General features: G+C 45.7%; 4 protein-coding genes across 4 annotated transcripts; 1 reads left to right on the top strand and 3 right to left on the bottom strand.

The window, feature by feature from the left end:
- Positions 1 to 738: 738 nt before the first annotated feature.
- On the bottom strand, positions 739 to 14,829 carry cep85 (centrosomal protein 85). Its single transcript, XM_066643326.1, has 15 exons — positions 14,656 to 14,829; positions 12,326 to 12,371; positions 12,066 to 12,191; positions 8,243 to 8,593; positions 7,908 to 8,164; positions 7,546 to 7,670; positions 6,511 to 6,628; positions 5,989 to 6,174; positions 4,575 to 4,727; positions 4,301 to 4,455; positions 3,516 to 3,633; positions 3,367 to 3,417; positions 2,776 to 2,883; positions 2,265 to 2,505; positions 739 to 1,833 (listed from the first exon to the last, which is right to left on the bottom strand). Exons 2-15 carry the CDS (start codon positions 12,363 to 12,365, stop codon positions 1,670 to 1,672), a joined length of 2,193 nt encoding a protein of 730 aa, XP_066499423.1. The 5' UTR covers positions 12,366 to 12,371; positions 14,656 to 14,829; the 3' UTR covers positions 739 to 1,669.
- Positions 14,830 to 17,118: 2,289 nt separating this feature from the next.
- mtdhb (metadherin b) lies at positions 17,119 to 23,731 on the top strand. The gene is made up of 13 exons (XM_066646775.1): positions 17,119 to 17,578; positions 18,064 to 18,156; positions 18,746 to 18,827; positions 19,378 to 19,728; positions 19,888 to 19,932; positions 20,440 to 20,586; positions 20,920 to 20,979; positions 21,070 to 21,126; positions 21,260 to 21,378; positions 21,508 to 21,618; positions 21,720 to 21,788; positions 21,910 to 21,991; positions 22,354 to 23,731. The coding sequence occupies exons 1-13, from the start codon at positions 17,294 to 17,296 to the stop codon at positions 22,419 to 22,421; spliced, it is 1,569 nt and encodes a 522-aa protein (XP_066502872.1). The 5' UTR covers positions 17,119 to 17,293; the 3' UTR covers positions 22,422 to 23,731.
- Positions 23,732 to 27,595: 3,864 nt separating this feature from the next.
- si:dkey-199f5.8 (beta-1,4-galactosyltransferase 3) lies at positions 27,596 to 54,738 on the bottom strand. Its single transcript, XM_066676288.1, has 7 exons — positions 54,617 to 54,738; positions 39,421 to 40,411; positions 35,271 to 35,506; positions 30,577 to 30,764; positions 30,013 to 30,135; positions 29,370 to 29,474; positions 27,596 to 29,207 (listed from the first exon to the last, which is right to left on the bottom strand). The coding sequence occupies exons 2-7, from the start codon at positions 39,686 to 39,688 to the stop codon at positions 28,922 to 28,924; spliced, it is 1,206 nt and encodes a 401-aa protein (XP_066532385.1). The 5' UTR covers positions 39,689 to 40,411; positions 54,617 to 54,738; the 3' UTR covers positions 27,596 to 28,921.
- A 5,866-nt stretch (positions 54,739 to 60,604) lies between these two features.
- On the bottom strand, positions 60,605 to 70,366 carry psmc4 (proteasome 26S subunit, ATPase 4). Its single transcript, XM_066676045.1, has 11 exons — positions 70,261 to 70,366; positions 67,972 to 68,070; positions 67,658 to 67,844; positions 67,312 to 67,458; positions 66,943 to 67,052; positions 66,543 to 66,636; positions 66,179 to 66,346; positions 63,586 to 63,662; positions 63,101 to 63,269; positions 62,681 to 62,736; positions 60,605 to 60,928 (listed from the first exon to the last, which is right to left on the bottom strand). Exons 1-11 carry the CDS (start codon positions 70,294 to 70,296, stop codon positions 60,815 to 60,817), a joined length of 1,257 nt encoding a protein of 418 aa, XP_066532142.1. The 5' UTR covers positions 70,297 to 70,366; the 3' UTR covers positions 60,605 to 60,814.
- Positions 70,367 to 71,184: the final 818 nt, after the last annotated feature.

Genomic DNA, 71,184 nt, shown 5'->3' on the forward strand with positions numbered 1-71,184 from the left:
GGTTTAAACTGTCCCTTAAAATTTAATCTGCGCTACAATAAAATGTAACACAACCATCACTTTGTGCAAAATATCACGGACATGAAGTTTTCAAAAAGTTAAATCTAGCAGACATTCAGCAGCAAATATCTAGCTATATTGTGTGCTCTGTTTAAGTAATTTGTATTGATTGGATATGTTTGGAAATATCTTTTCATATAAGCTCTGGAGTTATGATGCTAATTCAGCTAACAAGTCATGGAAGCTAATTTGGATAAAGTAACAAACTGCATGTTGCTAGCTGGTAAGTTGTTCATCTCAGATAGACCTGCTATATGCTAACAGTTTATCCTAAGCTTATATTGTTGCCTACGTTATCCACGTAGCTGAGGGGCAGAAGATGTCTGCAAACATTACCTACATTAAAAGATACTTAGATTTTTCATATAAATAAAAACCAACATATTTTAGTTAGCGTAATATTTACTTCCAAAATCTTATAAATAAGAGGCCTAAATAATATCAGAAGTATGAAGATTTAAAAACAATTTATCGCATTCTGTGTTTTTCTATGTTAAATATTATGGAATGTTTGGACAAAAAATCATAAAAACAGCCTAACAGGCGACACTGTGCATCATGAATAATATTTTATTAAGGTTACTTTAAATAAAACGGCATTTCCGATCTAGCTTGATGCTAATTAACTGCCATATAATGTGCATTAGTGTAACTGAAAAGCAGGTAGTGTTCACTTTCATTCTCAAGTTAATCTGAGATGACAGACAAGAGATGTTACGTATGAAACAAGATGCTGTAAATCACACAAAACGTAAATAAAATAATAAATCTCAGTAATGGTAAAAATATTCTCAGTTGATTGTCAACCACATCTCATTAGTTCCCAAAAATGTGAGAACTTTCATGTTAAACAATAACACAACCCCACTCCAGTTTCAGAAGTCGTTTGACTGGAGAATGTAGAAAAATAGCAATATTACATCCTTTATAGAAAAATAAGCCACTGTAGTGTTGTTAGCGTTAGTGTGTGTTAGCGTTAGCGGTGGGAACAGTAAACCATTCTTAGACGTTTCTGAATCAATTCCCACACGCCATAATCTGACTTTTATTTGCTCTGAATTGCAAACCCAAAATAAAACTAACTGTCTTGTCTCATGTAGAGCATATAGACGTGATGCTGGGGGTGCTACTGGCACTAAAGTGTGCGTCACCGAGAGAGAAGAAACAGCAATGCATGTCCACTGCGCTCAACTTTAAAACGAGTAGCCAAATACTTTTCCAATATATTTTGCTACTCAGCAGTATATATTACTTAATAATTATTTAATAATGCTAATTAGATTCTATCACCTATATTATGATATAAAATCATAACACAGCCTACAGAAGAATCAAGAATTTATTTCTAATTTAAAAAACAAAAACAAAACTAAGGTGTCTAGAGATTCCCGCCCCTTCTCAGCACGGCTAGCCCTTAGAGGAGAAGTGTGAATTTAACCTGTTATGTTCCTGCCGGTTCTGGAGGAAGGCACAGTGCTATGTCAGTTCCTCTGGTTCCAAAAATTCCCAAGGTTCTTGAAGTTACCCATTTCCTCAGGTTCCCAAAGGCCCTCAGATCCTAGAGATTCCAGAAGTTCCCCAAGGTTCCTTCAGTTCCCCAGCATAATGTTCACTGCGTGGTGCAGTTATCCCCCATGTCCTGGGCGTAACGGTCAGAGACCGTGGTCCTCAGTGCCTCCACATCTCTGCGGAGTTGTAGCACCTCCTGGAGTTTCCTCTGGAGAACTGCGGGGCTCAGCCAGTCCTCACTCTGCTCTAAGACCACTGGGGCGGCTATAAAAGACACACGCTGGTAAATTATAACAGTTAATTCTCTTTTTGAGTTTAATACATTTGTTCTAGAGTCATTTTAGGAAACATTACAGCTCTGTAAGTGATAACTAATAAAAATAAAATTACATGTATTTGTTAATTTTAAAACTATTTAACTATTAACCATTTAAAATATTTTTATATTTAGTTTTAAAAATATTATTTTACTCACACACACACCTTACGTTTCCATGACTACACACAGTGTCAAAGTTTACATAGTACAGGTATGACTAGTGCTAATAGAGTTATAAAACACACACACACACACATATATATATATATATATATATATATATATATATATATACATACAAATAATTCATGAACAAGACCTGAGGGTATAAAGCCTCAGAACTGTCCTGACATTTGCTCATGGGGTGTTCACTCACAGCTGATGCCTAGCAACATGGAGAGGTTGGGGTCTTTTCCGTGAGCTGTGTGTGTGACGACGTTGCAGATGGAGTTGAGGTCTCTCAGACACGCCTCCATCTCTCTGTGGAGCTGCTGCGTTAATTTCACTCCACCTTTGGCCTCCCACTGGACACACCCCTCGCCGGACCCTCGGGCTGCCTGTAGCCGCTCCCGCAAACTCACACCCTGCTCCATCAGCTCCTGGTTTTGTACAGACAGCTGAAACACACACAAACAAGTATACACACACACACCCACACACACACACACACACACACACACACACACAGAGAGACAGATGTAAGAGCAAAGCACTAAAATTCAAACCCATTAAAAAACAAAACTCCAGACCCAGTGTAAGGCTAAGCCTAGGATGTTAACTCAGACAGACATAAATTAAAGCAGCTACTATGATTAATAACTGAATGCTACGTCTGTAGTTTACGATGGTTTTAAATGCTCTGGATCTAAAAATGTGCAAAATCTGACCTCCTTCACAGCAGAGTGTAACTGGTGCAGCTCCTTCTCTTTAGCCTCCAAATCATTTCTCAGAGCCTGACTACTGCTCTCCTCCTCACACAGGTGCTGCTGTACATTCTGGACACACACACACACACACAAACACACACACATGCACACACACACACACACACATTCTTTAGTAAACCATTTTCCAGGACTTTTCAGCTGATGCTGAAGTATTCAAATTAAAAAAGGTGACATCTGATTCTGCCACTGGGTTTCACACTAAGCACCAGCATCAGACCATAACAAATGCTTCATAATCAGCCTTTTCTGTTCGTCATCTCAGAAAATAGCGCCTGCTAAACAGATGAACACAACCTCGCAGATATAATACTTTAATCACAGGTGTTTTTAGCTGGAAAATATTTATTTGGCGGAGGAATATTTGGAAAGCGGCTTTCAACGTACGTGTCTTGTTTACGAGTTTGTGCTCGCCTCTGTTTAGCAGCCATTTTGTCTGATGCTGGTGCTTAGTGCGACCAGCTACAACAACAAAGAGCAGAGAACAACACACAGTGCAGTAATCTAACATGTGCATTGGTGAAAAAAGTGTACCCTGATCTGTGAGCCGAGCTGCTCCATCATCCTCAGCTGCTTCTCGATAACCTGAAACAGGAAATCGCACAACGTTCAACGATAACTCATGACTCTCAACCACAGAGGTGCTGTGTTATTTTAGTGCTGCATACATCAATAAAACACACCTTTTTAAGCCTCTGCTGCTCCTCCTTCAGGGCCGTGTTCTCCTCTCGGAGCTTCTCAATGTCCAGAGACGGTAACCGAGCTCCATCCTCCAGCCCCTCTTGCACCCTGGCCTGGAGACTTCATAACAGCACAAAATTTAACTGCCTTTAATTATTTATATGATCCGTAATAACAATTACAGCGGCACGGTGGCGCAGCAGGTAGGTGTCGCAGTCACACAGCTCCAGGGGCCTGGAGGTTGTGGGTTCGATTCCCGCTCCGGGTGACTGTCTGTGAGGAGTGTGGTGTGTTCTCCCTGTGTCTGTGTGGGTTTCCTCCGGGTGACTGTCTGTGAGGAGTGTGGTGTGTTCTCCCTGTGTCTGCGTGGGTTTCCTCCGGGTGACTGTCTGTGAGGAGTGTGGATTGTTCTCCCTGTGTCTGCGTGGGTTTCCTCCGGGTGCTCCGGTTTCCTCCCACAGTCCAAAAACACACGTTAGTAGATGGATTGGCGACTCAAAAGTGTCCGTAGGTCTGAGTGTGTGAGTGAATGTGTGTGTGTTGCCCTGTGAAGGACTGGTGCCCCCTCCAGGGTGTATTCCCGCCTTGCGCCCAATGATTCCAGGTAGGATAAGGGTTACAGATAATGAATGACTGTGATATATAATATTTCAGTGTTTAGTGCATCGTTTTGTCTTCATCTTTCGTTTACTGGAAGTGTTTGTCTTATTTTCCTTTTTTAATATGGGCTTATTAACAGTTTCACATCTCCACACAACGTGTGTGTGTGTGTGTGTGTGTGGAGTACCTGGTGACTGTGTTGAGCAGTTCTCTCTCTCTGAGTCTCTGTTCCTCCAGCTGTTTGTCTTTACTCTGATTAGCTGAGCGTGTCTCCTTCAGCTGGGTCTCCAGCTCCAGTACCGAGGCCTGTACTTCGGCCACCTTCTGCTCCGCGGCTTCCAGCTACACACACACAGTAAATGTTTTTTTTTTCCTTGGTTTACTCTTCTTGGTTTTTATCTTTCTGTCGGTCGTCTGCTGATGCTGAAGCCTATGGTCTGTGTGTGTGTGAGAAACCTCACCTGTTTCCTCTGGCTCTGGTAATCCTCCATGGTGGGCAGATCAGCCAAGTAGCGCTCCAGGGTCTCGATCCGCTGTTGTTTCTCTCTGTTCTGCTCACACTCTTTCTGACACTTCTTCTTCAGGCTGCTGATGTGCTTGTCTCGATTTCGGATCTTTAACAAGAGTTAAAAATGTGTTTAGAAAATGTAGTGAAGCACTTCCTCAGAAAGATTCCATCAACACGTGACTGAACCACTGAATACTGCATTATTACAAACACTGCAGTAATTCATTGTTAAAGGCTAAGCACCACTTAATGGACCTCCATGAATATTCCACATTATTGTAGTGACTGACAGATATAAGTATGAATTAAAATGAAAATAGCAGCTTAATTTGCTTTAAAACTGACAAATTTTATTAAATTGCTGAAAAACCCGAGCTCTCTACGGAAATTCTCGAACGCGACCGTGACGTCACTGGTGGACAACAGCTGAACAACGCCGCGGTAAAACACCGTTATGACTGACTGTTATGACAGTATCTAGCTAAATAACCAACATTATTCATGACAATAGCCTAGCAATAAGCTAAACTCAAATGTAGAGGTACCGTTATTCTTGTAAATGTGATCGAAGTCGAACTCGAATTCATCCGACACTATAAACCTCCGTAATGCAGCTACGTAGCCGAGTATAATCTGAGACACCGAGTTTAGCGAGTCAAGCTAACGTTAACTAACACCAACTAAAACAGGCGAAGTGAGTGTCCTTACCCTGTTTACCTCCATGTTACAGAGGCTCTTGAACACCTTTCGTTGGTGTCCTTACATGCCCATATTGTTGGAAAAGCGCCAGTGAAATGAGCTACAGATAACGGAGTGAGCGGAGGGTCCTTTCCAAAGTGCCCGTTTAAAGTGGACAAATTTAGTCCATTTTCTGGATATTTTGGGATCTTTGGGCCATTTGTTCACAGATGTCCCACTGTACATTGAATGATTGCAGCCAAAAACAACACACCTTTTCGTCATTTTGCATTAAATTAAGTGCAGCTTCTAGAGTGTTGTCCACCATCTACGTCACAGGCAAGACGCCTATTAGAGTTTCCCAACACCGTTTGGAGGGGGGGGGACCAACGGTCTTTTAAACCTTATTCCTTCAATTAGTAAGAAATAACATGTTTTCTGACGATCAATAAACACAAGTTAGGAACTCAAACTCCACTGTATTTATTTGTTTGACACTTTCATAGAGCTGGTGCTTAGCCTTTAAATGTCGCTCCACAAGGGGGTGCTGTACAGCACTTTGCATAAAAGTGGTCTGTTCTTGTTTTATTCATTTGCGATCTATTTATTTGTTAATTCACTAATTTATTTATGGCACCAGGACATAACGAAGTTAACCAAACCCTGTTCACTGCCTTAACACTCCTCACCCTCTCCTCCTGCTTCTTCAGCTCCTCTGTGTGCTTCTCTTTACTCTCTTTCAGGGCTTCGCTCAGTCGGTGGGTTTCTGCTTCCACAGCAGCCAGGCGCCGCTCGGCCTCCAGTTTGTCTTGAGCCAGAGTCTCGCTGCACTCTGCAAACTGAGAACGCAGGAAAGCATTCTCCCGCTGAGCCTCCTGCAGGACACAGATGCTTTTCATTAAAACGTATGTATAGAGGCAGTTTTCTATTGTAAATTCAGGAACCATGACATTAGTCCCTCTTTTCTACAGGGAAAGGCTTTACACGGGATGTTAGAACATTTCTGCAAGAATTTGTATTTACATTTAAGGCATTTTAGAAGATGCAGAGCAACTGACAAGTGCTTTGCTGTTTACTCAGAAAATATAGTTCGCTAGTTTGGAAGTGTTTCACGGTTTATTACGATATCGGAATTATATCGACCAAAATTAAAAAGCATATCGTGATATAAATGTTGGCCATGCCGTCCAGCCCTTATCATGTGCCCTGACCTGCAGTCGTAGAAGACAGACGTCAGAAAGCGGAGCTCCGCGACCCATCAGAGCAGCGTGAATCTGTAACTCGCTCTCTCTGAGACGCTGCTCCAGCTGGAACAGCTGCTGCTTCTGCCTAAACACAAACAACAACAACAATAAACAAGAGAACATCCAGCATAGCTGCACTGGCAATAAGCCCAGACTGATCTGTGGCAGGGGGTGCACGGTGGTGCAGCAGGTAGGTGTCGCAGTCAAACAGCTCCAGGGACCTGGAAGTTGTGGGTTCGAGTCCCGCTCCGGGTGACTGTCTGTGAGGAGTGTGGTGTGTTCTCCCCGTGTCTGCGTGGGTTTCCTCCGGGTGACTGTCTGAGAGGAGTGTGGTGTGTTCTCCCCGTGTCTGCGTGGGTTTCCTCCGGGTGACTGTCTGAGAGGAGTGTGGTGTGTTCTCCCCGTGTCTGCGTGGGTTTCCTCCGGGTGACTGTCTGTGAGGAGTGTGGTGTGTTCTCCCTGTGTCTGCGTGGGTTTCCTCCGGGTGACTGTCTGTGAGGAGTGTGGTGTGTTCTCCCTGTGTCTGCGTGGGTTTTCTCCGGGTGACTGTCTGTGAGGAGTGTGGTGTGTTCTCCCTGTGTCTGCGTGGGTTTCCTCCGGGTGACTGTCTGTGAGGAGTGTGGTGTGTTCTCCCTGTGTCTGCGTGGGTTTCCTCCGGGTGACTGTCTGTGAGGAGTGTGGTGTGTTTTCCCTGTGTCTGCATGGGTTTCCTCCGGGTGCTCCGGTTTCCTCCCACAGTCCAAAAACACACGTTGGTAGGTGGATTGGCGACTCAAAAGTGTCCGTAGGTGCGAGTGTATGTGTGTGTGTGTGTGTGTGTCTGTGTTGCCCTGTGAAGGACTGGCGCCCCCTCCAGGGTGTATTCCTGCCCTGCGCCCAATGATTCCAGGTAGGCTCTGGACCCACCGCGACCCTGAACTGGATAAGGGTTACAGATAATGAATGAGTGAATGAATGAATGATTGGTGGACAGTATTAAGCCGAATCTGATTCGTGAAATACCTCTCAATGATGAGCTCCTTCTCCTTGAGCAGATTCTCATTGGCCTTTACCACAGCCTCCCACTTACTCTCAGTTTGTAGAGTGGACGGATACAGAGAGGGGTACTGACCACCTGCGGTCATTAACTGCAAAAGAGGGCACACAAACAGAGCCACTGTTTATAACTAAAATATAGCAGGGGACTCTCACAGAGTCAGGTGTGTTTAATCATATGTTAATGTTTGATTAACACAAGTCTGACGTTGCATTAATGACTCTGTACTTTCAAACACATAAATGATGTGTTACTTTCTTACGATTTCTACTAATAAACCAAACACAGCTTGCATTATGATCATTACATGGTGGTTGTAACCTCTCACCTTCTCCACCTGAAGCCGGAGATTCTCCAGCCTCTGTTTGTGCTGATGCCAGTCTGAGGGGTCTGTGGCTCCGGGCCCCAAGTGGACATTCCTTTCACAATCAGAGGGGCAGGGACCTCCGGTTCTGGCTTCAGGAAGAACCTTGTATGTCTGTTCTAACGCACCGGGGTATCCTTCAAAACGACACTCAGCAGTGTCTCCCAGGCCGGTCATGTGCAGCTGCATCCGAACATCTGGTGTGTAGCCTCCGAACAGACCTGAACAGGACATTATTTACCTTAATGTTGTATGTCCCTATGTTGTATGTTACTGTGGTCCCTATGGTGTAGCCGTACCTCCCAGAAGACCGGACTGGTTCAGAGTGGGCTCCACAGCTGGGGTCTCGAAGTCCAGTCTGGTTTGATCGCCCGTGGGGAAGAGAGAGTGATCCAGGCCGTTAACGAGGCTCCGGTATCGACTCAAGCAGTCCTGCTTAACCCCGCCTCCTGTCGTGGTGACTCCACCCCCTGCTGAGACTCCACCCTCTGCCTCCAGATTTGGGGAAGAGGCAGATTTGGAGAGGGAGAGAGGGGGCCTGGAGCCGGCTGAGCCACAGTTGGATGTGGAGGGCATGATGTGAGCTGTGGGAATTGGAATCTGACTCCGGATCGGATGGAACGACTGATTACTGGCGGAACTGCACAACTCTGTCAGGGAGAGAGAGAGAGAGAGAGAGAGAGAAAGAGAGAGAGACAGAGATTGAGATTAATTTGCGTCAAGCTTAGGACACAACTGACTAAAGATATTCCAAAGGATAAGAGCCAGAATTAACCAGAATAACCTTACAGTCACTTTAAACTCCACTTAAACTCCCTTTAATCTCACCTCAAACACACCAGCACAAAGAGAGCAACCTGAAACAATAAAACGCTGCATTTCCAGCTAAAGTCCGGTGATCTTTAAGAGGTCCTTCTCTTTCGCTGCATTTCTGTTCTCTGTGTACGGCGTCAAAAGATCCCTGGTCCTACCACACACAGTAACGTCAAGCCCAGACAAGGTGAGGCAGAGGGTTCGCTCCTCTCCCTGAGCTCTATTAGAGCGCTCTCACAGAAAGGTTACGTTATTTATAGAAGAGTTTTATATTACAGAGAGATACGCCGCTCTTCTCTCTGATTTAAATCCTCACTCTCACAGCCTTCGACAAAACAAACTGGGATCAAGCACTGACTGATCTAAAGCAACGTGACGAGGTCTCACTGAAGCCACAGATGGGTGAAAGAAACTGGTTTAGACAACATTATTAGTTTACTCTCTGGTCACGCAAAAAAAGTCCAAATCAGCAGTTATTTTAAGAAATATATCTGTAATTCGTGTACTCAGACACATTCATTCATTATCTGTAACCCTAATCCAGTTCAGGGTCACGGTGGGTCCAGAGCCTACCTGCAATCATTGGGCGCAAGGCGGGAATACACCCTGGAGGGGGCGCCAGTCCTTCACAGGGAGAACACACACTCACACACACATTCAGTCACACACTCACACCTACGGACACTTTGGAGTCGCCAATCGACCTACCAACGTGTGTTTTTGGACTGTGGGAGGAAACCGGAGCACTCGGAGGAAACCCACGCAGACACAGGGAGAACACACCACACTCCTCACAGACAGTCACCCGGAGGAAACCCACGCAGACACAGGGAGAACACACCACACTCCCCCGGAGGAAACCCACACAGACACAGGGAGAACACACCACACTTCTCACAGCCAGTCACCCGGAGGAAACCCACACAGACACAGGGAGAACACACCAAATCCTCACAGACAGTCACCCGGCGGAAACCCACACAGACACAGGGAGAACACACCACACTCCTCACAGACAGTCACCCGGAGGAAACCCACACAGACACAGGGAGAACACACCACACTCCTCACAGACAGTCACCCGGAGGAAACCCACGCAGACACAGAGAGAACACACCACACTTCTCACAGACAGTCACCCGGAGGAAACCCACACAGACACAGGGAGAACACACCACACTCCTCACAGACAGTCACCCGGAGCGGGAATTGAACCCACAACCTCCAGGCCCCTGGAGCTGTGTGACTGCGATACTACCTGCTGCGCCACAGTGCCGCCCAAAAAATACATCACATGGCTTCTGAAGACACACCCACAATATGACTAGGCACTCTAGGCCATAGAGCGACCTCTACTCAGACACAGCCTGTTCTTATTCAGGAAAACACTTAGATACAGCAGGATTAAAACATGCCCAAAAGCTCAGTCTTAGGCCAGCAATCCTTTCTGCTGTCAGACAGAAGCTCATTTTCCCTGAGGCAACGTTCTTCACGTCTCCCTCATTTTCAGACTGAGCTCTGGACAAGTTTCAACAGTCTCCCGTCCTTCACAACACCTGATAACTCGCATGACAACAGAGTTAGACTCTCCTGACTTTAACAGATCCTCTCACACACACACATACCTGGACAGGAGCTTCTGTAACAACCCCGCTGTGGAGGAGTGGAACTGCACTGATAAAGCCAACAAAACTCAATAAATAAACCCAAGCTTGACGCTCAGGAATGTTTGAAAGCTCCGGTCGCTTGGCTTCAATGATTTTATGAAAAAGCCACACAACTAGGGCTCGGTTATTTTAACAGTTAGAACACCACTAAAGGGGATTCAAAACAGAGTGAGAGTACTTGTGCAAGGTGTTTAACACTAAAACAGCCTTCCTCTGTAACTAGATTAAAACTGTAACTTACCCTGGATAAGAGACTGTGCCCAATACTATACATGTACAATACTATACAAATAAATATGAATTTATTCATTATCTGTAGCCCTTATCCAGTTCAGGGTCGCGGTGGGTCCAGAGTCTACCTGGAATCATTGGGCGCAAGACGGGAATACACACTGGAGGGGGCGCCAGTCCTTTACAGGGCAACACACACACACACACACACACACACACACACGGACACTTTTGAGTCGCCAATCCACCTACCAACGTGTGTTTTTGGACTGTGGGAGGAAACAGGAGCACCCGGAGGAAACCCACACAGACACAGGGAGAACACACCACACTCCTCACAGACAGTCACCCGGAGGAAACCCACGCAGACACAGGGAGAACACACCACACTCCTCACAGACAGTCACCCGGAGGAAACCCACGCAGACACAGGGAGAACACACCACACTCCTCACAGACAGTCACCCGGAGGAAACCCACGCAGACACAGGGAGAACACAACACACTCCTCACAGACAGTCACCCGGAGGAAACCCACGCAGACACAGGGAGAACACACCACACTCCTCACAGACAGTCACCCGGAGGAAACCCACGCAGACACAGGGAGAACACACCACACTCCTCACAGACAGTCACCCGAACTTCTGCTAATGCAGTGCCACCGGACAGAAGAACACTAACTATCCAGATCTTTTGTCGGTCAACAAATGTCCATGCTGGATAACACTGGGCTTGCGTAAAGCATTCCTTAATCTGTAAAACATTACATTAACCATTTAAACCCATTTCTGTAACAATGAGACTGTAAACATAGGGCAGGGGTTGTGTGGTACACACTAATGCCACAGAACGTTAATCTCTTTTCTGGAGTTGCAGTGCAGGGTGGAGGAAGAGTTTCACTTTTTCCATTCAGTCTCCCGTCGGAGCGAGGATGTCCAGCACACTACTAACTCAGCTGCTGGGAATTCTGGGAGTGGAACATAATACACACACTTCCAGTTCTCAGAGGAGAGCCACGCTGACCTCATCCCTAAAAACTAAAAATAAACCAGCAGCAACAGACATGGTTTTACTTTCCCCTCCACATCCACAGTCTTCCCAACTCTCTCAGAGCTCAGACCTGACCACAGCGGGATAAACCCTGCACTGCGCAACCTCACATTTCAACGAGTTCTGAAAACACGCTGAACCGAACGTTAACCTCAAGAACTGACTCTTTGTTTACGGAGTGATGTGGTGTAGTCGGGTAGTAACTGAACAATCAGTGCCATTTTAAAGCAATCATTTCCTTCACCTGTTTGTGGTTTTAATATAGTGGCTGATCACCTAAAATCCAGATATACCTTCTGTGTCTGGACGGTCTGATTTTAAAAGCCATACAGTATGAATAATGTCATTTATGTTTCACCCTCTGCGCTGTCTGGCGCTGTGGTGCCGAGCCCTGTGTCGTCAGTTCTGTTCGCTCTCCAGCCGAATCGACTCTGAAACTTCTCTGAAATGGCCGGCGTCTGAAACTCCATGTCTGAACATTCAGCTACAACACAAACAAACAAACAAACAAAAAACATCATCACTAACACCACAGAGTGCAAGAGATCATTATTTTCAAATTTGTAAACAAACAAGTCAACGATGAGACAGAAACAAACTTCACTGAATGATTCATACCTTTAGTCTTGGAGCTCTGAAATCTCGGCGACGTCATCATTCTCAGCTGTGGAAGAATGAGAGAAAACTCATATACACAGATGTAACCTGAACAGGAGACCCACGCAGACACAGGGAGAACACGTTACTCTCCTCACAGACAGTCACCCGGAGGAAACCCACGCAGACACAGGGAGAACACACCACACTCCTCACAGACAGTCACCCGGAGGAAACCCACTCAGACACAGGGAGAACACACCACACTCCTCACAGACAGTCACCCGGAGGACACCCACGCAGACACAGGGAGAACACACCACACTCCTCACAGACAGTCACCCGGAGGACACCCACGCAGACACAGAGAGAACACACCACACTCCTCACAGACAGTCACCCGGAGGAAACCCACGCAGACACAGGGAGAACACACCACACTCCTCACAGACAGTCACCCGGAGGACACCCACGCAGACACAGAGAGAACACACCACACTCCTCACAGACAGTCACCCGGAGGAAACCCACTCAGACACAGGGAGAACACACCACACTCCTCACAGACAGTCACCCGGAGGAAACCCACTCAGACACAGGGAGAACACACCACTCTCCTCACAGACAGTCACCCGGAGGAAACCCACTCAGACACAGGGAAAACACACCACACTCCTCACAGACAGTCACCCGGAGGAAACCCACTCAGACACAGGGAGAACACACCACACTCCTCACAGACAGTCACCCGGAGGAAACCCACGCAGACACAGGGAGAACACACCACACTCCTCACAGACAGTCACCCGGAGGAAACCCACGCAGACACAGAGAGAACACACCACACTCCTCACAGACAGTCACCTGGAGGAAACCCACTCAGACACAGGGAGAACACGCCACACTCCTCACAGACAGTCACCCGGAAGAAACCCACGCAGACACAGAGAGAACACACCACACTCCTCACAGACAGTCACCCGGAGGAAACCCACGCAGACACAGGGAGAACACACCACACTCCTCACAGACAGTCACCCGGAGGACACCCACGCAGACACAGGGAGAACACACCACACTCCTCACAGACAGTCACCCGGAGGACACCCACGCAGACACAGAGAGAACACACCACACTCCTCACAGACAGTCACCCGGAGGAAACCCACTCAGACACAGGGAGAACACACCACACTCCTCACAGACAGTCACCCGGAGGACACCCACGCAGACACAGAGAGAACACACCACACTCCTCACAGACAGTCACCCGGAGGAAACCCACTCAGACACAGGGAGAACACACCACACTCCTCACAGACAGTCACCCGGAGGAAACCCACTCAGACACAGGGAGAACACACCACTCTCCTCACAGACAGTCACCCGGAGGAAACCCACGCAGACACAGAGAGAACACACCACACTCCTCACAGACAGTCACCCGGAGGAAACCCACGCAGACACAGAGAGAACACGCCACACTCCTCACAGACAGTCACCCGGAGGACACCCACGCAGACACAGGGAGAACACACCACACTCCTCACAGACAGTCACCCGGAGGAAACCCACGCAGACACAGAGAGAACACACCACACTCCTCACAGACAGTCACCTGGAGGAAACCCACTCAGACACAGGGAGAACACGCCACACTCCTCACAGACAGTCACCCGGAAGAAACCCACGCAGACACAGAGAGAACACACCACACTCCTCACAGACAGTCACCCGGAGGAAACCCACGCAGACACAGGGAGAACACACCACACTCCTCACAGACAGTCACCCGGAGGACACCCACGCAGACACAGGGAGAACACACCACACTCCTCACAGACAGTCACCCGGAGGAAACCCACACAGACACAGAGAGAACACGTTACTCTCCTCACAGACAGTGACTAAAGAAGTGGAACCCATTCAAGGCTCAAGACTGCAGCTGTGTGGCAGAGACACAGTGCTTCCCCTCAATATGAAATCCCTGTATCCTAAATTCATCACTGGGCTTTTTGAATGTGGCTCCTCTGAGTGTAAACACACTGGGCAACGCTGTGTGTCGATGGGTTATCGTTAAGCATCGTTATATAAGTGTGGTATACATATTTTTGCGATATCGCACAACACCGACATGAGTTTTGTAACGTTAAGAAACTCTTTAGAGACAGGAGTCCTCTGGAAGGTCATTAGTTTTGCCTTTACTCAGGACATTACCTTCTGATTATCGTCAAACGTGAGGTACTGAAAACATCGCGATATAAAAGGAAAATAAAAGATATCGCTCAGTTCTAAACATAACCACAGTTAATATTTTGCATTTAGACAAGGAAACAGAGTCCAGAACTCACCTGAACACCGCCGAGCAAAAGTGTCCGCGGTGTCTGTGTGTTTTTGAGGCGGTTAAAGATGTGTTTAACGGCTGATAAAACGGTTAAAATCAGTTTTGTTTTGTCTCCGAAGCGTGCCACTGTTGTTTGGCTCCTAACGGCCGTGCGCTTCTTCGCGGGTTGGTGTTGTGTTGCCGCTGCGGCGCCGCCTCGAGGACAAACAGCAAACAGCAGCAGCGCGTCACAGTCCCACTGTCCAATCACGATTCAATTAATTAATCTTTTATTAAGAATGAATAGATATTTTATATTCATGGTAAAATATGTGTTAAAAAATTCTGACAGATATTTTTTATAAAATGTATTATTACTATTATTATTATTATGTCTTCCATCATGACAGATAACTTTTACAACACAGCTAGAAATGAATCATAGGGCGCAAGACGGGAATACACCAGTCCTTCACAGGGCAACACACACACAAACATTCACTCACACCTACGGACACTTTTGAGTCGCCAATCCACGACAGACACAGACACAGGGAGAACACACCACACTCCTCACAGACAGTCACCCGGAGGAAACCCACGCAGACACAGGGAGAACACACCACACTCCTCACAGACAGTCACCCGGAGGAAACCCACGCAGACACAGAGAGAACACGCCACACTCCTCACAGACAGTCACCCGGAGGAAACCCACGCAGACACAGAGAGAACACACCACACTCCTCACAGACAGTCACCCGGAGGAAACCCACGCAGACACAGAGAGAACACACCACACTCCTCACAGACAGTCACCCGGAGGAAACCCACGCAGACACAGAGAGAACACGCCACACTCCTCACAGACAGTCACCCGGAGGAAACCCACGCAGACACAGAGAGAACACGCCACACTCCTCACAGACAGTCACCCGGAGGAAACCCACGCAGACACAGAGAGAACACGCCACACTCCTCACAGACAGTCACCCGGAGGACACCCACGCAGACACAGAGAGAACACGCCACACTCCTCACAGACAGTCACCCGGAGGAAACCCACGCAGACACCGGGAGAACACGCCACACTCCTCACAGACAGTCACCCGGAGGAAACACACGCAGACACCGGGAGAACACACCACAGCTAGAAATTTATTAAAACTTGTACTGAAAACAGATTTTCTAAAAATCTGGGAAAGACTTAATAATGTGTGGAAAAAAGATAATTAAATATTTAATTATTATGTTGTTACTACACATTATTAAGCTATCAATCTTTAAATGAAATACTCTGATAACACAAATGAAAAGACTGCTTTTCTGTATAAGACAGGGAGGAGAGACACGAACGGAGCGAAAAAGTTTCCAATAAAAAGTGTGTGGACGAAGATTTGAGGGCGAACCCGGGCGAACATCACTGTAGGTGTTTTTTTTATTTTGAAGGGACATCCCTATGGAATCAAATTTGTGCCAAAAATAATCCGTTTTGCAGCATTTTTAGCACAAACCTCTCGCATGGGCGGGTTTTCTCAGGGGTGGCTTCCCATTGGCTAATGGGTTTTTGAGTGAGAACTCAGTGCACTGACTTTGTAGGTATTTCAGCGTTTAAAAACAGTAATTCACAGAGAGTGTTCGTGTTTATGTAAAATCCCCACTGTCCACTGCTGAGTTGCAACGTGGAGTACGCATGCGCAGTCCAAAATACCTTGGACACTGAGTTGCTTTAAAAACTCATTAGCCAATGGGAAGGCACCCCTAAGAAAACCCGCCCACGCGAGAGGTTTGTGCCAAAACTGCTCGCAAAACGGAGAGAGCACGCGCAAAAGTCATGGAGCACAAACGTCAGAACTGGATATTTGTTTGCAAGTTATACGTTTTATGTTTGAGATTATTATATATATATTTTTTGTGCGATCCCAGTAAACAAGGGACGTCCCTGGACGTTCAAAATAGTTCTAAAAGTAGTCTGTCCGTCAGTGACATATTTTAAACGTCAACGGACGTCCAAAATCCATCTTAATAAGTTAGTTAAGTGGTGACCAATCGATAACGTCAGTGGACGTCCAAAACGCGTTTTATACAAGTAAATTATTTCGGGACCAATTAATAACGTCAATGGACGTCCAAAATACGTCTAATAGTCGTCTTTTCAATGTCTGTGTTTGGACGTCTTTTCAACTTTCATTTTCAACCTTAAGAGAACGTTGATTAGACGGCAGTCATTACGTTATTTCAACGTTGAATCAACGGCTAAATGTTTACTGGGATTCTTTTTGGCACAAACCTGATTCCATACGTCTCCAGAATGTCTTTGTAAATGTATGCAAATGTAAGTACTTTAAAGCTTTAAAAGGAAAAAAACAAATAAGTTACTGCAAAAAAATATCATATTCAAGTGCTTTCTCTGCAACTCGTGAAACCTATTATTTATTCAGAAAATATAGAGAAACGTGTTTTTTTTATTTCTCCAGACCCGCACACTGCTGTAGTTCCGAGTGTGGCCGGATGTGGCGCTGCGGAGGAGCGAACAGAGACAAAACGGCGGAGCTCCGTTCACTGCAGCGAGGTTTTGACTCATCTTCAATTAAAAATGTCAGAATTGTGTGGCTTTAGCGCCATGTTCTGAGGCCGCGGTACGTGTAGTCGCCCCTGGGTGGACGATGGCGCTGAGTTTGGCGGACAGAGCAGAGCAGGCGGTGCACTTTGTGGCCGAAATGCTGGGCGTTGAGGCCGCGTCGCCGCTGGCTCTGTGGCCGGGCGGAGTGCTCCTCCTCTCGGCGGCGCTGGGCCTCATCTTTGCGCTGCTGCTGCTGCTGCTGGGGCTGGGGCTCCACAGGCCCCGAACACCGCGGGGAGAGCCGACACAACACAGCGTGCCGGAGCCGGGCAAAGCGGCCAGGGCCGAGGAACCGAAGAGGAAGAGCAGAAAGAGAACGGGAGAGAAGGTGATAACGGCTCTGGGTTTGATTTTTTTAACCAGTTACTCGCTGCACACGCCACGAGAACAACACCCGACTGTAGCAATCATTCACTGAAACTAGAAACGCAGCTAAAACCATGAGCTACATTTGAGGCTTGTTCAGTGACTGCTCTTTAACATCGGATTAACGTCTAAAACAGTCAGGAAAATCAGAAACAACGGATTAAAACTGAGATCATTCCCTAAAAAGGGATTCTTCTTTCACTAAAAGTGAGAGTCACTGACAAAGCCTTGGGTGAATTTGTGAATGAGGCTGTGATGTTCATTAAAATGAATGTATTTCTGTTCCACTGTGATGTTCACTTCATTAAAAGTGAGATCAATGTTGTGTTCTGTCTCTAAAATGTCTGGATTTAATTCGTTTGTCGTCTGTAGAATTGCTTAGAAATTCTTTACAGACCATTCACTGGAATTGCTAACAGTGTTGTGTGTGTGTGTGTGTGTGTGTAGAAGCCTCAGAGGAACGGTCTGGCGGTGGAACCCCAGGACGAGAAAGACGTAAAGGTGGAGAGTCCGGATCAAGCCGAGCCTAAAGCCGATAAGGTGAGGATCAGAGCGTCCCCTGAGTGTTTACAGAGAAGAGCTGGGCCCTTACACACTCTCCTTATAGAAAGAGGGTGATTTGAGTGTGGCAGCTGCCTGTGTTGGGTTACCAGATACATCCGCAGATTCAGCAGTTTTAGGTACGTCTCTTACGGGCGGTGTACACTAGACCCACCTCACCGACGACCAGAGGGGGATCACACGAGTGATATCCACTGAGCGCAGGTGAGAAACAGTGGACAGATCATTAGGATCATGTGCAGATAACAAAAAGAGAATCAGGGTGTGGCTTATGAGACTAGGTTTACTCTCTGAAGTGCGCTGTACTTCAGGATCAATAACATATCTATCAATCGATTGATCGACTGGATGAGAGTTCTGGAGCTGTACACCCCACTGTTGCTGTTGCACTGGTTTTATATATTGCTTTAGAAGCTGTACGAGAAACAGAGCACTGCAGGTTTAATCCGAGGATGAAATCCCTTAGAAGGGGAGTGAAGTTTGAGAAAAATTATAAAAACATAGCTTGTGTTTGTAGCTATTTCTTTAAATAAATATATATATGTTTTCTCTTTCTAACTGTTTCTAGGCGAAGAAGAACAAGAAGAAGCCAAAGCCTCCAGCAAAAGAAGCAAAGTCCTCACCTTCGGAGCGTAAAGATCCTGAGGAAGGTACGGTTACCTTCAGTGACGGTCATTTCTAACGTAAACCCAGTAAACAAGGAACGTCCCTGGACGTTCAAAATAGTTCTAAAAGTAGTCTGTCCGTCAAGGACATATTTCAAACGTCAACGGACGTCCAAAATCCATCTTAATAAGTTAGTTAAGAGGTGACCAACCGATAACGTCAGTGGACGTCCAAAATGCGTTTTATACAAGTAACTTATTTCGGGACCAATTAATAACGTCAATGGACGTCCAAAACGCGTCTAATAGTCGTCTTTTCAATGTCTGTGTTTGGACGTCTTTTCAACTTTCATTTTCAACCTTAAGAGAACGTTGATTAGACGGCAGTCATTACGTTATTTCAACGTTGAATCAACGGCTAAATGTTTACTGGGATGATTGTATATAGGCAACGTTTCATAATAAAAGTCTCTGATAAAAAAAAAACAGGCACCTCATGCTGTGCTTTTCATTATAAACACAGTGTTATTATATGTGTTATTATGCTTTAATAAACGTGGGTTAGTGTTATTGAATAGATGTTATTTGTCATCAGCTGGTGCCTGGGAGACGAAAGTGAGCAACCGTGAGAAGCGTCAGCAACGCAGGAAAGATAAAGACACCAGGGAGGATTCGGGAAGCCCTGGAGGAGTGGAGCCCAACCCCAGTGTTTCCAGCGCTGAACAGCCCATAATAACCCCAGAGGAACCCCAAGTCACAGCCCCGATACCTCCCACCAACACCAAAACCACCTCCACCAGCTCCCCCAGAAAAACAGCCTCCGCTAAAAACACCAGCACCTCCACATCCACCTCCCCCAGAGCTACAACAAGCACCACCAAAAACACCACCAGAGACGCCAGCGCCAGCCCCCCAGCCTCTACTGCCCCGGGGAGCCACAGGAAAGGTTAGGGTTATTGCTTTATATTTAAAAATAAAAGGTGTAAGTTGGTGGTAAATGAACGAATGGTGTGGTAAATTGTTCTGAATCACCAGGTCGTTTAGAAATCAGGGATGTGAATGTAATTATCCAGAGGTTTGATTCCATAACCTTCTTCGTCTACAGAATCGTCTTCTGCAGTTGAAGTTGTCCACGCTGTCCTCCCACAAGGTAAACACACAGCTACAAACATACTACTGTCCTTTAAAGGTGGCATATTCTCCCTCGTCTCCACAGTGGAACACAGCTCTGGTTCTTAATGAGCCCCCCACGAGCCCCACAGCAGTGTTCTCCCCCTGTGTAAACAGCCCCTGTTCAGAACGCCCTGTTCCTTTAAATGATAATGAGCCGCTCGCTGTTCACCCCGACCCCGAGCGCACAGCAGTGAGGAGCGAGGAGCAGAAGCTCTGGTTTTTAGCTGTTTTTGCTCAGTTCTCTTTCTTCTCCGTTTTTACTCAGTGCTCTTATTTCTCCGCAATCGTGAGTTTAGTTGCGTTTAACCTCGTTTTTGCCCTCTCACATAAACACATGTGATTGGACAGACTCAGATGAGGGGGCGGGGCCATTCTAAAGTTTCTGCACTTGACGTCAGAAGCGACGCAGAATCAGAACGACCAACAAATGTCCATCAAAAGCAAAGCATGCCGATGAAGTGGTGTGTGTGTGTGTGTGTTACAGAGTCTCCAGGATGGGAGGAGGTTCTGAGTGTGAATGGATCAAGCTGGAGAGAGTTAAACCTTCCTGCTCCGGTCCAGTCGGTCACCTGCAACAGTCTGAGCTCCGAACACCAGGACACACCCTCTGCCTGGCCTCATGACATGGAAGGTAACACACACCGAGCTGCGGATTTGTCGTGTCTTTGTTTATCAGCTCATTCTGAAAGCGTTATCTCCCAAATTCAGTGGATTTAATGTAAACAAACTGGTGGATAGTGTGTGTTTTAGTGTGAAGTTGCCCAGCATTTTATCTCCCTCCTCTCCGCCACCAGCGACCCCCCCCCGTCCGAACATCTCAATGAGCTTTAACTCTGTCAGCGCCCTGCGCCTCCCTCCCCACCACCGTTCACTCTCTTCACTTCCATGAGCGGTTTTTAGTGGACGATGTGTGATTACGTTCTCCACTGCGTTCTCTCTGAATGGAGTTATTTGTTCTGTTCAGGCTCCTGGACGTTTGTGGATGGTTCCCATATTCCAGTGTCCTTCTCCGGACTTCCTGGAGGTGAGAGGAACAGGAGTTTATTTTTTATTTACAGCCTTTGAGAGTATCTCTCGGAGATACCCATCTCTGTCTCTGTCTGTCTCTCTGTAGCTCTCCCGGTTGAGGCTCCGCTTGTTGCTGAAGTGGATGATGAGTGGTCAGCCGTCAGTGAGTTAATAATCTGTTTTATTTCCCGTCTATACACACATTCCACTCTTCTGTGAGTTAAAGGACACACGTCACACACGTTCGGCTGTGTACCTGTTCATTGAGTATTGGTGTGTGTGTTTGCGTGTTTCAGACAGCGGCTGTGCTGACCTTTCCTCTGATTGGAGCGCCCCACATGAGGAGTGGGGGAATTACGAGGCTCGTCCAGTAGAGGGCGCTGTGACCACAGGAGCTCCACACACAGAGGTGCAGGTCAGTCACTCAGGAAACTGGTTTAGAGAAAGGTGTGTTAGACTCATGTACTGCGTGTGTTTGTGTGTGTGTGTGTGTGTGTGTGTGTGTGTAAATACTCCATCGACAACGTACGATCCTTTCCCACAGGAATCTGACGCAGATAAAGACAAAGACGAAGCAGCTGCTCCTGGAAGCGGAAAAGCCAAGAAGAAGAAAAAGAAGAAGAAGAAAGTGGAGGAAGGGGGAGGCGCTGCTCAGGTGAGGGTTTTACCTCCACATCCTACAGTGACGGAACTGTTCCTGATGGAAAGGTTTCAGAGAGAAAGGCACTGCTGACTCGGCTGTGTTTTGATTGGCAGGTGGAGGGAGAAGTGGGCGTGGCTAAAGACCAGAACACTGCAGGGAAAATTTCGCCTCACACACCGAACGTACGCTTCTTTATCTCCTTTAGTTTTGTTGAAAAGCGTTGAGGAGAGTGAGACAGTGCTGTGATTCTGTTTTGTGTGTGTGTGTGTGTGTGTGTGTGTGTGTGTGTGTGTGTGTGTGTAGGAGCAGGAAACAGCAGCTTCTTCAACCCCTCTTCGAGTCGCAGTGAAACCGCCTGAAACTACAGCAGCTCCAGCTGCACACAGTAAATAATCATCATCATTGTCTCTCTCACACACACACACACACGAAGGTTTCACAAGCCTTCACCCACTCTACATGTCCAAAAGTATGTAGATACCCCTTGTAATCAGTGAATTCTCCTAGTTTAAGCTACTGACAGTGTTTATAGTCTTAGTTGAAACATATGGAGTGCTCTGGAGCAGCTGAAGAGCTATAGAGACCTTACTGATGTGGCTAAATGCCATAAAATCCTAACTGCAATGTTCAAGCATCATTTTTTTACTGCAGTGAAGAGAAACAGACCACAGACTCACAACTAGGATCAGAGAACAAAGCCGAGCTTCAGCGATTATAATGTTATTGTGTTCTGTGTTTTTCCTCTAGAAAAGGCAGAGGAAAGCTGGGAATCTCCCAAACAGGTGAAGAAGAAGAAAGCTAGACGAGAAACATGAGTGTGTCTGGAGAGAGATGGATGTTTGTGCAAATTTTTGGTTGTACGAAATTTCATAGTAATTGACTGACTGTGTTTTTATACTCTGCCATTGCCAGTATTGATTAGGGTTCAACGCCGACCGGGTGCATTGGACGATGCTCTAAAGTATCAAACCTAATTACTGACTGGACGCTTACAGAAGATTGTTTCTTTTGTCTCGATACTCGCGTCCGTTTATTTATGATCACGTAGTGAATCTGAGATTTTTATAGTGATGTTTTTTCTGAGCGAAACTGGAAAAGTCTACAGCAGAAAACCTCCCGACTAAAAGCAATCACAACTGGTACTTTCACAAGTCTTAAAGTCCACCTCCAGTCACTGATTGACCTCTGAAATTCCCTTTCTCTGTTCAGAGTTACAGCTGGAAAAAAGTTATTTCCAATAAAAATATCCCCTAATGTCTTAAAACCGTATCAGCTGTAACTCTACACCTTCATATGCCTTCGTACGGTACGCACAAATCTATAAATATGCAATTAGTCCCCGCCTCTGTTTTCAACCGCCGCTCTAAGTCTGAGGTAAAAATTACCACGACGACGAGGCTAATAACAAGATGATAATACATGCTAACAGAGCTAGGCTAACTAGGCTTAGACTGGAGGGCGGCTTTAATGGATTTTTAACCCCACTCTCAAACATAATAATAATAATAATAAAGCCATATGTGGACATTTATTTTTATTTTATTTTTTAAATGAATTAATTTAGCCTGTTTAGCTGTAGATTTCCCCAATTTGGACCTGATTTTCTATTCTTCCTGTAGTTTTTAAACTCATATTTTTGCATGTGTAGGCATTTTATTTTTAATTCAGCTCAGGAGCTGCTGAGGTGACAAAAGTAAAAAAAAAAATAAACCCCCACTCGTTAAAGGAATACCCTTATTTTTAGTAGCAGATGGGCTTCTATGAAACTAAATTCACTGACAGTTTAATCAAAAGGCTCAGGTTTTTGGTTACATCGGTTCATAGTTTGGAAGTTAGTGATTTAAGTGTCCAGCCCGTTTCCCTTCAGCCTCGGCTCGACGACTTCCGTTGTTGCGGGTGCTGAGTGAATGTGTTTTTCTGTGCTTTAAAACGTTCAGGGAAATGTGTTGAATTTCTTTTCTGTGATAATTGAACATACACCGCAGACACAGCAGGTGAAGACTAGGTTAATGGAGTATTGCCTTAAACCCCTTTGCGTGTTGAAACCGACAGTTGGAAACATCTGTCTGAAGCATGCGTCTTTCTCCTTCTGTGGGTTCTCAGTCGTCTCAATAAAGTCGCATTATAAACCTACTTTCTCTCAACGTGTGCTTTTTTTACTCTCAGTCCAGTCAAAGAGAAGAGAAACCTCATGAAATTCGCTCAAACGGCACCACAAGGGACGCCATTTTACACAAACATTCATGGACTGTTCCATAAGGGGGTGCTATTGTGCTTTACGTGACACTCCCAAGTTCTTGTTCCGACAAAACCTACTTAATTCTACACAATAACTTTGCCTAATGTTTGAGCTTTTATTATATTACAGCAATTTAACACTTACGTTGTTAATACATTAAGATTTTAAAGGATTCAATTTATTAGGCAACTGAATATACCTGGAATTGTCCAGTACCTAGATAATCTGCCTAGCAACCAGTAGCTGATTGGAGGGCGGTCCATTATGACATCATCACATTCCTTTATTTTGATTGTACATCCAGTGATGGGATCCGTTCCAGAAGTTAATTTTCCCCAACGTATAAACCTCAAACTCGTTTCCTTCTGCTCTTTGTTTGGGTTCTGCTTTATCAATTTATTACTTGTGTGATACTTTAACCACAAAATGTTTGAACAAAAGAGAACAAAAGATCATGAACATGTTTATTTTATTAATTTTCAATATAAGGCCACTATGTACTGTGCTCAGAATTCATTCTTTCTTTAAAAAAAAAAAAACAAAAAAAAAAACAAACCACTGCGCAATTCAAATCCACAGATTTCTTTGCCTTGTAAGGCACATATCTCCAGGTTACTCTCCCAGTGCAGCACACAGAGCAAATAATTATACATTTCTGTAAAACTGAGATGTGACAATGTGATATTTATACAATTTTGCTGTAAAAAGCAACACCAGAAAAGTAAAAGTAAGGGTTTCATTTGTTCACAGCCCAGTCCTAACACTACACAGAGCTCTATCACAGCTACTGTACGCTATTGTCTCTTTATGGCTTTGATCTTCTGTAATACAAATGAACATTTCATTGAGAGTCTTTCCTAAAGTAAGCTTTCACAATAGAAACAGAGAGAGTAGGGGGTATTTTGCAAAGCAGGATTTCTCAAGTCAAATGTGTTCAGTAGGAAAAAAAAGGGCTGAGGCCATCCTATCGGGCAGTCTTCAAATCTGGGTTTCAGTTATCTAGTTAACTATGTGAAATCCTGGGGACTGTTCCACAAAGCAGGATTTCACCGTTAGCTGAAGGTTAAGCGTAAAAGTCAACGGAAATGTGCCTTCCTTCTGAAGTGTCTTTACTTTGATTAAAACTATAGTTCCCTGTGTCCAAAGCTGGTCTCTTTAGCGCTACGAGGCTAATGCTAGTGTAATGGCAGCTTTAGTCCATTTTTATAACATAGAAAGGTAACACTGATGCAGAATCAGAAACGGTATAAATTAAGTATATCAGAGATTACTGAACAACTCCACAAAGTCTGAGGCAATAATGTAGGCTAATTTATGCTAATAAACTTGCATCAACTAAATAGATAAGTTGTAATCTTGGTTTCAAACAGAACCGAGTATCTTTGACATGTACAGCCTCAGAAGTTTACACTTACAAGGAGCTACAAGGCTAATGTTGCTAAACAGCAAAGCTACCCTCTATTCCACCAATTAGCTTAGTGCTAACAGGAAATTGAATTAAGCCTGAGCAGACAGACCTGATTATGTTTAGTAACTAAAAGTATGCATCATTTCGGTACATCGTCTGATATCAAAATTCACCTCCACTTATAACACTTGGGAAATCATAGCTAACATTACCCACAGACCTCTCATTTAGCAACAACTAAAACAACTCCCTCCTAAACACACTCGGGCATTTACACCCCCATACATTCATGTAAAGACAAATTTCACCCTTTACCCAAAGCTGTCTGTTCATATTTTATGCATTTAATTACGCAAAGTGATTAAGAATGGGCGTGGTTTAGAGTAAATTCTCCATTCTACAAAAACATCCAGAGTCAGAGTAGTTGACCGTGAGAGTAAACGGAACCAGACATCCTTCTCCAAAAATGTTACCTGAAATGGTTCTGAATTCACTGCTGACGTATGGGATGGTTTATGGTATTTTTAGCTTTTGGCTACAGCATTATTTGTTTATTAAATAAAGCCTATGCTGTAGACATGGAGACGCCTGGTTATTCCACAATCAGTCATTTCACATCAAAACACTCTCCATCAGTTTGTTCACAACTTAATATATGAATTATGAATTATCAAAAAGCAGTGGAATTACCCTTAAATCCTTCAGTCATAATCACCGCTGTCCTCTTTGGTTTGTGCATGGACAACAGTGTGTTTATATATAATATAAAATTCAACCTTTGAAATGAACAAGTTTTTTTTGTAAATGCCAGTATCTTAGAAATGTATGAAAAACAAAGTACTCCCAATAATTTTTTGAAATAATATCTGAAGAACAAATTAGCACGATGCCAACCTCAGGTCGAAATCCCCACAAAAAAAATCCTCAGTAATCTTCAACACGCTTGATCACGTTTTTGACACTGTAAAATTTAAGGAGGGTGCTACTATTAGCTACTGTTATGCTATACTAATGCTAATATTGCTAATAAGTGTTCCCTCAAACGTAGACTCAACTGTGGTTTCTGAAATTGTTTTCGAGTTATATTTATAATGTACATAATCAGTACCATTGGAATATAATTTACAAACGAAAACGTTGTGTGTGTTATAAAAACAAACAAATAAGTAAAACCCCTGTGCTAATAGGTAACAAATGGGAAGCTAACAAATCTGAGGGCTAATGCCTGTTGACCCCTTGCTTGTGATAATTTCCTAAGATTATAATAATGCCCGGACATGTAATAAAGACTGGCAAGGTTTGTTCAAAATTGTAAACCTAATAACTTTTTAAGGGAAAATAAGACGTTGTATTAGACTCACTGGATTATTTTGAACCATTTTCCTCAGCAGTTAGATTTCCCGTCACTTCCAACACACCACATATTAGTCTCCACCAAATATCACCGTTTTGACGCCGTATACTCCACGCTTGTGAGGGGGGGGGGGGGGGGGCTTTTACCGAGACGCTTCATCAGTTCAGTTATAAATTGATTAAAAAGAGGAGCTTATTATTCAGAGAGTAAAGCACATTCTGGAATTATTGGCACTGTTACGTCCATTTAGTTCAACATTGCTTATAAATGGCTTCAACTCTTCTTCCAGTTCCTAACTCTAAGCTCTAAAGCAGACACTGTGGTGCAACACCAGGAAATGTTCCATAACCAACACTCACACAGTCACACAGTCACTCAGTATACGCCAGGCCAAAAGTGCCAATCAAACTCATCCATCTACCTGATGCAAATCTGAAATATAAAGAACCTGTACCACACGTTAATAAAATACACTTCTGATCAGGCAGCTACTGCAGAAGCGTAAAGCCGATACCGTGAAGGCGGTCGTGGCGGAATGGAGTAAAATGAAGAGGAAATCGGAAGTAAATGGGTTTACAGATATGTACAGCAATGGGTCACCGATCTACAGCTCGGTTCCGATTGTGTCGAATCAGACTTAAAAAATAGCTTCTTTCCTCTTTTCCTAGTTCCGTTACAGTACGTAAAAAACTGAGCAGGGCAATGAAGTCGTCCACCGGCAAACCACAGCGCTGAGTCATGCGTAGAGTCCTAAAAGAAGAGAAGAAGAAGGAGAAGGAAGAGAAGGAGGAGGAGAAGAAGAAGAAGAAGGAAGAGAAGGAGAAGGAGAAAGAAGAAGAAGGAGGAGGAACAGAAGAAGAAGAAAAAGAATGAGGAAAAGAAGGAGGAGGAACAGAAGAAGAAAAAGTATGAGGAGAAGAAGGAGAAGGAAAAGAAGAAGGAGAAGGAGGAGAAGGAGGAGGAGAAAGAGAAAGAAGGAGGAGGAGAAAGAGAAAGAAGGAGAAGGAGAAGAAAAAGAAGAAGGAGAAGAAGGAAGAGAAGCAGAATAAAAAGAAGGAGGAGGAGAAGGAGGAACAGAAGAAGAAAAGTCCTAAAAGACCAGGAAAACGCATGACACCACATTTTACACCACCCTGTTCTTTAAAGGAACACTCCCAACATCTATACACCTCATCTCAGTCCGCTGTGTCAGTGACATGTGATCAATCACCACACACAGTCATGTCAACACCTTTTACAGAACATGCTGAACACTCAGACGGAGTAGAAGCCAAATGGCAGCTGGTATATTCAGAGAAACATGGGATCGATCCGATACTGGGCGAGTTTTCAGAAGGAAGACGCTGTGGGGATGTGTTAATAGCCTCAGGTTTTTAGTAAGAATCACCGTGGACATCAGGAAAGTCAGCAACACAGCTTTCCATTGGCTTCTATTACGTCCAAGTTCTGGGAAAAACCAAACGACTGTCCGCAATATTGAGAATTTCAAAACAGCCACAGCTGCTCAGATCAGGTTGAAAAATGTAAGTGTATCCCTTTAAAACACTATCAAAACTAATCAAAGAAAATCCATTCGCAGAAACAGAGTGCAGTGTCAGTCTAAGGCAACAGTGGTTTCACCAGAACGTGTCTGGCTCTGAGGAGTCGATCGGAAACATTCTGAGGGAGGAGCGCGAGGAGACGGTGAATATTGCTGTAACCACAGAGTGTCGATCACTCTCAGAGTGTTCATCAGTAGCCAGCAGAAGTGCAGTCCACTCCTCTATCACTGTCCTAGTGTTTACTAACACCACCGATTTGAAATGGTCTTGACCGTGAAATTGAAATGACAACTAAAAATAATTGAAAGAAATGTTGTGGGAGGAGCCAGAGACAAAGATTGTGCAAGAAAAGACAGGAAAGAGGAGAGACAAAAAAAGGGCGAGTCACAAAAATGAGACAAACGAAAGCAAGAGTGAGAAGAAGGTAGAGGAAGTACACAGACAGGAAGAGACAGAACACAGAAAAAGAGAATGAGTGAAAAGATAACGAGGCAGAGGCCACCGAGACAGAGGGGGCGGAGACAGAGGACACGGAGACAGAGGGGGCGGAGACAGAGGACACGGAGACAGAGGGGGCGGAGACAGAGGGGGCGGAGACAGAGGACGCGGAGACAGAGGGGGCGTGAGTGAGATGGCACCAGTATTTGAAACTAGTTCATTTACAGAGGGCAGTAAAGGCGCATGTGTGAGATCAAGTTTGTGGGATTTGTGTGTAGATGTGTGTGTGTGTGTGTGTGTATGTGTAGATGTGTGTGTGTGTGTGTGTGTGTGTGTCAGTGCTGAGACTGAAGGTCTGTGAGGTCCTCCTCCGGCTCCTGCACGTCGTTTGTGAGCAGGTTCTGCGGTTTTTGCCGTTTCAGTTTTTTCGGTGCTTTCCGCTGTTTGCCGGGTTTCTGTAGTCTGTCTGGTCTCTGTGTCGGGTGCAGTCCCGCTTCTGTGCCGATATTCACGGTGATGTTTGTGTACAGTGGGCGATATTCACGGGAGAGCACCTCATACTGCACAGAGTTCATCCCGTCCAACTTCCAGGTCTGCCTCGTCTTCGCCAGCATGTTAAACCTGCACCGGAGCAGGAGACAACACAACGTGTCTGTGTTAGAGCTAGACCAGCGTACACTGCACTCAGGACTCAGTAGTGTGTATTGATTTGATGAAATGGGATGAACCTCCAGCACTGGGCTGTGGAGCAGTGGAACTGTGAAATTACAAAGTGCCACTGACCTTTTAGGGTTGACCTCGTTGCCCTGATCGTGTTTGTGTTTGATCATCCGATATCGGCCGACATTCACGGACGGACGAGTGATCGACATTCCTGCCAGAGACACCCTGAGAGAGAGAGAGAGAGAGAGAGAAAGACAGAAAGAGAGAGAGAGAGAGGGAGGGAGGGAGAGATAGAGAAAGAGAGAGAGAGAGAAAGAAAGAGAGAGAGAAAGATAGAAAGAGAAAGACAGAGAGAGAGAGAGAAATAGAGAAAGATAGAGAAAGAGAGAGAGAGAAAGAAAGACAGAAAGAGAGAGAGAAAGATAGAAAGAGAAAGACAGAAAGAGAGAGAGAGTGGGAGAAAGGGAGAAAGAGAGAGAAAGAAAGATAAAGAGAGAGAGGGAGAAAGAGAGAGAGAGAGAAAGAGAGGGAAAGAAAGAGAAAGAGAGAGAGAAAGATAGAAAGAGAAAGACAGAAAGAGAGAGAGAAAGAGAGAGAGAGAGAAAGAGAGAGGGAAAGAGAGAGAGAAAGAGAAAAAGGGAGAGAGAAAGAGAAAGAGAGAGAGAGGAAGAGAGAGAAAGAGAGAGAGAGAATTTATAATAAACACATCATTTTGGAACTTCGCTTCAGAACTCCAGCTCTCTCTCGTGCTCCCTTCTCTCACCTGATCCCGATGTCGTCGTCTTCTCCGCCCCAGCCCCAGTAGTTGTTGGGGAAGCCGTTCATCTTGAGGTAATGCAGAGGGCTCAAGGCCGAAACTCCGCCGAAGTACATCTTATACGGCAGCCTGAGGGACAGGAAGGTCGGAGGAATGTTCAGATGATGACTTTTTCCTCTTTTTTAACGGTATTTGTATTCAGTAAAGTTCCTCAGGCCGTGGCAGAGGATGGGAGTTGAATACAGGGAGAGCCAACTCTTTCGACCCTTGACAAATGACTCCAGGAGTCGACTCCAGCTCAATTTCCACAAGAGCTTGAGTGAATGTACATTTGTGAATCACAGGAGAATTTTTGTACTGCTTTAGAATTATTAGAATATACTAAAAAACACGTGAAAACCATAATCAAAACTGAGATATTTTTCATGAAAACCAACTACACTCCCTGTTATTATCTGTAGAAAAAATAAACATTTATATTTTATTAAATACATCTGGTTCTCCAGTGAACTTTATAACTTGTGTTATAACCCTGTGCTGATGAGCTGCAGTGTGAGAGAGGTCACTGACTTGTAGCCGAATTTGTCCATGGCGATGGCTGCGTGTTTGGGGTTCTGGTCGCAGGTGTAGGAGTTCCTGTCATCTTCTGGGATTAAATCTACGTCATGGAAGAATAAACAGTCCCAGTCCTCCTCCCTCATTGCCTCCCGGAAACCCACGTTCATCAGCTTAGCGCGGTTAAAGGTGTAGTTCCCCGCCTGTAAACACAAACCAAACCAACAATTAACACGTGACACACCTACGAAACAAACAAATCAGCCTTTGGAGATTTACAAAGAGCAAACAATTCTAACAAACAAACCAACGGATTCACATTTATATACACAAACAAACCAGACAGCCTGTGGATGAGAAGAAGAAGGAGGAGAAGGAAACAGAACATAAGAAGAAGAAGGAGGAGAAGGAGAAGAAGGAGGAGGAGAAGAAAAAGGAGGAGAAGAAGGAGCAGGAAAAGAAGAAGGAGAAGAAGAAGAAGAAGAAGAAGAAGGAGGAGGAGAAGAAAAAGAAGAAGAAAAAGAAGGAGGAACAGAAGAAGAAAAAGAAGGAGGAACAGAAGAAGAAAAAGAAGGAGGAACAGAAGAAAAAGAAGAAGAAGAAGGAGGAGAAGAAAAGGAGAAGAAGGAGGAGGAGGAGAAGGAGAAGAAGGAGGAGGAGGAGAAGGAGAAGAAGGAGGAGGAGGAGAAGGAGAAGAAGGAGGAGGAGGAGAAGGAGAAGAAGGAGGAGGAGGAGAAGGAGAAGAAGGAGGAGGAGGAGAAGGAGAAGAAGGAGGAGGAGGAGAAGGAGGAGGAGAAGAAGAAGGAGAAGAAGAAGGAGGAGGAGAAGGAGAAGGAGAAGAAGAAACCTGGATAAACTAATACGCCCAGTTACAGACCAAAACACAATTAAATAAATAGTTTATCATTTGTATAAATACATCAGTAAATAAATAAATATGAATAAGAAACTTTTGCAGTAAATAAACCTCTTAAACAAAAGGGAAACATTCACGTACTGCAACCTGACACGCGGCCACAAAAAGGGAGATGTTTCTGCGCTCATGTAAATAATATTCAAATTTCCACCTTATGCAAAAATATTTGGAATTAATACGAATCTAAGGCATTTCATCTGTGATCAATTCTGACAGGTTTGATGCAAATTTTTTATTTTATTTTATAAACATTCTCAATCTGCTCTTTCTTGCTGTTTTCATTTAGATAAAGATGCAAATTAAGCAGAAATACCCACAAATGGAAATCCGCTTACACTCGTACGTAAACATCAGAAACTCACTCTGAATGAAGGGCAACAGTGAAGGATGAGGAATAGCTTCATGAACAAATGAAGAAACCAATTGTATGCACAGTGTTTACACGTTCCACACACTCCATTCCTCGAAATAACATCCAGTTCTTTAGGGGAAGCTCTGCTCTGATCGGTTCTCAGTGGCCGGAGTTAAGTGGGTAATTGCATTTCACCCTGAATGTTTGCGCAGATGCTGTAAAGCCGCTGGATATTCCGGAATATTCCCGGTGTGTGGGGTCAATCCCTTCAGATTACACTCTAATCCCTGCCCTTTTAATATGAGCTGGAAATATCAGAGTTACAGATTATTTTTTCCTTTTCATTAATCCTGGTGCTTCTTTTGCTCTTTATTTTATTATAATAATTGCTGTACCAGTGTGTTTCAGCATTTCTGTCGACTGATTGTTGACACATGCACAAATACAGTAAACGTGTCTACAATAAAAGCGTTGGTCTCCTCTCTACCAATCAATCAATCATTATCTGTAACCCTTATCCAATTCAGGGTCGCGGTGGGTCCAGAGTCTACCTGGAATCATTGGGCGCAAGGCTGGGAATACACTCTGGAGGGGGTGCCAGTCCTTCACAGGGCAACACACACTCACACAGTCACTCACACACTCATACCGGACACTTTTGAGTCACCAATCCACCTACCAATGTGTGTTTTTGGACCAAGGGAGGAAACCGGAGCACCGGGAGGAAACCCACGCAGACACAGGGAGAACACACCACACTCCTCACAGACAGTCACCCGGAGGAAACCCACGCAGACACAGGGAGAACACACCACACTCCTCACAGACAGTCACCCGGAGGAAACCCACGCAGACACAGGGAGAACACACCACACTCCTCACAGACAGTCACCCGGAGGAAACCCACGCAGACACAGGGAGAACACACCACACTCCTCACAGACAGTCACCCAGAGGGAACCCACGCAGACACGGGGAGAACACCACACTCCTCACAGACAGTCACCCGGAGGAAACCCACGCAGACACAGGGAGAACACACCACACTCCTCACAGACAGTCACCCGGAGGAAACCCACGCAGACACAGGGAGAACACACCACACTCCTCACAGACAGTCACCCGGAGCGGGAATCGAACCCACAACCTCCAGGTCTCTGGAGCTGTGTGACAGAGAACAGCAGATAACAGAACAGAAGTAAAAGTGAAGTGATGACAGATGAAGGGGTTGTAGTAATGTGAATATTAGTGATATATCAGTGATGTATGAGTCTGAGGAAGGAGGAGGTGGTCAGTGATTCTGTGAGAAATAAAAGTAGGTGCAGAGTTAATTTGAGATAAAACAGCGCGGCCAAGCGTGATAGTGTAGAGGAGACAAGGCCAGGATCGTGTACAGGACACAGGGGCTGGATCAGGGCGACACCTGGAGAGCAGCAGGACGTCTCAAAGCACGAGAGAGAGAGGAGAAAGAAAACCAGACAAAGGGAACAAATAAAAATACAGAGGGGTCCTGGTAAAGAATGGGCAAAATTCTCCTGCAAAAAAAGCTTCCAAACTGCTAAAGTGTGGTGAGCATACAGTTGGGGACCGGCCACCCCTGGATCATGGTGGTGTTTGAGGTGAGTCCCTGTGTAAAATAGTAACCTTTACTCTGACAGTGTGCAGAGTAAGAGCTTTGGACTTTTCCTCAAAGTGCTTGAGCTCCATCTAACACCATTAGGATGCGACGGCCCAGTCTTTTTCCTGAATATTTATTTGGTTTAGCTTTAGTAAGCGGCATTGAATCAAAAAAGCAGGATCAGACAGAATGAGTCAGTTTAAATAACTATTTCTTTATCCATTTAATGATATATAATTGTCAACAAAAACCCTCCATGAGTAATTACAGGAGGCAAAAGGTGGGGTTGAATCCGAGGATAAAGGGATCAGCACATTTACTCAAGCATTTACTTAAAGCAGAGTGTGAGTGACCAGTAGGGGGCGAAACTGAGCTGTACTCTCTTTACCAAAAAATTAAGATACCCTTATATTTCTACAGCTTTAAGGTTCACGTCTTGTTTCTCTAAAGCAGCTGCACATGAGCTTAAGGACACCATGCCCAATGCCAAATGTTGAGACCTCTGAGTGGTGTTTTGTGATCCAGACCTAACCATCAACACCAGCAGCTGACTTCATTGATGTTTATATGACCATACGCCATCAACTGTTGGCAGAAATGTTCCAACATCAAATGATATACCAACCCAGAAGAGTGGAGCCTGTAACTGCTGTGAAGAGGAAACCATTCCTGGCCCAGAGCTGCTCCTCTTTTCTATTTGATGAGCTTGAGATCCCATTAAAGTCCACGTCTAAACCAAAAGTCACTTGCCATCTACCTCCAGAAACCTGACCACGAGGGAAGTCCAGAACTCTCAAGCGTTTCTGCCCAAAACGAATCAAACGGTTACATAAACCCAGCGAGTGACAGCAAGATTCTTCTTCAAATGCTCTGTTCTGAAGGAAACCTGGGCTGTGGAGGTGAAGGGAACCAGACGTCCTCTTCGAACAGCCCTTTTCTACCTTTATTTGGAGCTTGGTTACACTGTGGAGCTGGGTTCCAGCATCGTTGTGTTTGAATTAAGCTCCAGAGATAAACGAAGAGAGTCATGGTTTATCCACTGTTTACAGCACGGTGAGATCAGAGTGAGATACGAGACACATGTGGACAGGTTTTGAGCCACCTGCTGAGCTCTAGATGAGAGAGAGAACACTGGAGTTAAGTCTCCAACGTGCCTCATGACGCGCCGAACACCGCTCCAGAAGATTTCCTTTTGTTTATTTATATAACAGGCTCTAAAAGGCTCATCCAGCTCCACCGCACAATACGGCTTATTTGAAGCTCTTTCTGGAGCTTCTTTATCTTCACCTTGGGAACTGGGTACTTGCTTTCCTCACAGAAAGCGAGCACAGTACACAGTGGCGGACACAGCTGACGTCTGATCATAGCTTGGAGAAGGCGTTATACTGACTCATTAATTAAAAACTAATTTAACACCTGGTGATTCCGGCTAAGCTCCGGACCCACGGCGATCCTGAACAGGAGGATTTACAGAACAAGAATGGGGAATGTTTACTGAACGCCTATGAAAAACCTCTGAATAGGTGTTTACACAAGGTTCAGCTGACAGATGATCCTCTGTGTGTGTGTGTGTGTGTGTGTGAGAGAGAGAGAGGAGTGTTTGCATGTTTACAATAAACTCACCTGGAGAATGACAGGCCCTGGTTAGGTAAATGTCTCAGTGTTTGAGTCAGTGTTAACTGAATTACCACAGCACAACTCCCCAGTGACTCCCTGTATTCATTTGGTACTAAGGCAGATATTGTCCCTCCCTCTTCCCCATTACTCAGCGTGGTGTCATGTTGAATTTGTCTACAGAAACGTTTGTGTGTGTGTGTGTGTACCTGATGTATGATGTAGATGCCGTAGTTAAGCTGCTGTCTCTGGAGAAACGGATGCAGGTAGTAGAGAAGGTACTTCAGGTGGTGTTCTCTGTTTCTGTGGGGGATGATGATGGCTGTGCGGTGTCGAGCCTCGCAGTCTGGTGGCCTATAGCGCCCCCCATGGACCACCAAAGGATTCTTCCTCTCGACTTGAGCAAGAGTGAGTCCGGAACGGAAGTTGACGTGGAGTGGTCCACCTTTAAGAAAAGAAGGGGATACATTTTTCTATTAAATTAGACTGGAGTAGTCTAGGCCTCACAAGGGTCACGTGTGACGTTCTGATAGCAATAAAAATACATTTATTTTAGTATTCGGTTATTGACCCTAAAAAAAATCAATATGACGCCCCACCCCCTCGTCCGAGTCTGTCCAATCACAGCGCTGGACCCACATTTACGAGAGCTCACGTAGCAAAACAGACACAACGAGAAAAAACGGAGAAGAGAGAGAACAGAGCGAAAACAGCTAAAAAACCAGAGCTTCTGCTCCTCGCTCCTCGGGGTCCAGGCGAAGAGGTATCATCATCATCACGTCTCATTTAGACATGGAACTGTGTTACACTGTGGAGAAGAGTGAGAATATGTCCGTTTTAAGAATTTAAATCATTGCAAATGTTCATTTGAGATCATTAAGAATAAATAAACAGAAAAAAGAACGTGAACATTTGATACAGGCGCTTTAATGCTGTTGTCTACAAAACACCGCTGTCGTTCTTGTGATACACAGCTGAACTCAGCACACACCCGGGGCATTTGTTTAGAGGAACACACCTTTACTGGGCCAGCAGGTCTGAGGACGAGGAGGAGAGTGTCATCTATTCCATTCAAAATGTTTAAAAGACTGAACACTGCTGTGAAGCAGTAATTAATTTTGTGAGTGGTGGTGAAATGGAACCAGACATCCGCCTCAGGTTATGATTTGCATTATCGTTATTGTCATCGGCGTTCTACAAAAAGCTGGTGGAAAAAAACAGGTGGATGTCACGGCTGTTGGTGGAAATGGAGAGGAAATAAAGTACTGGAGGTGTGTTGAACACATGGAGACGCCTGGTTCCATTCACCTCTGTTGTAAAGACGGGTCGAGGTGAGTCCAGAGCCTACCCAGAACCACTGGTTCTCAATGGACAGGGCGGGAGGGCAGTGTGGGGAATGTCTCTGTAATAAACTCTATTGGAAGGAGCCAGAGATCTCTTTAGAGGCCTGAGAGTGACCAGAGTGTGTGTTATCTACTGCAAAGGAGAATTCCTCTGTATGGCATTATTCAGTTAAATTATTTAAACGATAAGAACCTGTCAAGCAGAAACAACTCACTTAGAGTGGCCAATATGGTCAAATCCACCCAGAGAAAACAAGGCAGTGTGCCTCAAACCTAAAAGGGTAGAGTCGCCAAAAATTGTACTCAAGTAAGAGTACTGTTACTTTAGAGTATGACTCCAGTAAAAGTAAAAAGTAGTCACCCAATTAATTACTTGAGTAAGATTAAAAAGTACTAAGTGAAAAAGCTACTCAAGTACTGAGTAACCTCTTTGTTTAATAATCAAGACGTCAAATACATACAAATATTAAACAGCAACGAACAAAATCAGAGCCGGAGAATAGCTCTTAAACAACTAACAATAATAAATAAAATCTCTACTAAGTAATAAATTAAATACAGCCACAATAACTTAGTTTACGTTGGGCCAGGGCTGCTGTGTCTCTGCCATTGTTTGTTTGTGTGCAATTACATGACGACTTGGCTTTGTTTGATTGGTGAAACAGAGTCAAAGGTCGCTAGTGGCTACATTTAACTGGTGGAACGCAGTCATGTGACAGACACTTTGTTGGGATTCTTGACAAAACAAAACAAAAAGATAAAAATAAGTAGCGAGCAGAATTTAAGAGCACTGTCCATCCATTCATTATCTGTAACCCTTATCCAGTTCAGGGTTGCGGTGGCTCCAGAGCCTACCTGGAATCATTGGGCGCAAGGTGGGAATACACCCTGGAGGGGGCGCCAGTCCTTCACAGGGCAACACACACATTCACTCACACCTACGGACACTTTTTTTGTTGAGTCGCCAATCCACCTACCAACGTGTGTCACCCGGAGGAAACCCACGCAGACACACGGAAGAACACACCACACTCCTCACAGACAGTCACCCGGAGGAAACCCACGCAGACACAGGGAGAACACACCACACTCCTCACAGACAGTCACCCGGAGGAAACCCACGCAGACACAGAGAGAACACACCACACTCCTCACAGACAGTCACCCGGAGGAAACCCACGCAGACACAGGGAGAACACACCACACTCCTCACAGACAGTCACCCGGAGGAAACCCACGCAGACACAGAGAGAACACACCACACTCCTCACAGACAGTCACCCAGAGCGGGAATCGAACCCACAACCTCCAGGTCCCTGGAGCTGTGTGACTGCGACACCTACCTGATGCGCCACCGTGCCGCCCTAAGAGCACTGTCCACAACAGAATAATAATAACAACATGCTACAAAGCATATACAAACAAAACACGACTAAACCGCAATGACTTGAAATATAATTCTATTACATTAGAGGGACACAGGGAAACATCCCGCTTTCAGCACCTGTTCCTTTAAATGATAATGAGCCGCTCGCTGTTCACCCCGACCCCGAGCGCACAGCAGTGAGGAGCGAGGAGCAGAAGCTCTGCTTTTTAGCCATTCCTCCGCACTCGTTGTGTCTGTTTTGCTGAGTTTAACCTCATCTTTGCGCTCTCACATAAACGCGGGTCCAGCGCTGTGATTGGACAGACTCAGACGAGGGGGCGGGGCCATTCTCAAGTCTGTGCGCTTGACGTCAGAAACAGAGCAGAGTCAGAACGGCTCGTTTTATCCCATGTATTATGTATTATTAACTTGAGCATCACACAGAAAACTGACTGGGGGGGACTTGTTTCACATTGTGTGGGTTGGCAGGCTCCTGATCATTGCTCTGAACACGGGGGTTTTTCCTAGCGCCTAGTGATTCCGGGTAGGTTCTGCGCACTGCAACCCTGAGCCAGGTAAATGTTTACAGACAATGAATAAATGTCCTCTTTGATTTCCATTATATGTTTTCACCGTTTGTTCCTCGACTTAAAGCTTCAGCTCCAAGGGAGTGTCGTTAGAACTCAAACAATGGACGTGTCTGGAGTTTCGTCATCGGCGCTGAAAGCCTTTACGTTTTTCCAATGGGTTAGAGGTCATAAATGTACAAATGACACATAACTCAAACACAGCTAATGTGTTTACACAGCGAGATTACACAGAGCTCATTTACTCTGAAGGGTACTTCACTCTTATCTGCTTTATTATTAACTTGATTACTTTTAAAACAAGCTTTTACAGCTGAACAAACACACACACACACACACACCTTCACCTGCTGTATTATTACATGCGTTCTGAAATTTCTCCAAGATAATCTTGTACACAGTTGTAAAATAAACATCTTTGTTTAAAAAACCACACTTAAATAAACAAAGATAAGAATCAGAGGGCATTCCATAAAGCAGGATTTCTCTGTTTATCCAGACAACTTAAGCCTCAAATCAATCCTAGTGACATTGCTCAACCCGCAGCTTACATTTAAACCTAATTCTGGTATCCTGCTTTGTGGCACAGCCTCCTTTACCTTTCTGAAGCGACTATCTGCAATCATTTAAGGTGGACTGGCAAAAAAGAATCGGAAGAGGACTTCAGCTTGGAACTACAGACGCTTTCTTAAAAAAGCCACGTTCAAGTCTAAGGGAGGGGCGGCACGGTGGTGCTCCGAGTGACTGTCTGTGAGGAGTGTGGTGTGTTCTCCCTGTGTCTGCGTGGGTTTCCTCCGGGTGCTCCGGTTTCCTCCCACAGTCCAAAAACACACGTTGGTAGGTGGATTGGCGACTCAAAAAAAAAGTATCCGTAGGTGTGTGTGTTGCCCTGTGAAGGACTGGTGCCCCCTCCAGGGTGTATTCCCGCCTTGCACCCAATGATTCCAGGTAGGCTCTGGACCCACCTCCACCCTGAATTGGATAAGGGTTACAGATAATGGATGGATGGAAGCCTAAGGGATGATTAGGAGTTGGAAAGAACACATAAACCCAGACAACTCACTTAGCAGCGGAGATATTTTCGGGCAGTAAGGAACGACGTCTCTGCTCTGGACCCCGACGAGATACGAGAGGTTGGAGTAGACGTCCGTGCCCGTGTGGTTCCGCTGGTTCCCAGACAACGTTCCAGAAAGCATGTCGAACTTGCGGAAAATCCGGAAAAAGTACGTGACTCTTTTCTGGTAGCCGTCCCGCGACAAAAGAGCCATGACTACCAGCTGAACACCCAGCAGCATGAAGAGATATCGCCATTTGGACTGTAAGGAAGGCATGGCGGAATGGAGGGGGGAAGTATACGGAGTAAAAATAGGAAAAAAAATAAAAGTTTCTAAGCAGAGGCTCTCAGTCTACGGAGGTTTCATTCCTGGTGGTGATGAGCGTCAGAGAAGTTTCTCTCCGAGGACGGCATGTCGATTTATGCCACAAAAGTCTGCAGAGATGACAATCCCTACCACATCCTGAAGACGGGGCCTGGCACGCAAGAGTCGGTGCTTTTTTCTTTTTAAAACTCCAGAAGTGTGCTCTCATAGATCCAACACGGACCGAGACGTAGCGCGGATGCTTAAAAATAAAAAAGAACCAACAGAACAAAGGCACTTAAAAAACCACATCGCATGCCGTAAAATGAAGAAGTGAAGCTGCAGTTTGTGGTCGTCTTCTCACTCGCGAGTCCGACATATCCTCGTTTCTACTGCTGCTGCCATTCTGCGTTGCTGACTGTTCATGTCACTTCCTGCTTGGTTTTTCTGAGGTTCTTCGCTTTCTGGTTACACTCAGAAAGCTCAAAAATTAAAAAGACACCTACAGAGGAGTCTCAAAGCCTCCGAGTTTCCGAAAAGGAGCCGGATCACTTCACTGGGAGGAGAACAGCCACCAGCAAGTGCTCGTAAATCCAGAGGAAGGGAAACGGCGCGTGTGATGCGTTACGGTGAAATGTTCGTCATCAGTTGGGGAAACTCTGGAAGAGAAAAACCCGTACAGTCACAGCTCAGCGTCTAAAAGAGAAAAGAGAAAAAGAGGAGGGGTTAGAGATCATCTGCTCAGTCCACTTCTACATGAACAGTTATTTCTATTGTGTGAACATACATTAATACGTTTTAAACCTATTTTAAAGGGATTTTACGTGACATTACTGTAATTTCAAAATTCTCTGATTTTTTTTGTAATTGACAATTTTCGTTTTATTAAAAATACACTAAAAGAACAGAACAAATCCATCACAGTCTTCTTCAGGACTTTCTCCTGATGAAGGCAGCTCCCAAAAAACTCTTCACACTGCTTCCTTTATTGTTTAATTAAACGATAATTGCATTTTTAATACTACACAACAGTTACCGTCAAATTACAAAACCGGCCGAATTTAATTCTGAATTATAATTATATGTCACAAAGAAATGCTTTAAAACTTATTTATGCAGTTAATATATATCACTATCAACAACAAATCTATCAGCTGTTTCATAATCAATCAACTGATCCAACAAATTTAGCATTAAATATCTGCCCCCCGACAATTGGATGGTGCAGAGTGCATCAACTTTTTGTATTCTGTGGTAATGATGGAGTAGGATTGACACAGGATATAAATAATGTTTGTTATAATTGGATGGGGGCGGCACGGTGGCGCAGCAGGTAGGTGTCGCAGTCACACAGTTCCAGGGGCCTGGAGGTTGTGGGTTCGAATCCCGCTCCGGGTGACTGTCTGTGAGGAGTGTGGTGTGTTCTCTCTGTGTCTGTGTGGGTTTCCTCCGGGTGACTGTCTGTGAGGAGTGTGGTGTGTTCTCTCTGTGTCTGCGTGGGTTTCCTCCGGGTGACTGTCTTTGAGGAGTTGGTGTGTTCTCTCTGTGTCTGCGTGGGTTTCCTCCGGGAGGTGACTCAAAATTGTCCGTAGGTGTGAGTGTGTGAGTGAATGTGTGTGTGTGTGTGTTGCCCTGTGAAGTACTGGCGCCCCCTCCAGGGTGTGTTCCCGCCTTGCGCCCAATGATTCCAGGTAGGCTCTGGACCCACCGCGACCCTGAACTGGATAAGGGTTACAGACAATGAATGAATGAATTAATAATTGGATGGTGTAAGGGTTTCTCTGAAGAACCGTCATTAAAGCAAAGCGATTAGCTCAACACGCTTGGAGAAGAACACTAAAGTCTAGTCACTGTGAGCAAAACACTGAATCTCAACATGTGCATTATATGCCCAGTATATTATATTTACACTGGGTGACTGTGTGTATTTTAAAAACCTATTGCCCCCCCTATACTTCCTGTAATGAATTACACCCTGTCAGAAGGACTGTGTAAGCAAGTTGTCCCTAAGAGCCTTTGCTGACTATCTGTTGAAGTCCCGGTTCCCTCCAGGCCAGACTCGTGTTCACATTCTTCCACAAAGCCACTAAACACCAACAGTAAACAGACTGTGTGTCCCTCCGTTTCCCTCCATTAACCCCAAAGGCCAGAGCCTGAGAGCTTCTTGTTTGGAGTTTAGGAGTGGAAAGGCAGGAAGTAATTCCAACATGGCTCTTGTCCCAGACACTGAGCTGAGGATGAGGCGGAGGTTTCTCGTTTTAAGAGAAACAGCCCTGTTCAGAACGCCCGCTTTCAGCACCTGTTCCTTTAAATGATAATGAGCCACTCGCTGTTCACCCCGACCCCGAGCGCAGAGCAGTGAGGAGCGAGGAGCAGAAGCTCTGGTTTTTAGTCGTTTTCACTCTGTTCTTTCTTCTCCGTTTTCACTCAGTGCTCTTATTTCTCCGCGCTCGCTGTGTCTGTTTTGCTGAGTTTAACCTCGTCTTTGCGCTCTCACATAAACACAGTTGAAGGGCTGTGATTGGACAGACTCAGACGAGGGGGCGGGGCCATTCTAAAGTCTCTGCACTTGATGTCAGAAGCGAAGTAGGATCAGAACGGCTAGTTTTATCCCATGATTTCTGACAGCACAGGGCGTCACATCCAGACAATGAGAACATGCACCAAACAAGGGATTTCTAATATGTTCCCTTCAATAAAAATCCATCCATCCATCCATTATCTGTAACCGCTTATCCAATTTAGGGTCGCGGGGGGTCCAGAGCCTACCTGGAATCATCGGGCGCAAGGCGGGAATACACCCTGGAGGGGACGCCAGTCCTTCACAGGGCAACACAGACACACACACATTCACTCACACACTCACACCTACGGACACTTTCGAGTCGCCAATCCACCTGCAACGTGTGTTTTTGGACTGTAGGAGGAAACCGGAGCACCCGGAGGAAACCCACGCAGACACAGGGAGAACACACCAACTCCTCACAGACAGTCACCCGGAGGAAACCCACACAGACACAGGGAGAACACACCAACTCCAGTCACAGACAGTCACCCGGAGCTGGAATCGAACCCACAACCTCCAGGCCCCTGGAGCTGTGTGACTGCGACACTACCTGCTGTGCCACCGTGCCGCCCTCAATAAAAATCTCTTTTTTAAAAAATATCTTCGGTCTGGACCGAAGCTATAAACCGTGTCCAAACCGTGAAGCTATAAAACTCAAATACATCTGATTAAACACTAATTAAATTATTATTTAAGCAGTGAACTCTTCTCCTCCTTTAGGATGTGCTTCGTGTGTTAATTACTAGATCAGTTACTTCTAGAAATCATCATTAGATGCAGTCCAGCATCGTCCAATCATCTCAACCCCTGACCTCCTCCCTGTAAGGCCCCACAGACTGAGGATTTTCTGCTCTTTATTTAATCTGTCTCTGACTGTGCTTACAGATCAATTAGCGCTGGTTAAAGCAGCCTTCCACTCAGAGCTAATCCTAATCCTAATCCAGCAGACAGAGCTGAGGAAGAACAGTGTGTGTGTGTGTTTGGGTTTTCTGTACATTTACATGATCAGGCAGTATCAGCATTACAAAGTGTGGGCGATTAAAGCTAACAATATCGTAATCATGATACTAAACAATTGGGGAAATTTCTAAATTGGGATTTTCCGGATCAGTATTGCATGTGGGGGCGGCACGGTGGCGCAGCAGGTAGGTGTCGAATTCACACAGCTCCAGGGACCTGGAGGTTGTGGGTTCGATTCGGGTGACTGTCTGTGAGGAGTGTGGTGTGTTCTCCCTGTGTCTGTGTGGGTTTCCTCCGGGTGACTGTCTGTGAGGAGTGTGGTGTGTTCTCCCTGTGTCTGTGTGGGTTTCCTCCGGGTGCTCTGGTTTCCTCCCATGGTCCAAAAACACACGTTGGCAGGTGGATTGGCGACCCCAAAGTGTCCGTAGGTGTGAGTGTGTGACTGAATGTGTGTGTGTGTCTGTGTTGCCCTGTGAAGGACTGGTGCCCCCTCCAGGGTGTGTTCCCGCCTTGCGCCCAATGATTCCAGGTAGGCTCTGGACCCACCGCGACCCTGAACTGGATAAGGGTTACAGATAATGAATGAATGAATGAGTATTGCGTGTGAATTTAACTGTAATGTATGTACATAAATTAAATTACCCCTCTGTTCTTCGGGCCAAGTTCACCATCATCACATCCACATTTCGCAGCCTGAGGCTTGAATACTAACCACATTGAGACGGAGTGCCTGCGTTGTTTTGACCAGCGATGACGTGCCCAAAAGCACCACCCACTACAGACAGACTTCAGCTTTCCTGAAACAGGAGTGTGACCAACTTACTCAAATCCTTTGATCTTTAAAATACTTGTTCTCAATGTCTATATCACAATACATTTTCAAGCCTTGTTACTGTATATGAGACTATACACACACACCTCGGCCATAAAGTAAAAACCACCTCCCTGTTTCTACACTTATTTTCTATTCCCTTTGCTCCACTGATCACACAGGAGGGCTGTATCCCATCTGTTGCTCCGCATACTTGTCACCTTAAGTGACCCCAACTCGGTGTGTCGTGAATGTAACTGTCCACATACTCGCTAATGTGCTACGCTTGTAACCGGAGGCTTCCACTAGAGGGCAGACCAGAGAAAGATGTGGGTAATTGCAGATTTGGATCCGACACAGCCTTCTTCAACACTTTCTTCCACTGTGCTGCTGTTGATCGCCTGCACTGGCCCCTACCGTTTACGTTTGTACTGCACCTTGTGTAGGCCTGGTGTTTATTTTCTGGAGATTTGCACAACCCACGCATCAAACAGATGCAGGATACGTGAGTCAGCCACAGAGAGAGAGAGAGAGAGAGGGCTTATCTTTTCCCCCAGGCATCACATGCGGTTGCGAAAACTCATAAGTCAAATACTCCACCTGGGGCCATTAATACATCTCCATTCACACACACATTCTATACAGCACACACTCCAGTGAACAGGAATAACAACAGAGACCACATCTCTATGCTGAACACACTCTGCGTTTAGAAAAGTCAGATAAGCACGTCTCATCTGTGGAGAGGGGGGGGGGGGGGAGAGGGAGAAAAGAGAAGCACAACAAAGAGAAGAATGAGGTGAAAGAGGAAAAGCTCCCTCAGCCTTTCATGCAGAACGCTGGCCCCATATCAGAGCATCTGGAGCACATCTGTAGAAGGCCAGTGCGTGCGTGCATGTGTGTGTGGCCCTGTTGCCCATATAAACTGTCAATCTCATCTCCTTTATTGGTTCATCAGTCAATTCAACATCTGTCTTTCAATCACATTTTTTCAATCATTTATAAAATAAAAATAAACACTTACTTATAACATACAAGCGGCCAATTCACCTAACCTTAGATTTCGTAGTGGCAGGAGAAAACCCACGCAGACACAGAGAGAACACACCACACTCCTCACAGACAGTCACCCGGAGGAAACCCACGCAGACACAGAGAGAACACACCACACTCCTCACAGACAGTCACCCGGAGGAAACCCACGCAGACACAGAGAGAACACACCACACTCCTCACAGACAGTCACTCGGAGGAAACCCACGCAGACACAAGGAGAACACACCACACTCCTCACAGACAGTCACCCGGAGGAAACCAACGCAGACACAGAGAGAACACACCACACTCCTCACAGACAGTCACTCGGAGGAAACCCACGCAGACACAAGGAGAACACACCACACTCCTCACAGACAGTCACCCGGAGGAAACCAACGCAGACACAGAGAGAACACACCACACTCCTCACAGACAGTCACCCGGAGGAAACCCACACAGACACAGAGAGAACACACCACACTCCTCACAGACAGTCACCCGGAGGAAACCCACACAGACACAGGGAGAACACACCACACTCCTCACAGACAGTCACCCGGAGGAAACCCACGCAGACACAGAGAGAACACACCACACTCCTCACAGACAGTCACCCGGAGGAAACCCACACAGACACAGGGAGAACACACCACACTCCTCACAGACAGTCACCCGGAGGAAACCCACACAGACACAGGGAGAACACACCACACTCCTCACAGACAGTCACCCGGAGGAAACCCACGCAGACACAGGGAGAACACACCACACTCCTCACAGACAGTCACCCGGAGGAAACCCACGCAGACACAGACAAGATTTTCACTCACTTTACACTTGTGTTGTGTGATGTGAGAATAAACCTGAACTGATTTGAAGTGAGAACATCAACACTATTCTCTAAGCGAGTTTCTGTTCGAGTTCAAACTGACGTTGAAAGGCTAGGCTTCGTAAATTTAAAGCCACATGTTACCCACCGTGTCGTTCTGTGTCTGTGTATGGTTTAATGTGATGTTGTAATGGTAAAATATACCATTTCCGATGCTGCATGAAGCTATGACTTAATCTGTGTGTGTGTGTGTGTGTGTGAGAGATAAACTGTGTGTGGAGCTGTGAAGTTTCAGCTTTGCTCTTCTTGAGAACGGCGAGGGCTTCCCCACAACCAGAGTGCACTGGCTTTACTTTCATTTCAACCACAAACACACGCACTCTCCTCTCTTCTTCTCTTTTCTTCAAAAACTCAACCCCCACCTCAACGTCCCCTCGCTGAGCCCTTCCTGCAGATGACGCGTTAGAGACACAGTGACTGGAGGAAACTGCAGTAAAGCTCCTGCAGCAGATTGGATCAGTAAAGCCAAAACATACAGCCAATCAAAGTCTAGGAAACAACTGCTGGGCCCCGATTGGTCGAACAGAGAGCTGATAACAGTATACTTGCGATTTCATCGTATACTCCTAAAGTGAACGGAGAAAGACGAAGAGGCGGATCATATTCCCAAAGGCAAGAAGACGGAAATAATTAGAGCTGACGCAGGCCCAACATCGAGTAACACAATACAGGGATCCTCAGGATCATAACAAAACACACACACAATGTAAACCCAGCGGGAACACGACACAGAACACGAAATACAAGCCCCTGACCTCGCCAATGAACCTGTGGCCGAGCGCTAATCAAACGTCGTAGCGTCTGATCGGAAGCCTTCCCGGAAAACCAGAGACGGCCAACTGCAGTAAAGAGGAATAAAGGCTAAAAGAGCAGCTGTTCGCGGCACCGTAATCAACAGGTTTAAAACAATGGGCCTCTTCCTCTGTGGCGTTAACTCGTGAAAGCATCTGTGAGCTAACAGTGAGGTAACTGTGGTGTTAGTGTTCTCCTCCAAGCGTTGCTCAGCTCCACTGCTACTGCGTTTGTGGAAGTTTGATGAATAAATAAAAGAGCTGGAGAATCACGTGTTGGGAAACAAGAGAAAGTTCTCATTTTCAATAAGAGTGAAGGGGAGAGAGAGAGAGAGAGAGAGACTCAGTACACACCTAAACCAATCAGAACAAACCAAATTAAACAGCAGCTTCAGCAGAACTACTTCCTCTACTGGGACTCAGTGTTATTCGGCCCTGACCCGTCAGTACAGAGCGGCAGATTACCTGACCACATGCAGACTCCGTGCCCACGGCCTGGCCATAGAGACGGGCAGACACAGGAAGACCTGGCTGCCCAGAGAGCGGAGACCCGAGACCCCAGATCAGAGCACAGTTCTTCACCAAAAACTCCCTCAGAACCCCAGCCTTTACACACCGCCCCGACTCTCCTTCTCGGGGAGAATAAAGAGTGCTGCCCCCTGGCTGCGCAGTACGTCCACGCCTGCCACGCTCTGAGGGACAGAGAGTGACTCCCGCCCCGACCCCACACCCCTGTTTATTCAGTGCTGTCATTACTGTGTGTATTAATGTGTGTGTTATTATTAGTATCTGGTTCTTACCTGTTACATTTACAGTGTATTTACTTTAAATGTTCCACTGACATTCAACATAGTGTTGGCAAAACAAGTCTCAATATTTGTCATGCCAATAAAGCACATCTGAGTGTGTGTGTGAGAGAGAGAGAGACAGACAGAGACAGACAGAGAGAGAGACAGGCAGAGACAGAGAGAGAGAGAGACAGGCAGAGACAGAGAGAGAGAGAGAGAGAGAGAGACAGACAGACAGAGAGACAGACAGAGAGCGAGAGAGACAGAGACAGACAGAGAGACAGAGACAGACAGAGAGACAGAGACAGACAGAGAGACAGAGACAGACAGAGACAGACAGAGAGACAGAGACAGACAGAGACAGACAGAGAGCGAGACAGAGAGAGAGAGACAGATTTGTGAAGCAAATACAGGAAACCACAGCTATTTTTGTTCGTCTCCCTGAGCTGCTTCAGCAGGCCCTCGGTTCGTTTTATTCCTCCAGGTTAATCATTACAGCTTTACATTTAACCTTCTGCCCCTACGCTGACAAACACACAGCCGGACCTGGACACACACACACTCCACCTAAGATCCAGCTGCTGACCGACTACACTACTTTTCATCAAACACCCGGGACCACGCTCCTGTAAACAAAGCCAACACACTCCTGATCTTACGACAGGTTTAAAGAGCACATATTACGTAAAAAGAAATCTACTTTAGCACATTACTGTGGAGATCAGGAGCCTTCCAACCCACACACTGTGAAACAAGACCCCTCCGTCAGTTTTCTGCATGCTGCAAAACCGTTAAACACGGGAGAGGACGAGCCGTTCCGATTCCGACGTCAAGAGCAGAAACTTTAGAACGGCCCCGCCCCCTCGTCTGAGTCTGTCCAATCACAGCGCTGGACCCGTGTTTATGTCAGAGAAGGAGCTGAAGCCAGTCGTTTAAACAGGGCTGTTTACAGTGTAACACAAGTGTAACACAAAGAGAAAGGAGGGAGGGGGGGGGAACCCGCGTGTGTGTGGCTTGTTGTTAACCTCAGGCGTGGAAACACTGAACACCTGGGAAACTGGAGATAAAAGTGCTCCACCTCAGAGCGGTCTATTATGATAACTACTGACCTACTGGCCTTTACCAACGTGAGCTTTCTTTATTTTGACCTGAAATATTCCCACGAGAGAGAGAGAGAGAGAGAGAGAGAATGAGTGAGAGAGAAAAAATGAGTGTGTGAGTGAGAGAATAAGTGAGAGAGAGAGAGAGAATGAGTGAGAGAGTGAGTGAGTGAATGAGTGAGAGAGAATATGAGTGAGAATGAGTGAGAGAGAGAGAGAAAATGAGTGAGTGAGAGAGAGAATAAGTGAGAGAGAGAGAGAGAATGAGTGAGAGAGTGAGTGAGTGAATGAGTGAGAGAGAATATGAGTGAGTGAGTGAATGAGTGAGAGAGAGAGAGAATATGAGTAAGTGAGTGAATGAGTGAGAGAGAATGAGTGAGAGAGAGAGAGAATGAGTGAGAGTGAGAGAGAAGACTAGACACATGTACAAACAGATACGAATAAAGTGTACAAAAATAACAGCGATATAAATAATGATATAGTGAGAGGAAAAGAGTGGGGGATATAAAAAAGAGGAGGAGGAGGAGAAAGAGTAAAGAGTTAGAACAGAGAAACAATAATGGTGCATGAGAAAAAAAATAATGGTGGTATAAAGAGAGTAGAAAGAGAGAGTGTGTGTGTGTGTGTGTGTGTGTGTGTGAGGGCAGAGGCTGTGTTTTAGCAGCACAGTGAGTAAACGCGAGCATGTGATGTAACCTCCTGGTTTGTTGTGTATCCAGGTAATACACTCCACAGGGATCAACCACATCAGCCCCAGGAGAGAGCGAGAGAGTGAGAGAGTGAGAGAAATACAGACAGATGAAGTGAGTGGAAATTCAGCAGGAACTCACACTCTAAGCGCTCCATAACTTTAAAAAAGTTTGGCTTTCTGGACTGGAATTACGTGGCTTTTGAATAGAGGTTCTCTATGGAGAGGATGTTCTTCAGTCATTTTCAGTAGTGTCCTAGAGGCACAGTAGTGTGCCTCTAACATAAATCATTAAAAGCCTTCCAGCACGATTTGAATGGGTTTGCATAAAGTCCCAGACAGACTACAACTGCAGCCGAGCTCAGTTCACATCAATAATAAACACAGGGCAAACACGCTTGAGGAGTTTAGACGTCTTCACCATGCTGATGCAGTTCTACACATACGTTATACACAGAAATAGTATAATGAAAATGTTCTCTCTGTGTCTGCGTGGGTTTCCTCCGGGTGACTGTCTGTGAGGAGTGTGGTGTGTTCTCTCTGTGTCTGCATGGGTTTCCTCCAGGTGACTGTCTGTGAGGAGTGTGGTGTGTTCTCTCTGTGTCTGCATGGGTTTCCTCCAGGTGACTGTCTGTGAGGAGTGTGGTGTGTTCTCCCTGTGTCCGCGTGGGTTTCCTCCGGGTGACTGTCTGTGAGGAGTGTGGTGTGTGATCTCCCTGTGTCTGCGTGGGTTTCCTCCTGGTGCCTGTCTGTGAGGAGTGTGGTGTGTGTTCTCCCTGTGTCTGCGTGGGTTTCCTCCTGGTGCCTGTCTGTGAGGAGTGTGGTGTGTTCTCTGTGTCTGCATGGGTTTCCTCCGGGTGACTGTCTGTGAGGAGTGTGGTGTGTTCTCTCTGTGTCTGCATGGGTTTCCTCCGGGTGACTGTCTGTGAGGAGTGTGGTGTGTTCTCCCTGTGTCTGCGTGGGTTTCCTCCGGGTGCTCCGGTTTCCTCCCACACTCCAAAAACACAAGCTGGTAGGTGGATTGGAGACTCAAAAGTGTCTGTAGGTGTGAGTGAAGGTGGAACGGCGTGTCTGAGGGAAAATCGACTGTTGCCTGTACAAGTCCAAAGTGTAGCTTGTTTACATTTTTTTTCACCGTTTGAATTCCCACAGAAACTCATTTGTAACTCGAGTTGTTTCATTGTGTAGCACTGTGGGTAATGTAGTTAGCCTTCGCCCAAGTTTGGGATTTCCACCTTAAATGATTCGAAACAGCAACAATAAGTCAACATTACCCTCCTATGGAGCAGGAATAGAGCAAAAGCCTTGTTCTGTTTATGCTTTTCAACGTTTGGAGTTCTCTCCATTTTCTAAAAATATTTCAGATGCCTCTTCCACAGACAGACAGACAGAGATAAAGAGAGACACAGAGAGACAGACTTGTGAAGCGCCAAAAAAAAGCTTTTTTTCTTGAACTACATCCTTAAAGAAAGGGATTTTAACATTTTCTCCCTCGTTATCTACAGCAGTGGTGAGGTGGTTATTAATAAATATCCCCATTTCTAACCGTTTTAAAACAATGTATGTTGTTTTATTTGTAAACACAGTGAATCTACCCCCTGCTTCCACACACACACACACCAGCACAATGGGTGGTGTATTTGTGTTGTTTTGTTTGTTTTAAGTAAATAAAATCAGACAAATATTTACTGGTTTTCACACTTCTCAACTTCACCTCAAGTCACAGGAAGCGTCTGTTCAGAAAACACTCGTCTGCGCTCCTAGTTCTGCTGTTTGTGTTTGGTATTTTGTGTGTTCTCAACGTGGACTCAAGGCCGTTTCCGCCGTCTGTCTGTGTGTGTGTGTGTGTGTGTGTGTGTGCCCCACCTCTTCTTAGAACTGGGCATGAGCAAGTGCTTTTCACGCAGTATTAACAGTCATTCACAACCCCCCCCCACACTTTCACAGTGAAGATCTAAAGTCTTCAGAACGCCTCGTCCACAAAGAGAAAAAAAACCCACACGTGTTAGTGTATCTTCTCTAGTTATATAGGCTTTATAAAGAGGGCCTATTAATAACATATATCAAGAGATAATATAACATATTTGAAACTATGGATGGGTGGTATCCACGTTTATTGCACAGTCATACCATCTCAATATATTAACACTGTATATGGTACTACAGCGGGGGCTGCACTGAGCCTCATATCTGTGAGCACCAAGTCGGGTGAAGGGTTTTCGAGACTGTGCAGTTCACAGACACACACTGATGATAAAAACCCATTCTTGATGCATCTGCGGTTGTATCAATAATTAAATAACCATTTTAAAACGTGTACATTTTTACTTTAGAATCAGAAAATGAGCAAATAAAACTATTGCGATTCATGACTGTAATTGTTTTAACAGTGTAACACTCTTATAAAACACAGGCACAGTGTGTGTTAAAGTAGGACACCACGATTACTGCAATACAGAGAATATGGACACAACTGAGGAATTTAGAAATGATGGAAATGCGTACAAACAAAAACAATATGTTCCACACACACACACACACACACACACACGGCTGCAGGCCTCTGGGTCGAACAATGGCCCAGAGTGGGATCAGCAAACAGTCGGCTGAATGTTTAATCCTCACAATACAATACAATATGTTTTCCTGGTCACACACAATGGTTTACACACACCGGACAAATACAAATCATTTATTTAACACATACTAACTTACAGCAGCAAATTCAATAAATACAAATGTGCCATTTTTTTTATTGTTTGTTTAACTGCAAGTAACATAAACATAAAAAAGAAAAGAAAAAGTGTGAAAAACTTATGAAATCTGGGAACAGTAAAACAGACTTCAGAGCTCTAATCTAATAATTGGACAGCTGGAGTGATATTTGTGATCGAAAACTAATCGCCCATCAGTACCTGACCTCACCCACGCTCCCACAACTGAGAGACACTCCTCACAGACAGTCACCTGGAGGAAACCCACACAGACACAGGGAGAACACACCACACTCCTCACAGACAGTCACCCGGAGGAAACCCACGCAGACACAGGGAGAACACACCACACTCCTCACAGACAGTCACCCTGAGGAAACCCACGCAGACACAGAGAGAACACACCACACTCCTCACAGACAGTCACCCGGAGGAAACCCGCGCAGACACAGGGAGAACACACCACACTCCTCACAGACAGTCACCCGGAGGAAACCCACGCAGACACAGGGAGAACACACCACACTCCTCACAGACAGTCACCAGGAGGAAACCCACGCAGACACAGGGAGAACACACCACACTCCTCACAGACAGTCACCCGGAGGAAACCCACGCAGACACAGGGAGAACACACCACACTCCTCACAGACAGTCACCAGGAGGAAACCCATGCAGACACAGGGAGAACACACCACACTCCTCACAGACAGTCACCCGGAGGAAACCCACGCAGACACAGAGAGAACACACCACACTCCTCACAGACAGTCACCCGGAGGAAACCCGCGCAGACACAGGGAGAACACACCACACTCCTCACAGACAGTCACCCGGAGGAAACCCACGCAGACACAGAGAGAACACACCACACTCCGCACAGACAGGAACACATTATAGTACTTTTAGGATGAGCGCCAGACAGAGAATATACAATAAAAGAATAAAAATGTGTACAGATTAGTCAATAAAACACTCTCTATCCCACGGCCCTCTCTAATGTATTTAGAAAAGTATTAGTGTGTGAAGCATTATTATTATTAAACCAGGTCACTACACACACACACACACATATATATACATTTCTCTAATCCCTCTATCTGTGGCTTACACTGTACTCAGGTTGTTTTGTGCCTCAGTGCACTTTTGTCCCCTCAAGCATCGTCTTCCTTTGTTTTTTCTTCTCTCTCGCTTGCTCAGGAACAAAAAAAAAACACTTTCTCTGCCAGCCTTCTCCTTCAATTTTACTTTCCCTCCTTTCAGCCCAATGTCCATCTGCAAGAGCAGAACGACCGGTCCGGGCAAGTGTTAGCATTGAAATGAGCGGGGAGGGGAACGAGGAGCGGAATAAAGGCGTGAGGGAACAAGCCGAAGAGGAGGACAGAGGACACAGATGAACCGATTACCAGCGTTCCCTTTTTTGTCCTGTCCTGTGGGGATCCACTGACCCCACAGCTCAGTGCCGGGGGACACTATGTATTGGGCTCATGTGCAGCTGCTCCAGAGCATCCCATTTAAGTTCATAAAACCTTAAAAAGCAGCAGACATCACTCATTATTAATATTATTATTATTATTATGACCCTGTTCTGTGTTACATCTTGTCATCAGGGCAGAGTCTCGCTGTAGGACATGTTGATTTTAAAGTGTTTGGTGTAAACACAATAATAATTTCAACAAAAGGGAAACACCCATAGTCCAAGATTGTGTAAATAATCTGTAAAGTTGACACTGACATTCTCTTTTACATTTTGATTGACATTGTTTCTGACAGGGTTTGGGCTGTTAGTTTATTTGAATATAATTATATAATAATTATAATAATTGAGCCGGTTATTTTTACAGCTTACCGGTTATTAAAGCTCATTTTCCCCTGAAGCTATCTTTGAAATACAGGTGTTGTGTAAGTACCACAGGTCTCTGAAGGGCTAGTCACAGTTAGTGAAGCTCAGACTACTCCCATAGGGACGTGTGCGTGTGTTTTTGTTGTGAACAACTTAAAAACAGCATCCAAATAGTGAAAATAACCTTAAAATCTGATACAAAATAGTCTATTACCTCAGAGCCAAGTTACTTTCTGTATAAAAAGGAGTAAGTGAGGCCTGTAAAATAATCAAATTAAAACTAACACATTCAAACACATGCTAAGTTAGAGGATTCACATTTTTGAATTTGCCATTCCACCTTAAATGGTGCAGCAGTTCCATTCTGGCGCCTCGGGCGCCAGAATGGAACTGCTGCACCATTTAAGGTGGAATGGCAAATTCGAAAAAGAAGCGTTGAATTTAAGAGAATTAACACTCCAGCCAGCACTGTGTCTCACTTTTATTTGTAGAAAACGTCGCCACATATATTTTAAGGATAAGCCAACCGAGAACATGAGGTAATTTCCCTTCAAAACTCCGAAAAAAGCAGAAGCAAACTGCGACATTACCCTTATAGCAGGGTTAGCTGGGAAAAGCTAAGACCCCCTCGAAACAAACGTTTTCTGGTTATAAACGCGAAAAAACAAACCACACACAAGTTCACCGCAGAAATATTACTTTTTGAGGCCTACCTTCGGATTCCTGTGTGACTTGATTGGATAGTTCTGAGTAGACGATGGATTTTGTTCATTTTCTGGATCCCCATCTGTCCGCTGGAGTTGAGACGCTCAAAAGATGTACAGTTACCAGAGCTCGAATCTTTATGAGTGAGTCATTGAAGTAAACCGATTCATTCAACCGATTCAACTCCTCCCACTTTTCTGAAAACAAGCACTGATTCGGATCATTGCATTGAACCCAAGTTTGTCTGTTATTTTTTTGTTGTTGGTTTAAGCTCTGTGCTTGTGTGCGTGACTGGTCCAATCAATATATGGCTCTCTCTCCACGTTGTGTATTTTCCCTCGTTTACTTTTTCTCTTTATTCTCTCTCTCTCTCTCTCTCTCTCTCTCTCTCTCTCTCTCTCCCTCCTTCTGTCCCTCAAACACCCATCCTCCCTCTCTCGCTCTCGCTCTCTCTCTATCTCCCTCTCTCTCTCACTCTCTGTGTGTGTCTCTCCGTCTATCTGTGTGTGTCTCTCTCTCCCTGTCTGTCTCTCTCTCTCCTTCTGTCCCTCAAACACCCATCCTCTCTCTCTCTTCCTCAAACACTCATCCTCCCTCTCTCTCTCTCTCTCTCTCCCTCCTTCTGTCCCTCAAACACCCATCCTCCCTCTCTCGCTCTCGCTCTCTCTCTATCTCCCTCTCTCTCTCACTCTCTGTGTGTGTCTCTCCGTCTATCTGTGTGTGTCTCTCTCTCCCTGTCTGTCTCTCTCTCTCCTTCTGTCCCTCAAACACCCATCCTCTCTTTCTCTTCCTCAAACACTCATCCTCCCTCTCTCTCTCTCTCTCTCTCCCTCCTTCTGTCCCTCAAACACCCATCCTCCCTCTCTCGCTCTCGCTCTCTCTCTATCTCCCTCTCTCTCTCCCAATCTCTGTGTGTGTCTCTCCGTCTATCTGTGTGTGTCTCTCTCTCCCTGTCTGTCTCTCTCTCTCCTTCTGTCCCTCAAACACCCATCCTCTCTCTCTCTTCCTCAAACACTCATCCTCCCTCTCTCTCTCTCTCTCTCTCTATCTCTGTCTGTGTCTCTCTCTCTCTCAAACACTCATTCTCTCTCTCTCTCTATCTGTCTCTCTCTCTCTCTCTCTGTGTCTCTCTATCTGTGTGTGTCTCTCTCTCTCTCTCTCTATCTGTGTGTGTCTCTCTCTCTCGCTCTCTCTCTGTGTGTGTCCCTCAAACACCCATCCTCTCTCTCTCTGTGTCCTTCAAACACCCATCCTCCCTCTCTCTCTCTCTCTCTCTCTCTCTCTCTCTCTCCCTCTCTCTCTCTCTCAAACACCCCCCCTCTCTCTCTTTCCTTCAAACACCCATCCTCTCTCTCTCTCTCAAACACCCCTCTCTCTCTCTCTCTCTCTCTCTCTCAAACACCCCCCCTCTCTCTCTTTCCTTCAAACACCCATCCTCTCTCTCTCTCTCAAACACCCCTCTCTCTCTCTCTCTCTCTCTCTCTCAAACACCCCCCCTCTCTCTCTTTCCTTCAAACACCCATCCTCTCTCTCTCTCTCAAACACCCCTCTCTCTCTCTCTCTCTCTCTCTCAAACACCCCCCCTCTCTCTCTTTCCTTCAAACACCCATCCTCTCTCTCTCTCTCAAACACCCCTCTCTCTCTCTCTCTCTCTCTCTCAAACACCCCCCCTCTCTCTCTTTCCTTCAAACACCCATCCTCTCTCTCTCTCTCAAACACCCCTCTCTCTCTCTCTCTCTCTCTCTCAAACACCCCCCCTCTCTCTCTTTCCTTCAAACACCCATCCTCTCTCTCTCTCTCAAACACCCCCCTCTCTCTCTATCTCTTTCCCTCATACACCCATCCTCTCTCTCTCTCTCTCCCTTTTTTCTCACCATCCTTTATTTCTCCCTCCCCTCCCTCTCTCCACATTAATCATAATTTTTACTCCTCTGCCTCACGTCTCTTTCCCACACATTATATATATTTTCTACCTCTGATCAAGTCATGACCACGTGTTAAATATATCCTTCACACTCCATATGAAGTCTTTCATACATGAGTATCTTGTTCCGTCTCGTTTTAATTTTTGACACAGAGCCCTGCTGGTGGCATCCATTTAAAATCAATTATGTCATGAGAATAACTTAATAAAGTGTTGGAACAAGTTAGTAATATATGGCAATGTCTTAATAAGCGCAAGGGTGAAAGTAAGATGTGGGAACTACATAATAGTGTGTGAAAAGAGTTAAAATGTTGCAGTATGAGATTTTTAAATATCTTGGGAATGCACAGGAACTATCTCATTCCCACACATTATTTAGTTATTCTTATGCTTAAGCATTTTTAAGTTGTTCCCACACTATATTTAGCAATGCCCACGCCAGCAGGACCCTGTAGGAAAGAGAGAAGCAAGAGAAGGAAAAAAGAAACTAATGCATGGATGACCTTATAAGGAGTGGGAATGAGATATTTAATATGTGGGAACTACTTAATGATTACCCAGGAGGTGCTTATTTATCTCGCCCCATGCATTAATGTACTATTTTAAAGGGATGTCACCAGCAGGGCTCCGTACTTTCCCCTTACCAGCCCCCACCCCAGCTGACTCGCGAACCCCTCCTCTAAAGTTGCTGAGCGCTGGTCAAGCTGAGTCGACTCCGTAAACGATTCCCTGTGTGACGCTTGACTTAGCAGGAAGCGGTACCGCCGAGTTTTTTTTCTTATTTGCTCAGTGTTTGCTCTTTAAATCCACTAAATCAGGATAATAGAATATAATAGATATAAATTAATGACTGACACTGAGCCTGTGGTTCTGTTTGAAAGCCTCTGCCCCCCTCCCCCCGCCCCCCCGGTCCGCTCGGTAACTCCAGAATCCGCTTTGACTCCAGTCTCCAGTCAAAAGTAAACAGGCTGTAGTCCTCGTCTCTTGTCCCCGCGGAGACAGGCGCAGCTCAGGGACAAAGGACAAGGTCTCAACTTCTCATTGGAGTGGAGAACCAAAGAGAGCCGCTTTTAGTGTGAGAACACGACCTGAAAGTCAAACACCACCCCCCGCCAGACCCAGAGGCCGCTCCGCAGCGCGTCAGGGAAAAACACACAGCCACGTCCGCAGAAAGAGAAAGAGTTAAACACAGATTACTCAAATAATCCATCAAACCCAGGACCTGTAAGAGACGTTAAACACTTCTAATAAGTTCATAAACAGAGGTTTGAAGTTTAAAGTCAATACGCGAACGGGTTAAACGTGTAGAAGGTTATCGTTGTCTTTTATGGGCATTTTTCAAAACTGTAACTAAGCCCCACCACTTAATAACGTTAAGTCTCATAGTGAGTTATAATTAATTATAGAATAAAAGTCGTAATTATGAAACACTGATAAAATAAGTCATAATTATAAAATGAATTATTGTTAGACACTAAAACATTTTAAGATTTCTGACATTTCTTAATTCTATTGGGTAAGAAATTAGCAGCTTTTTTGGTTGTTGTTTTTTGTAACGCACCACACTCCTCACAGACAGTCACCCGGAGGAAACCCACACAGACACAGGGAGAACACACCACACTCCTCACAGACAGTCACCCGGAGGAAACCCACACAGACACAGGGAGAACACACCACACTCCCCACCGACAGTCACACGGAGGAAACCCACGCGGACACAGGGAGAACACACCACACTCCTCACACAGTCACCCGGAGGAAACCCACGCGGACACAGGGAGAACACACCACACTCCTCACAGACAGTCACCCGGAGGAAACCCACGCGGACACAGAGAGAACACACCACACTCCTCACAGACAGTCACCCGGAGGAAACCCACGCAGACACAGGGAGAACACACCACACTCCTCACAGACAGTCACCCGGAGGAAACCCACGCAGACACAGGGAGAACACACCACACTCCTCACAGACAGTCACCCGGAACGGGAATGAACCATGATGCAAACTGTGAGATAATAAATAATAACACTGAGACAGTAAATCATACAACACTAAATACTTATTATGAGACATAATTGATCATATAAAGATAACACATCAGGTATAATACATTAAATCATGAGATAGTAAGTCAGTTATAAAAATCAAAATCTTGAATATGAGACAAAGAAGTCATCAGTACTTAATAATTATGAGATAATGAAACAATGGGATGAGATTCAAAGAGAAAATAACCTCCTGCTCCAAAGTAAATGATGTAAATGATGTTATTTGTTTATACATCCGTGAATAGACATGAACCCCCACAGAATCATCTCCTGAACAAAGAGAAACCACAGTCTCTTGACGTTATCATTGTTTGTTTTTGCAGGATGTGCACTAGACCGTTTTCTCTGGTTCCCCCGTTCCAGCCGTTCAGGCCTCTCCCGAAACTGGACGCCCTGGTCAAGGCTCTGTGGCGGGTTCTCCGCCCGGGTTCTAGGTGCCTGAACAGTTATAATCTGGGCTGTGTATTTGCTCAGTTGTCTCAGAGCAATGATTCTCAGACTCTCTACGTTAACCACTTTGACCCGGTGACCAGCTGCCTGCCGGACCTCGTCCACAACCCCAACAGGTCAGAAATACAGGATATAGACACACCCTCAGAAATAAACAAACATTAGAACGAATAAGTATCAAATTAAACATAACTGCTATAAATATGCGGCACGGCGGAGCAGCAGGTAGGTGTCGCAGTCACACAGCTCCAGGGGCCTGGAGGTTGTGGGTTTGAGTCCCGCTCCGGGTGACTGTCTGTGAGGAGTGTGGTGTGCTCTCCCCGTGTCTGCGTGGGTTTCCTCCGGGTGATCTGGTTTCCTTCCACGGTCCAAAAACACACGTTGGTAGGTGGATTGACGACTCAAGTGTCCGTAGGTGTGTGTGTCTGTGTTGCCCTGTGAAGGACTGGCGCCCCCTCCAGGGTGTATTCCTGCCTTGCGCCCAATGATTCCAGGTAGGCTCTGGACCCACCGTGACCCTGAACTGGATAAGGGTTACAGATAATGAATGAATGAATGCTATAAATGGTATATAATTATACACTGAGTTACATTGATAGGGTTCTTTTACTCTATTTCTATCCTTTATTCACTTCCTTCTGTATTTAAATATTATTTGATGATCAGCATTTCCTCTCTCCTCATGTTAATAGATATGTATCTAATGTTTTATACACACACTACATCCATGGTGTTGAGGTAAGGGATGTATTTTGTTTCAGACTGTAACCTGAAACCTGTGAAGCTGCGGGTTTGGGCTAAATTTAAAACCTGACTCTGTTTCTGTTTGGCGCTGATCCACATCCAGGACAAACAGCAGCAACAAAATTGCACCTATGAATTGAATCCATCCGTGACAGTGAAAACACACACACACACACACACACTAGCAGCAGTGAGCACACACACACAGAGAAGTGGGCGTCCATCTCAGCGCATGGGAAACAGTGAGGATTCAGGTCAAGGGCACCTCAGCCATGCATGTTGAAGGAGGAGAAAGTGCTGTTCCTTCAGAAAGAAGTTTTTCTTCCTCTTTTTTGTTTTGTACTTTTTCTAACAATTAAAACAGTTTTTATTATTTTTTTTAAATAAATGAATCAAATAACGTATTTATTATATGAATTATATTTATTATTCTTTGAGTAAAAACATTCACAATGTAATTCCACTTAAATCTAACCCCACTGCTCCCTCTTGTGGCTGAAGGCAGTGCTGCAACCTGAAGCTGAGCTGCTTTAACTCCTGGGCAGATGTGGAAAAAGAGAAGCAGAGAGCGAGAGAGAGGTGTCAGCTTTTCATTCCCTCCGTCCTTCCCTCCGCCGGCTTTCAGTCCCCCAGCATCCCACGGTACGAGGCCAGAGGAGCCACAGGCGCACCGCATTTCCACAAGCATTCCTCTAATGTTTGAACAACGGGGGATTTACGGCAGAGACAGCAGGAGTGAACACAAGAGAACTGTACCACTGAAGTTTTTATGGAAAACATTTTATTGGTTCTCTGTGCAGTGTACAATTTTATTAAACTGAATACATAAACTGTTTATAGCAGAGGTGTGTGGTGTGTGTGTGTGTTTACATGAATACCTGATGTCACAGTCCATTTACTGAAACCCTGAAGCTCAAGGGCAATCTCTCCGACCAACGAGATACTGTACGAACAAATAAACGCTGAAAATGAGGAAACTCAAATGAAAAAACAGGGGATGAAGCTACCCACGGGGGGAGGGGAGGGTTCTCTATTTGTAGAATTCATGCTCCTGCTCGTCCTTCTTGATCACGGTTTTATACGCCTTCTCAAAGTCCTTGGCCAGAACGATGTAACGGTTCTCGCGCACAGCCAGCATCCCGGCCTGAGAAACACCGGAGAAACACGGAGCAGAAGGTTAGGAAAGATGGCATATAGAAAGTCAGCCCTGTTCTGAAAGGCATTAACTGTCCTCTTTGAGCTTATTTACATCCAGAGCTGAGAAAATACCAGGCGGGATTATCTCCTGTCCTTCACCTCACTCAGTGCTCTGATCGTTTTAGACTCGTCTGGACACATCTCCAGGATTTTCCAGGCTGATGAACCATTAGCTGAAGATTTCTGACTGCTGCTACTAAGCCGTTTTTAATTTCCTGGCGAGATCATCCCTCCCGAATCATGACACACAAAAATGGACGCTTCTAATTAATCACTAAAAAAGAAACTGCTCGTTGTGCTGTGATTTTAATGCCGTCAGGATACAGGAGTTTCATGACTGAGGGAATAGCAACAGGGTTTAAACTGAATATTAAGAAATGTGGGTTTAAACCTCTGCCCGTTTCTCACTGAATACTCCGAGATGCTAAGTAACACACTGTGACAAAACCATTTATAAACTGTTATCTAAAGAAGGAATATCCCTTATTTAGAAATCACTGAATCTGAGTCATGTTGGATCTTCTGAAGCACATCGTAATGGCCAGCTATCACCAGTTGCGCATTATTTTTAACTGTGTTCAGAAAAATGTGTTGTACCTGGTGAAAAAACAGCTGCTCACACATGAACATGTTACTAAAAATATTCACTGGCAGCTGGTGTGTGACCCAAAAAAAAAAAAAAAAAAAAAAAAAGACTTTGACACAGTTGTAAACTATGCTTAGGCAGACAGACAGAGAAAGAGACACAGACAGTCAGTCACAGACCATCAGTCACACAGAGACAGACACAGACAGTCACACACAGACAGAGACAGTCACACAGACACAGTCACACACAGACAGTCAGTCACACACAGAGACACAGACAGTCACACACAGAGACACAGACAGTCACACACAGACAGTCACACAGAGACAGAGACACAGACAGTCACACACAGACAGACAGTTACACAAACAGTCAGTCACACAAACAGACAGTCACACACAGACACAGACAGTCACACAGAGACACAGACAGTCACACAGAGACACAGACAGTCACACAGAGACACACAGACACAGACAGACAGTCACACAGACACAGACAGTCACACACAGAGACAGAGACACAGACAGACAGTCACACAGACACAGACAGTCACACACAGAGACAGAGACACAGACAGACAGTCACACAGACAGTCACACAGAGACAGAGACACAGACAGACAGTCACACAGACACAGACAGTCACACAGAGACAGAGACACAGACAGACAGTCACACAGACACAGACAGTCACACACAGACAGAGACACAGACAGTCACACACAGACATACAGACACACACAGACAGAGACACAGACAGTCACACAGAGACAGAGACAGTCACACACAGACATACAGTCACACACAGACAGTCAGTCACACAGAGACAGAGACACAGACAGTCACACAGAGACAGAGACAGTCACACACAGACATACAGTCACACACAGACACACACAGACAGTCAGTCACACAGAGACAGAGACACAGACAGTCACACACAGACACAGACAGTCACACACAGACATACAGTCACACACAGACAGTCAGTCACACAGAGACAGAGACACAGACAGTCACACACAGACACAGACAGTCACACACAGACAGAGACAGTCACACACAGACAGTCACACACAGACTGTGTTCCCCTCCCTGTTCAGCTTACCTCTTGGCAGATAGAGTTAATGTCCGCTCCAGAAATCTTGTCCGGTCTGGCAACATCTACACACTGGTCAAGGACAACAGACACACACTAAACCAACTACACAAATCTAAATGTGTGTATAAACATGCAGTTAAAATCACAAATAGTGCTCTTTGCTCCTGCTTTGTTGCTAAAAACGACTGAACGCTGCTTAAACCATAGAGTAGACGACTTTGGGCTTCAGTTATCGGGTTTGACCTAGAAATCCAGGCAGGACTGTTTGTTTAGTCAAATAATTTGAGCCTGAATTGAAGCTTGTCCAGCAGAAAAGCCGAGGGCCCAATTACAGTCAACGTCCTCTACGTCTGGCCGCAGTTATCGGGCTAACTAAGAAACACAGCGGAGTAAAGAGGGCTTAGAGACGCTGTTGGAGAAGGATACAGTCTTCCAGGTCCACCTCCTCGGAGAGGTTCATTTTGCTGGTGATGGTGGAGAAGATCAGTCGTTTCTGTCGACGGTCCGGAAGAGGGAACTCGATTTTTCTGTCCAAACGTCCGGGACGCAGCAGAGCCGGGTCCAGAGTGTCGGCTCGGTTAGTGGCCATGATGACCTGCGGACAACAACAGGAATGTTGAACGTCTAGCTGAAATATATTAGATATTAGCTGTGACACAAACTCCAAGGTTTATTCACACTAGAGGATATTTTAGAGAGTGGCCTGTGCTGCTTTACAGTCGGTTCTGACCCGACAATGGACCCGGGAACCGTTCAGAACATCACTATAGATCCATAACCCTGCTGACGGCTGGTTGCTTATATCTCTGCACTGCCCTCATTCCAACAGTATGCTCCTTATCTCCTATATTTAATTAAAAACTGATCCAATAATGAAAGTCATGTGTTATTGACTATAGATCCAAACCCACCTTCACGTTAACGTTCTGGTCAAAACCGTCCATCTGGTTCAGCAGCTCGAGGAGGATCCTCTGCACCTCTCTGTCAGCTGGAGGTAAACACAAAAAGATTAACATATTTTTTAAAAATCTAATTATGAGTTGGAGGCAGACTTAAGATGGAATGAAGGATGTGAATGGGAAGGACGCATCCAGGATGTAACTGCTGCATTATTTAAGGTGGAATGGAAATTCCAAATACTATGTTACAAAATGTAATCGATTGCAGTGAGTCACTGCAGATATTCATTCATTGTCTGTAACCCTTATCCAGTTCAGGATCGCGGTGGGTCCAGAGCCTACCTGGAATCATTGGGCGCAAGGCGGGAATACACCCTGGAGGAGGCACCAGTCCTTCACAGGGCAACACGGACACACACACATTCACTCACACACTCACACCTACGGACACTTTCTTTGAGTCGTCAATCCACCTACCAACGTGTGTTTTTGGACTGTGAGAGGAAACCGGAGCACCCGGAGGAAACCCACGCAGACACAGGGAGAACACACCACACTCCTCACAGACAGTCACCCGGAGGAAACCCACGCAGACACAGAGAGAACACACCACACTCCTCACAGACAGTCACCCGGAGGAAACCCACGCAGACACAGGGAGAACACAGACAGTCACCCGGAGGACACCCACGCAGACACAGGGAGAACACACCACACTCCTCACAGACAGTCACCTGGAGGAAACCCACGCAGACACAGAGAGAACACACCACACTCCTCACAGACAGTCACCCGGAGGAAACCCACGCAGACACAGGGAGAACACACCACACTCCTCACAGACAGTCACCCAGAGGAAACCCACGCAGACACAGAGAGAACACACCACACTCCTCACAGACAGTCACCCGGAGGAAACCCACGCAGACACAGGGAGAACACAGACAGTCACCCGGAGGACACCCACGCAGACACAGGGAGAACACACCACACTCCTCACAGACAGTCACCTGGAGGAAACCCACACACAGAGAGAACACACCACACTCCTCACAGACAGTCACCCGGAGGAAACCCACACAGACACAGGGAGAACACACCACACTCCTCACAGACAGTCACCCGGAGGAAACCCACGCAGACACAGGGAGAACACAGACAGTCACCCGGAGGAAACCAACACAGACAAAGAGAGAACACACCACACTCCTCACAGACAATCACCCGGAGGAAACCCACGCAGACACAGGGAGAACACACCACACTCCTCACAGACAGTCACCCGGAGGAAACCCACGCCGACACAGGGAGAACACACCACACTCCTCACAGACAGTCACCCGGAGGAAACCCACACAGACACAGAGAGAACACACCAAACTCCTCACAGACAGTCACCCGGAGGAAACCCACACAGACACAGAGAGAACACACCACACTCCTCACAGACAGTCACCCGGAGGAAACCCACGCAGACACAGGGAGAACACACCACACTCCTCACAGACAGTCACCCGGAGGAAACCAACGCAGACACAGAGAGAACACACCACACTCCTCACAGACAGTCACCCGGAGGAAACCCACACAGACACAGAGAGAACACACCAAACTCCTCACAGACAGTCACCCGGAGGAAACCCACACAGACAGAGAGAGAACACACCACACTCCTCACAGACAGTCACCCGGAGGAAACCCACGCAGACACAGGGAGAACACACCACACTCCTCACAGACAGTCACCCGGAGGAAACCCACGCAGACACAGGGAGAACACACCACACTCCTCACAGACAGTCACCCGGAGGAAACCAACGCAGACACAGGGAGAACACACCACACTCCTCACAGACAGTCACCCGGAGGAAACCCACGCAGACACAGAGAGAACACACCACACTCCTCACAGACAATCACCCGGAGGAAACCCACGCAGACACAGAGAGAACACACCACACTCCTCACAGACAGTCACCCGGAGGAAACCCACACAGACACAGAGAGAACACACCACACTCCTCACAGACAGTCACCCGGAGGAAACCAACGCAGACACAGGGAGAACACACCACACTCCTCACAGACAGTCACCCGGAGGAAACCCACACAGACACAGAGAGAACACACCACACTCCTCACAGACAATCACCCGGAGGAAACCCACGCAGACACAGAGAGAACACACCACACTCCTCACAGACAGTCACCAAGAGGAAACCCACACAGACACAGAGAGAACACACCACACTCCTCACAGACAGTCACCCGGAGTCAAACCCACAAGCTCCAAGCCCCTGGAGCTGTGTGACTGTGTGCTGCACCACTGTGCCTCCCTCACTGCAGACAAACTATTACAAATAAGCCACAAAGTCTAAATCCTGAACTCCATAGTGCTCTGTAAAAGAAACTATTCCCAAAGAAAATTCCACAGCCTGACGACAGAAGCATGCTCTGGTCCTGAACATTAAACGCATGGTGAGTGCAGGGTCAGTGCGAGTAAACCCTTATAAAACACACTGTGTGTAATTTGTCATCGCCCAAAGTCATGAGTGAAGTATAAAGACTGTAAATGTCTTCACGGCGCAGCGATGTAACTGTGTACCTCCAGTCTGTGCGTCAAAGCGCTTGGTGGCAATGGCGTCGATCTCATCGATGAAGATGATGGCCGGAGCGTTCTCTTTGGCGAGTCTGAACACGTCCCTCACCATACGAGGACCTTCGCCCAGGTATTTCTGAACAAACTCAGAGCCCACCACGCGGATAAAGGCCGCTGTGAACACACAGATGGTACACATCAGCATTACACACAACCACTGACACTCAGACAATCCATCAATCAATTAACCCTGAGATAATCATAACAAATCTGTGAGGGACATTTTCAATGGACTCACACACACCTTCTAGAATTAGTTTAATAATAAATAGAAATTTCACAAAAAGTCACAGGTAGTGTGGTTTGTTACCTGTAGTGTGATGAGCCACAGCTTTAGCCAGCATCGTCTTACCACAGCCGGGGGGTCCGTACATCAACACCCCTCTAGGAGGGTCAATACCAATCTGAAAGATAAACAAAATAAAATGAACATTGTTGTAAGCTACTGAATTTACTCTCTCTCTGTCTCCATCTCTCTCTCTCTGTCTCTCACTGTCTCTCCTCTCTCTCCCTCTCACTGTCTCTCTTCTCTTTCTCTCTGTCTCTCACCTCTTTCCATCTCACGGTCTCTCCTCTCTCTCACTGTCTCCTCTCCTCTCTCCCTCTCACTGTCTCTCCTCCCTTTCTCTCTCACTCACTGTCTCCTTTCTCCCTCTCTCTCCTCTCTCAGTCTCTCCTCTCTATCTCACCACCCCCTCCCACACACACACCTGTTTATAGAGCTCAAAGTGTGTGAGCGGCAGCTCCACAGCCTCCCGGACCTCCTGTTTCTGAATGTCCATCCCACCTATATCAGCATACATCACATCTGGCTTCTGATCTGTAAAACACCAAACAAACATCACACATCATTTAAAGCTTGAGATGGTAGTGATTTTAACCCAGTGTCCATCTGCAGTGGAACACAGACTGGAACATTAATGTTCATCTTTTATTTTTAAGCAGTTTTTATATTTTATTTTGTGTTATATTTTCATTGCTGCATCAGGAACTCCTCCTGTCAACTTAGATTCAGTGAAAGCCCCGGAAACATGAACTCAGAATCACACACTGCAGCAGTCGCGGAGCGTGGCGTTTACCCGAGGTGAGCATCATGATGCTGCTGTCGGCCTCTGGGGGCAGAACGTCCACCAGAGCGTTGCTGTGTTTGTGAAGAGCCACCGAGGCGTTGGGTTTCAGCAGCTCTCGGTCGATGGTGCTCAAGATCCGCACATAGTAATTAGAGCCTGAAACAAAACAGAACCAACCTCATGAGCACAACTCCTAGTGTAAATTCCTAGTGAACTAAAAACACCATGTACATTCACAACACTCCTTGCGGTGGAATAAGACTGAAGACTGAGGGGTCTGTGATTTTCAATCACCAGAATAATGCTGACTGCAGGATTCACAGAGAAAGTATAACGTGTGTTTTCACTTTCAAACCTGTGGTGGAGCCCACGATGGCAGTGTTCTGGTCCACAGCCTCCAGAAACTGTCCGATGACCAGAGGGATGCTCTGTATCCTCTTCACTTCCTCCTGAGCATGGAGGAACTCCTTCTTCAGGTTCTTCTGCTCATCTTTAATGTACTCTTCCTGCACCTCCAAAAACTCCAGCTCCTGCTGCAACTTCTGCAACAAACCACACACAAGAAACGTCGGTCATTTAAATATCTCTCATCCGCCTGTGAGCTGTAAGAGACATTCTCTCCCGATGAACTTCTCTGGTGAAAACACATAAATATTCTTCTAACCAAACCTTATATCGGCTGTAGAGATCCTCCAGATCTTCCGGTTCCGGGGCCAGGAAAGACAAGCTGGTCTGGGGCCGGGAACTGAGGATGGCCGGCACATCGTCCTGGAAAGAAACACAAATATTAGGATTATTATATAATGTTACAGAAGCTCAAAATAATAAATAAACAAGGCGTGAGCGGTGTAATAATTAGAGATGCATGGTATCCAGTGTTTGCCCGATACCGTGTTCATTTACTCGTACTCGTAATCGCAAACTACACCAACATCCGACACCTTGTGCCTAGTGAACGATGCTGCGCTCAACTCGCAATCTGAATTATTTCACAATCTGTGATGGCAACCCAAGCAAAGCGGACTGTGAATGTAGTTCCTCAAACTATACTTTCTCCACTCCATCCATCCATTATCCACCGCTTATCCGGGTCCGGGTCGCGGGGAGAGCAGTCGGAGCAAAGAAACCCAGACCTCCCTCTCCCCAGCCACCGCCTCCAGCTCCTCCGGGGGGATATCGAGGCGTTCCCAGGCCAGTCGAGACATGTAGTCTCTCCAGCGTGTTCTGGATCTGCCCCGGGGCCTCCTCCCCGTTGGACATGCCTGGAACACCTCACCAGGGAGGCGTCCAGGAGGCATCCGAACCAGACGCCCGAACCACCTCAACTGGCTCCTCTCAACGTTTAGGAGCAGCGGCTCCACTCCGAGTCTCTCCCGGATGTCCGAGCTCCTAACCCTGTCCCTGTCTCCTGATCTCGTTCTTTCGGTCACTACCCAAAGCTCGTGACCATAGGTGAGGGTTGGGACGTAGACTGAACGATAAATCGAGAGCTCTGCTTTTCTGCTCAGCTCTCTCGTCACCACAAAGAACCGGTACAGAGCCCGCATTACTGCTGACGCTGCACCGATCCGCCTGTCAATCTCCCGCTCCATCACTTTCTCCGCTCACTATTTTTTACACGGATCCAACACCACAGATCATGCTGCTGCTCTTAAATAAACACTGTCTTCCCTTCTCAAAGACGCACAACACTGTGCAAATGCATATCAAGAGCTTGTGGCATCTCACGTTAATACTTTATGGATTCTTTATAGATACTTTACTGATTCCAGAGAGAGAATCTAATTATTGGTGGTGTAATGTGGGACAATGATAAATAAAAGACGGACAGTTCCAGAAATGAACAATAAAGTGCCTGACATTTAAAGCAAGCTAAAAATATTTTTAGAGTTTTAAAGTCCATCTCTGGTCATTGATCTACTCCATGGAAACACCTGCCTGTTCAGAATTACAGGTGTAGAAGCTCTTTCAAAGATAAAAGTCCCCTAACACCTTAAAAGTGTCTTAGCTGTGACTCACACCTTCATTCAGAACACTCAGGTCAATAAATACGTGATGAGTCCCCGCCGGTCTACACCCACTCCTCTGAAGCTCAAAAACCCATTGACAGGATTGGCTCCTCAGGTCTGTGAGGTACGAAACCCTGTCTGTATGAACCCAGTGTTTCTGAGAAGGTGTTTGGATTGCGGCAGTTTCAAAGCACAAAAGCTCAGCCACGGCGCTGACCACTTCTTTTCTTCAGGATATGGCTTCTAACAATAAATAAATAAATAAATACATCTCCTCATTCCCAGTAGTTAATTGGTGCGGGCTGTTTCCTAACAGCTGTATATTGTATACTGTACAGCGACAAACAATAGCACATATACATTTTGATTAATATTTAACTATTACTATGAGGATAATTTACATTTTTTACATGTAACTTACACATATACTAGCAAATATAACAAATACAGGACATAAAATGGTAGTAAAATCGAGAAATCAAAGACATCACGCAGCTGAAACGAGCTCACTATTGGAATTTTCCGTTCCTCCTTAAATGCCATAGAAGTAAAGTGTACTCTTTAAGGTGGAACGGAGAATTCTCATAAAGACCCGGTGAAAAGGAGGCAAACTCGTAGATTTCTCCAGAATAAGCTCATTTTTTATACATGTTTCAGTAAATACTGATTTAAAAAAGTGCACCAAACCAAACTCAGGCTTTTACGAACTAAAACAGAGTTCACAAAAACACAAAATCTGTAAAAACGCTGAGTAGCTTAGCGCGGCGCAATGACGGAGCACTGGAATGAATCGGCAGCTTTTTGCCGGGGTTCAACACGGATTTTCTCCATTTAAAAGAACACAAAGTCTGTTTTTGTGTTAGAAATGGGCTGCTCAGGTGTATCACACGTGAAACAAGATATAATCACCCAGAAAAATATTTTAAAAACGCAAATTAAAGACTTATACCTGCACTCTCTCCACTAGCACTCCGCCGTCCTCCATGTTGACGCCGAGAATAACGTCACGGTGACGTAGCGAGCGGCTGCCGGAGCGTTGTTGAGAATTATTAAAGTTAATTTGTGATTATAGTGGAAAAACAGACCTAAATGCTTACATTGTTTTGCTTTGTATCATGGGAGATATTTACACGAATAATAAGTAAAGGTTATTTAAAGGTTATTTGTAAAGTGGCATTTCTAATTAAATGTTTATTTACGTCTAAACTGTGCGCGTGTGTTATTTTATACAGAACCCCCACCCAGGAAACAGGAGGCAGACTTCATAGCATTAAACCAGTCGAGGTTTTTATTCTAAAATACTACAAATGTTTGATATACAATGATATCTGTATCATTTCAAATTACTTTTTTTAATTTACTTATTTATTTGCTTATTTTTATCCACACCGTTCGTAATTTTAGTTTGTTACATTTTATTTTATTATTAATTTAGAATTTGACTCTAGGGCGACACGGTGGCGCAGCAGGTAGTGTCTGTGTCACAGCTCCAGGGGCCTGGAGGTTGTGGGTTCGATTCCCGCTCCGGGTGATTGTCTGTGAGGAGTGTGGTGTGTTCTCCCTGTGTCTGCGTGGGTGTCCTCCGGGTGACTGTCTGTGAGGAGTGTGGTGTGTTCTCCCTGTGTCTGCGTGGGTTTCCTCCGGGTGACTGTCTGTGAGGAGTGAGGTGTGTTCTCCCTGTGTCTGGGTGGGTTTCCTCCGGATGACTGTCTGTGAGGAGTGTGGTGTGTTCTCTCTATGACTGTGTGGGTGTCCTCCGGGTGACTGTCTGTGAGGAGTGTGGTGTGTTCTCTCTGTGTCTGCGTGGGTGTCCTCCGGGTGACTGTCTGTGAGGAGTGTGGTGTGTTCTCTCTGTGTCTGCGTGGGTGTCCTC

This window comes from Hoplias malabaricus, chromosome 1, assembly GCF_029633855.1.
Source record: "Hoplias malabaricus isolate fHopMal1 chromosome 1, fHopMal1.hap1, whole genome shotgun sequence".
Classification (NCBI taxonomy): Eukaryota; Metazoa; Chordata; class Actinopteri; order Characiformes; family Erythrinidae; genus Hoplias; species Hoplias malabaricus.

What these genes read in the sequence shown, in the direction of transcription:
- cep85 (XM_066643326.1), bottom strand. Translation starts at nt 12,365, where the DNA reads ATGATGACGTCGCCGAGATTTCAGAGCTCCAAGACTAAAG. An exon ending in AGCTCGGCTCACAGATCAGG is followed by an intron (nt 2,884 to 3,366) that starts GTACACTTTTTT and finishes GTGTGTGTCCAG; the next exon opens with AATGTACAGCAGCACCTGTG. An exon ending in TACACTCTGCTGTGAAGGAG is followed by an intron (nt 2,506 to 2,775) that starts GTCAGATTTTGC and finishes TGTGTGTTTCAG; the next exon opens with CTGTCTGTACAAAACCAGGA.
- mtdhb (XM_066646775.1), top strand. Translation starts at nt 17,294, where the DNA reads ATGGCGCTGAGTTTGGCGGACAGAGCAGAGCAGGCGGTGCACTTTGTG. An exon ending in CCGAGCCTAAAGCCGATAAG is followed by an intron (nt 18,157 to 18,745) that starts GTGAGGATCAGA and finishes AACTGTTTCTAG; the next exon opens with GCGAAGAAGAACAAGAAGAA. An exon ending in CTCCACACACAGAGGTGCAG is followed by an intron (nt 21,379 to 21,507) that starts GTCAGTCACTCA and finishes CCTTTCCCACAG; the next exon opens with GAATCTGACGCAGATAAAGA.
- si:dkey-199f5.8 (XM_066676288.1), bottom strand. Translation starts at nt 39,688, where the DNA reads ATGCCTTCCTTACAGTCCAAATGGCGATATCTCTTCATGCTGCTGGGT. An exon ending in GAAAATATCTCCGCTGCTAA is followed by an intron (nt 35,507 to 39,420) that starts GTGAGTTGTCTG and finishes CTTTTCTTAAAG; the next exon opens with GTGGACCACTCCACGTCAAC. An exon ending in GACGACGACATCGGGATCAG is followed by an intron (nt 29,475 to 30,012) that starts GTGAGAGAAGGG and finishes TCTCTCTCTCAG; the next exon opens with GGTGTCTCTGGCAGGAATGT.
- psmc4 (XM_066676045.1), bottom strand. Translation starts at nt 70,296, where the DNA reads ATGGAGGACGGCGGAGTGCTAGTGGAGAGAGTGCAG. An exon ending in CTTTGACGCACAGACTGGAG is followed by an intron (nt 63,663 to 66,178) that starts GTACACAGTTAC and finishes GTTTACCTCCAG; the next exon opens with CTGACAGAGAGGTGCAGAGG. An exon ending in GGAGGTGGACCTGGAAGACT is followed by an intron (nt 62,737 to 63,100) that starts GTATCCTTCTCC and finishes ACCAGTGTGTAG; the next exon opens with ATGTTGCCAGACCGGACAAG.